Source organism: Bombina bombina, chromosome 6, assembly GCF_027579735.1.
Source record: "Bombina bombina isolate aBomBom1 chromosome 6, aBomBom1.pri, whole genome shotgun sequence".
Taxonomy (NCBI): Eukaryota; Metazoa; Chordata; class Amphibia; order Anura; family Bombinatoridae; genus Bombina; species Bombina bombina.
The window spans coordinates 1,140,594,902-1,140,666,990 of NC_069504.1; positions in this window are offsets into that span (position 1 = coordinate 1,140,594,902).

The window sequence follows — 72,089 nt, forward strand, 5'->3', positions numbered from 1 at the left end:
GTGTAACAGATTGTGGGGGTCAAAGTTAGAAAAAGTGTGTTTTTTTCCATTTTTTCCTCATATTTTATCATTTTTTTAAAGTAAATGATAAGATATGATAAAAATAATGGTATCTTTAGAAAGTCCATTTAATGGCGAGAAAAACGGTATATAATATGTGTGGGTACAGTAAATGAGTAAGAGGAAAATTACAGCTAAACACAAACACTGCAGAAATTTAAAAAAAGCCCTGGTCCTTCAGGGAAAGAAATTGAAAAATGGCCGTGTCCTTAAGGGGTTAATTTATCCTTTTAGACATTCCGAGATAGTATTATTGAATCGCTGGTAGTACCCATTTTTTTTTATTTCTCCTCCTTCTTCCTCTCTCTTCGCAACTGGTTCATAATGGTTAGTTAATAATCAGCTGGGAAGGAAAAACTGTATGAGAAATTAAGGATATAATAGGAAACATGAGGTTTATTTTTTTCTTATGTTAATACTATGCTGATTATGTAATAAATTGATTTTTGTCTGAATGTTTTTTGGTTGATGCTTTTTCTTTAATCTGTAATTATGTAATCAATGCCTTAATAAAAATTGATTTAAAAAAAAAAAAATACACACACAGAATAAGTATACACTAATGTACACACAAAGAATAAATATACACTAATGTACACACAAAGAATACATATACACTAATGTACACACACACAGAATAAATATACACTAATGTACACACACATAATAATTATACACTAATGTACACACACAGAATAAATATACACTAATGTACACACACAGAATAAGTATACACTAATGTACACACACCGAATAAAGATACACTAATGTACACACACAGAATAAGTATATACTAATGTACACACACAGAATAAGTATAAACTAATGTACACACACACACAGAATAAGTATACACTAATGTACACACACAGAATAAGTATACACTAATGTACACACACAGAATAAGTATACACTAATGTACACACACAGAATAAATATACAGTAATGTACACACACAGAATAAATATACACTAATGTACACACACAGAATAAGTATACACTAATATACACACACAGAATAAGTATACACTAATGTACACACACACACACACACACACACACACACACAGAATAAATATACACTAATGTACATACACAGAATAAGTATACACTAATGTACACACACACACACACACACACAGAATAAATATACACTAATGTACACACACAGAATAAGTATACACTAATGTACACACACAGAATAAATATACACTAATGTACACACACAGAATAAGTATAAACTAATACAAACACACAGATTAATTATACACTAATGTATATACACAGGATATATATATATACACTAATGTACACACAGAATAAAATAAAATTTATTCTTACCTGATAAATTTGTTTCTTATACGATACAATGAATCCACGAATTTCATCCTTACTTGTGGAATATCGCCTCCTGGTCAGTAGGAGGAGGCAAAGAGCACCACAGCAGAGCTGTATATATAGCTCCTCCCTTCCCTCCCACTCCAGTCATTCGACCGAAGTTAGGAAGAGAAAGGAAAAGCCAAGGTGCAGAGGTGACTGAAGTTTAACAAAAATAAAGATCTGTCTCATAAAAGCAGGGTGGGCCGTGGACTCATCATATCGTAAAAGAAACAAATTTATCAGGTAAGAATAAATTTCATTTTCTTTTACAAGATACGATGAGTCCACGGATTTCATCCTTATTTGTGAGATACAATACCAAAGCTATAGTACACGAATGAAACGGGAGGGACAAGACAGGGAACCTAAACGTAAGGCACCACTGCTTGAAGAACTTTTCTCCCAAAAACAGCCTTAGACGAGGCAAAAGTATTGAATTTGGAAAATTTGGAAAAAGTGTGAAGAGACGACCAAGTTGCAGCCTTGCAAATTTGTTCAACAGAAGCATCATTTTTGAATGCCCATGAGGAAGCCCCAGCCCTAGTGGAATGAGCCGTAATTCGTTCAGGAGGCTGCTGTCCAGCAGTCTCATATGCAAAACGGATGATACTCTTCATTCAAAAATAAAGAGAGGTAGCCGTAGCTTTCTGACCCCTACGTTTTCCAGAAAAAACAACAAATAATGAAGTTGATTGACAAAAATTCTTAGTCGCCTGTAAGAAGAACTTCAAGACACGGACTACGTCCAAATTATGTAACATACGCTCCTTCTTAGAAGAAGGATTAGGACACAATGAAGGAACAACAATTTCCTGATTAATATTTTTGTTAGAAACAACCTTAGGAAGAAAACCAGGTTTGGTACGCAACACTACCTTATCGGAATGAAAAATAAGATAAGGAGAATCACATTGTAATGCCGAAAGCTCAGAAAATCTGCGAGCAGAAGAAATAGCAACCAAAAATAAAACTTTCCAAGATAATAACTTAATATCAATGGAATGCATAGGTTCAAACGGAACCCCTTGAAGAACATTAAGAACTAAATTCAAACTCAAAGGAGGAGCAATTGGTCTAAACACAGGCCTGATTCTAGTCAGAGCCTGACAAAAAGATTGAACATCTGGAACATCTGCCAGACGCTTGTGTAACAAAATAGATAAAGCAGAAATCTGTCCCTTTAAGGAACTTGCCGACAACCCTTTCTCCAATCCTTCTTGGAGAAAAGACAAAATCCTGGGAATCCTAACCCTACTCCACGAGTAGCCCTTGGATTCGCACCAATAAAGATATTTATGCCATATCTTATGGTAAATCTTTCTAGTAACAGGCTTACGTGCCTGAATCAAAGTATCAATGACCGAATCAGAGAACCCACGCTTAGATAAAATTAAGCGTTCAATCCCCAAGCAGTTAGCTGCAGAGAAACTAGATCCGGATGATGGAAGGGCCCCTGAATGAGAAGGTCTTTCCTCAATGGAAGTGTCCATGGTGGCTGAGATGACATGTCAACCAGATCGGCATACCAAGTCCTGCGAGGCCACGCAGGAGCGATGAGGATCACCGAAGCCTTCTCCTGTTTGACTCGAGCAATCACCCGGGGAAGGAGAGCAAATGGCGGAAACACATAAGCTAGGCTGAACGACAAGGCACTGCCGAGGCATCTATCAGTTTGGCCTGGGGATCCCTGGACCTGGACCCGTATCTCAGAAGCTTGGCATTCTGACGAGATGCCATAAGATCCAACTCCGGCCTTTCCCACTTGAGAATCAGGTTGGCAAATACCTCCGGATGGAGTTCCCATTCCCCCGGATGAAAGTTCTGCCTGCTCAGAAAATACGCTTCCCAGTTTTGCACTCCTGGGATGTAGATTGCCGACAGATGACAAGAGTGAGCCTCCGCCCACTGAATTATCTTGGCTACTTCTGTCATCGCTAGGGAACTCCTTGTTTCTTCCTGATGATTGATGTAAGCTACAGTCATAATGTTGTCCGACTGGAATCTGATGAAATTGGCCGAAGCCAACTGAGGCCAAGCCTGAAGCACATTGAATATTGCTCTCAACTCCAGAATATTGATGGGAAGCAGAGACTCCAAACTAGTCCATACCCCCTGAGCCCTCAGGGAATTCCAGACTGCTCCCCATCCTAACAGGCAGGCGTCCGTTGTCACTATCACCCATGAGGGTCTGCGGAAGCATGTCACCTGGGACAGATGATCCGGCGACAACCACCATAGAAGACAGTCCCTTGTCTCCTGATCTAGATCTATTTGAGGAGACAAATTTGCATAATCTCCATTCCACTGTCTTAGCATGCTCAGTTGTAGAGGTCTGAGATGAAAATGAGCAAACGGAATGATGTCCATTGCCGCTACCATCAATCCAATTGCCTCCATGCACTGAGCCACTGACGGCCGAGGATTGTACTGAAGGGCTCGGCATGTATTCAGAATCTTTAACTTTCTGACGTCCGTCAAAAAGATCTTCATAGACAGAGAGTCGATTAGCGTTCCCAAGAAAGGAACCCTGGTCTGTGGAACTAACAAACTCTTTTCTAGATTCACTTTTCACCCGTGAGTCCTTAGTAAGGACAGAACAATGTCGGTATGAGACTTTGACAGCTGATAAGACGACGCCTCTTACACAACGTAAGAACGCCTCTCTCTTTATCTGGTCTGCAGATAATCGAGACAGAAGAAACCTTCCTCTGGGGGAAGAATTTCTGAACTCCAACTGATACCCCTGAGACACAATTTCTAGTGTCCAGGGATCCTGAACATCTCTTGTCCCAGCCTGGACAAAGAGAGAAAGTCTGCCCCCTACTAGATCCGATCCCGAATCGGGGGCCGATCCTTCATGCTGACTTGTTAGTAGCAGCTGGTTTCTTGGATTGCTTACCTTTGTTCCAAGACTGGTTGGGTCTCCAAGTGGACTTGGTTTGGGCATCATTACCTTCCTGTTTAGCAGAAGAGGAAGAGGGAACTCCCTTGAAATTTCAAAAGGAACGAAAATTACTCTGTCACCCTCTCTGTTTGGACTTTATATCCTGAGGGAGGAGATGACCCTTGCCCCCCGTGATATCAGAAATAATTTCCTTCAAGTAAGGCCCGAACAGGGTCTTCCCCTTGTAAGGAATAGCCAAAAGCTTAGACTTGGATGACACATCCGCAGACCAAGCCCTCTATGTATCAAGCCGTCTACTTACCGGCATTCGCTGGCCCAATACTTTATACTTATTAACCCCTAAACCGCCGCTCCTGGACCCCGCCGCCACCTACATTATACCTATTAACCCCTAATCTGCCCCCCCTACACCGCCACCACCTACTTTATACTTATTAACCCCTAAACTGCCGCTCCCGGACCCACCGCCACCTACATTATATCTATTAACCCCTAATCTGCCCCCTCTAAACCGTCCCCACCTACTTTATACTCCCGGACCCCACCGCAACTAAATAAATATATTAACCCCTAAACTGCCGCACCCGGACCCCGCGCCACCTACATTACATTTATTAATCCCATATCCTGCCCCCCTATACCTAGATTAACCCCTAATCTACCCCCCCTACACTGCAGCCAATATATTAAATGAATTAACCCCAAAACCTAATTCTAACCCTAACCCTAACACCCCCTAACTTAAATATTATTTAAATTTATCTAAAAAAATATTCCTATAATTAAATAAATTATTCCTATTTAAAACTAAATACTTACCTATAAAATAAACCCTCAGATAGCTACAATATAACTAATAATTACATTATAGCTATTTGAGGATTTAAATTTATTTTACAGGCAACTTTGTATTTATTTTAACTAGGTACAATAGCTATTAAATAGTTATTAACTATTTAATAGCTACCTAGCTAAAATAACTTCAAAATTACCTGTAAAATAAATCCTAACCTAAGATACAAATACACCTAAAACTACACTATCATTAAATTAATTAAATAAATTAACTACAATTATCTATAATGCCGCATCGGATGACCAATGGTGCCCGGCTGGGTGAACACGGCTCAAGGTAGGGTGATCTTCAATGGGGTAGTGTTAGGTTTTTTTAAGGGGGGATCGGGTGGGTTTTAGAGTACGGCTTTGTTGGTGGTGGGTTGTAATGTTGGGGGGTATAGTATTTCTTTTTTTTACAGGTAAAAGAGCTGATTACTTTGGGGCAATGCCCCACAAAAGGCCCTTTTAAGGGCTGGTAAAAGAGCTGATTACTACTATTTGTAATTTAGTTTAGGATAGGGAATTTTATTATTTTGGGGGGCTTTATTATTTTATTAGGGGGCTTAGATTAGGTTTAATTAGATTAAACTTCTTGTAATATTTTTTGTAATTTAGTGTTTTTTTGTTTTTGTAATATAGTTTAGTTTATTTAATTGTATTTTATTATAGATAATTGTAGTTAATTTATTTAATTAATTTATTGATAGTGTAGTGTTAGGTGTATTTGTATTTGGATTTATTTTACAGGTAATTTTGAAGATATTTTAGCTAGGTAGCTATTAAATAGTTAATAACTATTTAATAGCTATTGTACCTAGTTAAAATAAATACAAAGTTGCCTGTAAAATGAAAATAAACCCTAAAATAGCTATAATGTAATTATTAATTATATTGTAGCTATCTTAGGGTTTATTTTATAGGTAAGTATTTAGTTTTAAATATGAATAATTTATTTAATTATAGAAATATTTATTTAGATTAATTTAAATAATATTTAAGTTAGGGGGGTTTTGGGGTTTATTCATTTAATATATTGGCGGCGGTGTAGGGGGGTAGATTAGGGGTTAATCAATGTACTGTAGGTGACGGCGGTGTAGGGGGGGCAGGATAGGGGTTAATAAATGTAATGTAGGTGGCGGCGGGTTCCGGGAGAGGCGGTTTAGGGGTTAATATATTTATTTAGTTGCGGCGGGGTCCGGGAGCGGCGATTTAGGGATTAATAAGTTTATTATAGTGGCGGCGGGGTCCGGGAGTGGCGGTTTAGGGGTTAATAAGTATAAAGTAGGTGGCGGTGGTGTAGGGGGGCAGATTAGGGGTGTTTAGACTCAGGGTACATGTTAGGGTGTTAGGTGCAGACATTCCCATAGAAATCAATGGGATAACGGGCAGCAGCGAACATGAGCTCTCGCTGCTGTCAGACACCCATTGATTCCTATGGCATCTGCCGCCTCCAGGGCGGCAGATTGAAAACCAGGTACGCTGGCCCGGAATAGTGGTGAGCGTACCTGGTAGGTATTTGATAACTACCAAAAGTAGTCAGATTGTGCCGAACTTGCGTTTGGAACATCTGTAGTGACGTAACCATCGATCTGTGTCGGACTGAGTCCGGCGGATCGTATGTTACGTCACTAAATTCTACTTTTGCCGGGCTGTAGGGCTTGATAACTACAGCGAATCAGCCTCGCCACAAATATGCTGCAGAATTCCAGCATATTTGCGGTTGACGGCTTGATAACTAGAGGCCCAAGACTTCAACCATAAAGCCCTGCGTGCTAGGATGGCAAAGCCTGAACTCTTAGCCGCCAATTTAGTGATCTGCATCCGTAATAAACAAAACGTAATAAACAAATAATCTGATCCTGTATCTCTTCCAGAGGAGTCTCCACTTTAAGAGACACTTCCAGGGCATTGAACCAATAAGTGGCCGCGGTGGTAACTGTAACAATACAGGCCGCCGGTTGCAAAAGAAATCCCTGGTGAACGTACATCTTCTTAAGGAGACCCTCCAACTTCTTATCCATGGGGTCCTTAAAAGCACAACTATCTTCAATAGGGATAGTAGTCCGCTTGACCAGGGTAGAGATGGCTCCTTCAACCTTAGGAACCGTCTGCCAAGAATCCCTAATAGCGTCAGCTATAGGGTACATTTTCTTAAAAATAGGATAAGGGGAATGGAATACCAGGTCTCTCCCATTCTTTAGCAAAGTTCTCTTAGGAACTGGAAAAACATCAGAGTAAGAAGGAACTTCCAAATACTTGTCCAACTTACTCAACTTTTCTGGAGGTACCGCTATTGAGTCGCAATCATCTAGAGTAACCAACACATCCCTTAGTGAAAGGGGAAGGTGTTTAAATTTAAATCTGAAAGAGACTTCAGAGTCAGTCAGAGGCAAGGTACTCCCTGAATCAGAGAGTTCACCATAAGACAGGACCTCTGTGCCCTCCATTTCACTGCGGGAGCGCCATCAGAGAATCAGAGGCTGAATTGACCACACAATTGTCTCTTCTCGTACGCTTGCCGTGCGATATAGGAAAATTAGATAACGCATCAGAAAGAGTAGAGGACATCACTGCAGCAATGTCTTTTAAGATTAATGCTGCAGAAACTGGTGAAAAACAAGGTGCCGCCTGAGCGGTTGTTAAAGCCTGTGACGCTTGGGGAGAGAGCCGCGGCATATTCTGCATCTCATCCGTAGACTCTAGAGAAGCATCCGCTTTATACAAAGAATTATCTATAAAAATTCTATCCTTATAGTGAAAAGCCCTCTCAATATAAGAGGGGCAAAAAGGAACAGGGGGTTCCACAGTGGCATCCAAACACATGGAACATGGAACCGTTTGAATAACCTCTGAATCCATGATAACCAGAAAACAAGCAAAAATAAAAATCTTTGGTACTCTCTCTTTAAATATTGTTATAATATCTGACCATTCTGCCATATCATTACACTACTATGTCTAAGTCTACTATGATGACCGTTAATAATAATAATAATAATATATTTTTTCCTAAACATCTTAGTAACAACATCAATTTCCCAAATTGGTTAAGTAATAAATAGTTTGAACTTTATAATAATAATGCTAATTATCTTGGGAAGGTAGAAGTGTTCTGGGAAGCGGCCAAAGCTGTTATTCGTGGGGAGTTAAAATCATACATGATCCAGCAGAAGAAAAAATTCAGCCGCATTGAAGTGCAGCTAGCTAATTATGTTAAAAACACACACGCCTAGATTTAGAGTTCTGCAGCCAAAGGGGTGCGTAGCTAACGCTGGCTTTTTTCTGGCCGCACCTTTTAAATACCGCTGGTATTGAGAGTTCACAGAATGGCTGCGTTAGGCTCCAAAAAAGGAGCGTAGAGCATATTTACCGCAACTTCAACTCTCGATACCAGCGTTGCTTACGGACACGGCCAGCTTCAAAAACGTGCTTGTGCACGATTCCCCCATAGAAAACAATGGGGCTGTTTGAGCTGAAAAAAAACCTAACACCTGCAAAAAAGCCGCGTTCAGCTCCTAACGCAGCCCCATTGTTTGCTAAGGGGAAACAAAACACCCCTAACCTTACACTTATTAACCCCTATTCTGCCGCCCCCGCTATCGCTGACCCCTGCATATTATTATTAACCCCTAATCTGCCGCTCTGTAAACCGCCGCTACTTACATTATCCCTATGTACCCCTAATCTGCTGCCCCTAACACCGCCGACCCCTATATTATATTTATTAACCCCTAATCTGCCCCCCACAACGTAGCCTCCACCTGCCTACACTTATTAACCCCTAATCTGCCGAGCGGACCGCACCGCTATTATAATAAAGTTATTAACCCCTAATCCGCCTCACTAACCCTATAATAAATAGTATTAACCCCTAATCTGCCCTCCCTAACATCGCCGACACCAAACTTCAAACATTAACCCCTAATCTGCCGACTGGAGCTCACCGCTATTCTAATAAATGTATTAACCCCTAAAGCTAAGTCTAACCCTAACACTAACACCCCCTAAGTTAAATATAATTTAAATCTAACAAAATAAATTAACTCTTATTAAATAAATTATTCCTATTTAAAGCTAAATACTTACCTGTAAAATAAATCCTAATATAGCTACAATATAAATTATATTTATATTATAGCTATTTTAGGATTTATATTTATTTTACAGGTAACTTTGTATTTATTTTAACCAGGTACAATAGCTATTAAATAGTTAAGAACTATTTAATAGCTAAAATAGTTAAATAATTACAAAATTACCTGTAAAATAAATCCTAACCTAAGTTACAATTAAACCTAACACTACACTATCAATAAATTATTTAAATAAAATACCTACAATTAGCTACAATTAAACCTAACACTACACTATCAATACATTAATTAAATACAATATCTACAAATAAATACAATGAAATAAACTAACTAAAGTACAAAAAATAAAAAAGAACTAAGTTACAAAAAATAAAAAAATATTTACAAACATCAGAAAAATATTACAACAATTTTAAACTAATTACACCTACTCTAAGCCCCCTAATAAAATAACAAAGACCCCCAAAATAAAAAAATGCCCTACCCTATTCTAAATTACTAAAGTTCAAAGCTCTTTTACCTTACCAGCCCTGAACAGGGCCCTTTGCGGGGCATGCCCCAAAGAATTCAGCTCTTTTGCCTGTAAAAAAACCCACATACAATACCCCCCCCAACATTACAACCCACCACCCATATACCCCTAATCTTACCCAAACCCCCCTTAAATAAACCTAACACTAAGCCCCTGAAGATCTTCCTACCTTATCTTCACCATACCAGGTTCACCGATCGATCCAGAAGAGCTCCTCCGATGTCTTGATCCAAGCCCAAGCGAGGGGCTGAAGATGTCCATGATCCGGCTGAAGTCTTCATCCAAGCGGGAGCTGAAGAGGTCCATGATCCGGCTGAAGTCTTCATCCAAGCGGGAGCTGAAGAGGTCCATGATCCGGCTGAAGTCTTCTATCAACGGTATCTTCAATCTTCTTTCTTCCGGATCCATGTTCATCCCGCCGACGCGGAACATCCATCTTCACCAACGACTTCCCGACGAATGACGGTTCCTTTAAGGGACATCATCCAAGATGGCGTCCCTCGAATTCCGATTGGCTGATAGGATTCTATCAGCCAATCGGAATTAAGGTAGGAAAATTCTGATTGGCTGATGGAATCAGCCAATCAGAATCAAGTTCAATCCGATTGGCTGATTCAATCAGCCAATCAGATTGAGCTCGCATTCTATTGGCTGATCAGAACAGCCAATAGAATGCGAGCTCAATCAGATTGGCTGATTGAATCAGCCAATCGGATTGAACTTGATTCTGATTGGCTGATTCCATCAGCCAATCAGAATTTTCCTACCTTAATTCCGATTGGCTGATAGAATCCTATCAGCCAATCGGAATTCGAGGGACGCCATCTTGGATGACGTCCCTTAAAGGAACCGTCATTCGTCAGGAAGTCGTCAGAAGAAGAAGATGGGTCCGCGGTGGAGGTCTTCAAGATGGAACCGGTCCTCATCGGATGAAGATAGAAGATGCCGCTTGGATCAAGATGGTTGCCGGTCCGGATCGCCTCTTCTTCCCGGATAGGATGAAGACTTTGGAGCCTCTTCTGGACCTCTTCAGCCGCCGGATGATGGATGTCTAGCCCCCGCTTGGGCTTGGATGAAGATTTTGGAGCCAGGACGGATCGGTGTGATACCCGGCGAGGTGAAGACAAGGTAGGAAGATCTTCAGGGGCTTAGTGTTAGGTTTATTTAAGGGGGGTTTGGGTTAGATTAATGGTATGTGGGTGGTGGGTTGTAATGCCACGACTCTAAATACCGGAGTTAGAAAGATCCCATTGAAAAGATAGGATACGCAATTGACGTAAGGGGATCTGCGGTATGGAAAAGTCGCGGCTGGAAAGTGAGCGTTAGACCCTTTCCTGACTAACTCCAAATACCGGCGGTAGCCTAAAACCAGCGTTAGGAGCCTCTAACACTGGTTTTCACGGCTACCGCCAAACTCTAAATCTAGGCCATATAGAGCCTTATTTGGATAACCCCGTTAAAAGTAAATGGGATATATATATGAAGGCAAAAACAAAGCAAGACATTAATTTAGAACAAAAATGTACACATGAAGCATTCAGATTGAAAGCTCTATATGGTGGATTTGTTGGTAGATCGGCCAAATACCTTTCCAGAATTACTAAACCTAGCTCAAGAAACGTTATTCCGGCCATCAAAGTAGGTTCAAAGAGAGTTACCAATCAGTTAGATATCGAAAAAGCTTTTCAGGAATTCTTTCAGGACCTCTATACGGCAGAACCTTACAATTTGAACCACCAAAGGGAATTTTGGGGTAGGATTCAAGTCCCTAAACTATCTCCAGAAATAATCTTGGCTATTCATTCCCCTATTACAGACGAAGATATTGCTTATGCTATTAAAAAGGCTAAATTAAACAAAGCTCCTGGACCGGATGCCCTTCCATTAGAATTTTACCGTATCTTACAAACACAGATCACCCCAACACTAAAGAAATTATACAATTATTATTTCTGTGAAAGTTCAGAATGTTCACCTTTTTTTGCGGCAGCAAACATCTCGTTAATTTTAAAGAAGGACAAAGATCCTGAATGTCCCGGTTCTTATAGACCTATTTCAGTTCTTAATACCGACTATAAACTATTAGCCGCCATTTTAGCTGAACGTTTAAAATCACAAATTGGGGATATAATACATGAAAACCATTTGGGGTTCATGCCAGGGTGGAACCCAGCCAGAAATATACGAAAACTTTTGCTATTATTGGAATATAGCTGGAATAAGCGTAAAGATCTTAGATCCCCTGTAATATCTGACGAAGCTATACTAACGGTCGACGCCGAGAAGGCGTTTGACCGGATAAGTTGGGACCACATGTTTTTCTCGTTGGCACAATTCGGTCTGGTTGGGAATTTTTATAATTGTATTCGTGCTATTTATAGCAGGCCTTCTTCCGCCATTATTATTAATGGTATGACCTCCCCGCGATTTATATTGCAAAGAGGAACCTGGCAAGGATGCCCGCTATCACCACTGCTATTTTACATTTGCTTAGAACCTCTAGCTATATTGCTCCATCAGGAGTTAGATGGTATATCAGTGGCAGACGAGAAATTGGTACTACTTCTATATGCCGACAATTTACTATTATTTTTATCTAACTTCCAAGTTACATTGCCAAAATTACAGAACATAATTAAACAATTTGGAGTACTCTTGGGGTATAAGATTAATATACTTAAATCAGAATTGATGTGGTTATATAATAGCTCGACAGCTGGAATTAAACAACCTTTCTCTGTAGTTACTCAAATCACTTATTTAGGGCTTAGAATATCTATAGATCCGAAAAAAATGGTACAGCCTGAACTATATTCATTGTTTGGAATCATGTAAGAAAAAATTAGCAAATTTGATTACGTTACCTATCTCTCTGATAATGCCCACTGTCTTAATTAAGACTATCCTATTCCCTAAGATATTTTATATTTTCCAAAACATGCCGCTTCCCATCCATAAGGCAGATGTCCATAAGTACGATAAAGCCTGCTCTAGATTTCTTTGGAAGGGCACTAGACCCCGGATTGCGATACATCGATTTATGAATTCTAAAATGTCTGCTGGTCTATTGCTCCCGAATTTACTACGTTATAACCTAGTAGCCTTAGTAAGATATGCCATAGATTGGATAACAGAGAAAGAGCAGATTACATCTACTTTATTGGAATCTAAATTGATATTTACATTTAGCTTAAAGGCTATCTTAAATTACCCATTAACAGCCCTACCATCAAATATTTTTGCTGTTAACATGTTTAAGAATGTTATAATGGTTTTGCAGAAGGTATGTACAGAGGTAGGCACCTCCCCATACATATAACGCTTTCTCCCTATCTGTGGTAATCCTGATTTTGGCCCGGGACTTTCAAATATAATTTTTAAATCATGGGCCTCGAAAGGATTATGTTGGATTCACCAGTTACTAGGGCCAGATGGCCTCCTGGTATCTTATGCAGAATTGGTCAATAGATTCTCTCTTCCCAGGAATTCTATGCTTATCTTCAAGTAAGACATTATACATATGAATTGATACATAATTATGGATTTGATTGGACTCTTGGTGAACTACAAAATAGAATAAATAGCTATGTTGCGGGTAATTATACAATAGCACCATTATATTTACTACTAAATCAAAAAACATCACGCTTACAGGTGGATGGTATTTTGGCAAAATGGTCAAATAAATTTTCTGATATTAATGATCAGACTATAATTGATAGCTTTAAAATAACTGCACAAGCTTGGGTTCCAACATCTTGGCGGGAATCTCAGATAAAGATCTGTTTTATGAGTTATCTCAAGCCAGCTATTTTGTCAAATTGGTATAAAACAGCTGTGCCCTGTCCTAGATGTAGATCAACCTCTGCAGATTTAATGCACTGTTTTTGGGATTGTCCTAAAATTGCTCAGTTCTGGCAAAAAATTATACATTGGATGAATAATGTATTGCATTTAAATTTTTATCCTAAACCATGTGAAATATTTTTTCTAGTGAAGTCTCATTTAACGGCGAAAAATCTGAAGCTTATAAATACCATCATTCTAATGGCTAGGAATCTTATTCTTAAGAGATGGAAAGCCAGGACACCTCCCAAGGTTTCCCACTTAAAAAAAGCCCTGACTTCACAATTTATGGTGGAACAAATTAATCTATCATATCCTCAGGAAGAGTACTTACCTCTGTTTTTTAAGAAATGGGAAACTTTTATATTTTCATTACCGATTACATCACAAAAAAGCTTGATGAAACCCTTGCTTAATTCAACTTTTGTACAGATTAACATATATACTGGGCATTTTCCTCAAGGCTGGTTAGAAGATAGTGTAGAGGAATTTTGATCATGAAAAAGCTTGTTGTTGTAGACGATGAAATCTTTGCTTAATTCAACTTTCGTACAGATTAATATATATAATGGGCATTTTCTTCAAGGTTGACTAGAGGATAGTGTAGAGGAATTTTGAGATATGGGGGGCAGGGGGTGTGGGAGAGGTTGCAGAGCAGTGAATGGTATTTATTTATTTATTTTTTGTTTCAGTTGTTGTTGTTGATGTTGTTGTTGGTTTGTTTCGTTTTGTTTCGTTTTGTTTCGTGTTGTTTCTTTTTGTATCTATTTTACCCCAAATAAAATCGGAATAGGCAGATATAGAAGATATAGTTTTTGCTGCCCTAATTTGGCGGCATAAATGATGTACAGGATGGAGAGGTTAATAACATTAGGTAATATATGTCGGTTAGATCTGATGTCAATATCAGTCACATTTAGCTTTACAGATCTATAATTGCTATTTTTTTTATTGTATTTTAGCAGTGTTACTTATATTGTTATAATAATGATTAGGTTTTAAATGTTGGTGTATTACAAAATTAATGGTATTTTCTTTATATTTCTCTTTATATGAGAGAATGTGGTTAATTAATTAGGGATTTTATATTTGGTTATTTCACCTTTTTTCTCAAGATAAGATACACAACTATATTGGAAAAAAGAAAACAAATTCACCTTAATTAACTTGGAACTATCCTTGTTATTTGTAATGGTAAACATTTAAAGTACACAGTGAATGTGTTTATGTTGGGTTCAAGTTTAACTTTTTCTTTTGTTCTTTCTTTTTTATTGAAAAATAGCAATGTAATAAATTCTGGGTTTTATTATATAATTTTATTATTATCTAATAATGTATTGATATTGATCATTTTATCTCTGATTAAGAATTTAATTTTATGATGTTTTTCTATGCTGTGCGGTCAGATTTATATTTCTTCTGTATCTGTATATTTTGTTTTTGTGTTTTTCAATAAAAATAATTTAAAAAAATGAATAAAATATTGTTATTAGCAATATTAATGTGGCCCAAAAATTGTAACTGAGATAAAAAATATGGCAAAGCAATTATATGCTGACAAGGCAGTGTATATGGGAAACAACTATAAGGCAGAAACCAGGAAATAAAGAGCACCTCGCCTCATACAGCTCTTCTGAGGCACCTACCTGCCCCCACAGTCACCGACCAGTCTAGGACAATATCAGGACCGATGCTCTGAAGTGCAAAAACGCCTTTTCAACCCGCAACCATGCGGTCTCTATCAAGCAGAGCACTCCGGAAACAAAACAGACGCTGTGCGGATGATTTCCAGCCCCAGCGCGCCAAAGGAAGCCCCGCCCGTCATGGGCGTTCACAAGCCCAAGGAAAAAAACACTGACTCCTCTAACAGCTCCCCATAAACTACACAAGCCGCTATAAGTATGGCAGAGACATATGCAATAAAAAAAACCTAATGAGACAATAAACCGGAACCGGAGCATCCGGTACACAGCCGCACTGTACACAATCCCCAGCGTCAGTCACATTAGCCAGCAAACCTTGAGCAGATAAATAAAAAACAGCAAGGCTAGTTTCAGTGTCAGTTTGCAGTTACCCGATCTTTCCCACAGACTCGAAAACTCATACACTGTTTAGCAGGGAAAGCCCTTCACAGAGAGCCTCTGAAATCCCCCCAACAGGCAAGGTACAGTCAGTTCTGACATAGCAAGTCTGCCCAGAAAAATAAAGACTGCACTTACCTCCATGCTGAGTAACAGCATGAAAAACGTCTCACAGGAACAAGAGGTCTTCTCCCTCCAGCAAATCTGTGGACACAGAAGGGCCTTAGTTACTATATGCTAAAACCATAATCCAGAAGGGCAGCACAAGTATGGGAGGCACAGTGTGGCTAAAACCCCACCAGTTCCCATTGCCTTAAAGCCACCTATTGCTCTACTCTAGAGGCTGACAAGGAATACGGCTACACCCTATAGAAAAATAGCACACTTTGGTACCATTTTAAAAACAATAAACTCTTAATTGAAGAATCTAAACTATCACCTCACTTTACCTCTTCCTATCACTAACACAGGCAAAGAGAATGACTGGAGTGGGAGGGAAGGGAGGAGCTATATATACAGCTCTGTTGTGGTGCTTTTTACCTCCTCTTGCTGACCAGGAGGCGATATCCCACAAGTAAGGATGAAATCCGTGGACTCATCGTATCTTGTAAAAGAAATATATATTAATGTACACACACAGAATAAGTATACACTAATGTACACACACAGAATAAATATACACTAATGTACACACACATAATAAATATATACTAATGTACACACACAAAATAATTATACACTAATGTACACACACAGAGAATACATATACACAAATGTACACACACAGAATAAGTATACACTAATGTACACACACAGAATAAGTATACACTAATGTACACACACAGATTAAATATATACTAATGTACACACACATAATAAATATACACTAATATACACACACAGAATAAGTATACACTAATGTACACACACAGAATACGTATATACTAATGTACACACACAGAATAAGTATATACTAATGGACACACACAGAAACATAATTTATGCTTACCTGATAAATTTATTTCTCTTGTGGTGTATCCAGTCCACGGATCATCCATTACTTGTGGGATATTCTCCTTCCCAACAGGAAGCTGCAAGAGGATCACCCACAGCAGAGCTGTCTATATAGCTCCTCCCCTAACTGCCACCTCCAGTCATTTGACCGAAGACAAGCAAGAGAAAGGAGAAACTATAGGGTGCAGTGGTGACTGTAGTTTAAAAATAAAATATACCTGCCTTAAAATGAAAGGGCAGGCTGTGGACTGGATACACCACAAGAGAAATAACTTTATCAGGTAAGCATAAATTATGTTTTCTCTTGTAAGGTATATCCAGTCCACGGATCATCCATTACTTGTGGGATACCAATACCAAAGCTAAAGTACACGGATAAAGGGAGGGACAAGGCAGGTACTTAAACGGAAGGTACCACTGCCTGTAAAACCTTTCTCCCAAAAATAGCCTCCGAAGAAGCAAAAGTATCAAATTTATAGAACTTTGAAAAAGTATGAAGCGAAGACCAAGTCGCCGCCTTTCAAATCTGTTCAACAGAAGCCTCATTTTTAAAAGCCCATGTGGAAGCCACAGCTCTAGTAGAATGAGCTGTAATCCTTTCAGGAGGCTGCTGGCCAGCAGTCTCATAAGCTAAGCGTATTATACTTCTTAGCCAAAACGAAAGAGAAGTTGCCGAAGCCTTTTGGCCTCTCCTCTGTCCAGAGTAGACAACAAACTAAGCAGATGTTTGACGAAAATCTTTAGTAGCGTGTAAATAAAACTTTAAAGCACGAACCACGTCAAGATTGTGTAATAGACGTTCCTTCTTTGAAGAAGGATTAGGACACAATGACGGAACAACAATCTCCTGATTGATATTCTTATTAGATACCACCTTAGGTAAAAACCCAGGTTTGGTACACAAAACTATCCTTATCTGCATGGAAGATCAGATAAGGGGAATCACACTGTAAGGCAGATAACTCGGAAACTCTACGAGCCGAGGAAATAGCTACCAAAAACAGAACCTTCCAAGATAAAAGCTTCTATGGAATGAAGAGGTTCAAACGGAACCCCTTGAAGAACTTTAAGAACCAAATTTAAACTCCATGGCGGAGCAACTGGTTTAAACACAGGCTTAATTCTAACTAAAGCCTGACAAAACGCCTGAACGTCTGGAACATCCGCCAGACGCTTGTGCAAAAGAATAGACAGAGCAGAAATCTGTCCCTTTAAGGAACTAGCTGACAATCCCTTTTCCAATCCTTCTTGGAGAAAAGATAATATCCTGGGAATCCTGACTTTACTCCATGAGTAACCCTTGGATTCACACCAATAAAGATATCTACGCCATATCTTATGATAGATTTTCCTGGTGACAGGCTTTCGTGCCTGAATCAAGGTATCAATGACTGTCAGGGTGATGTAACCCTTAATGTAGTAGGATCTCAACTGCAGACTGTCAGTTTAAGGTGTGAGAGTTTATTGATACCTTTACAGTTCTATTGTACCAGTTATGGTAAGATACAGTTAGTCATAGAAATAGAATGGGTACCTTAGAAACAGGAGACGTGTCTGTGCTGCAGCTGCAGCGCTTCTGTTCAGCCTGTGTGCGGTTCACAGAAACAGCTGACAGGCAGTCAGCGTAAGCCCTTCGTGTGCCGGGACTATCGTGCAGTAAGTGGAAGGCAGAAAGGAGGTGTGTCGCTGGAGTCCTATCACAGAGAGTGCTTGCTGGCAGGCTGCCCGGTACTAGAGTTGAGACGGAGTTATTCGTGAGCGGGTATGACCCGCGAACAGTATTTGTAATCCCTCTGCAGTGGAGTCGAAAAGCCGGTGAGTCTTTGTTAAGGGAGCAAGCCACAGTAGGAAATACTTTAGTTAGCGGTTAATCCGCACAGATGATTGGATTCAAAGTATTGACAACTTGCTTATCGGAGTAAGCGTAACTTAGGTGGAAAACTTTATCCAAGTTGGTGAAATAAAGTCAGTGTTAAAGAATAACAAGTATGGAAGTAGCCAAGAGGTTCAGAATAGCGTCCTCTCACATGAGATTCAGGTAGTCTAAACAGATTAATCGGCAGGTGGAAGGGGGAGGAGCAAGAATAAATAAAATTGAGTTAAAGGTACAGGTACCATTCCTGACAGGTCCCCCCATCAAAGGTGCTGCACCGCAGCAGTTACAGCAGGTTTATCCGGATGGAGCCTATGGAAACGGCCAATCAAACGTGAGGCATTGATGTTGGATGAGGGTTCCCAAGAATCCTCATCATGTGAGTAACCCTTCCAATGAACCAGGTATTGCAATACCCCTCGGGAGAGTCTGGAATCGAGTATGTCAGAAACTTCATAAACAGTCTCCTCCTGTAAGACAGGTGGGTTATCGGAAGAAACAGCCTGTTGCCGAGTGGGTACATAAGGTTTCAACAAAGAAACATGGAATGTGGGATGAACAGAGAGTTCAGTTGGTAGCATGAGGGTCACAGCGTTTTCATTAACGACTCTGATGACTTTGTAGGGACCAATGAAGAGATGGGAAAATTTCCGAGTAGGGGTTTTAAGCTTCAAGTGGCGAGTGGACAACCAAACTAGATCACCCACTTGATAGTTGGGTGGTGGGCGTCTCTTCTTATCAAAGTGAAATTTTTGCCACTGCTGGGCTGCATGAACGTTCTCCTTGAGGTAGGTGAATACTTCAAGAAGTGAGTTAGTCGTCTCATCTACTACAGGTGAGGTAGTGTTGAGATGGGGATGAAGATGGAAGGTTGGATGATATCCGTAGTTGGCGTAGAACGGAGTACTCTTAGTAGAGCTGTTTAGTGTGTTATTATAGGCGAATTCCGCCATAGGTAAGTTGGTCATCCACTCATCCTGTTGATGGGAACAATAGCATCTAATGTATTGTTCAATCCACTGATTGACGCGTTCCGTCTGTCCGTTGGTTTGGGGATGGAACGCGGTGCTGTAGCGATGGTTTATATCGAGAACCTTACACAATTGTTTCCAGAACTTTGAAGTGAATTGGGATCCTCTATCGGATATTATAACGGACGGCAAGCCATGTATTCGGACTATATGTGAAAGAAATAACTTGGAGGTTTCTGCAGCGGTTGGTAGTTTTTTGTAAGGGATAAAGTGTGCCATTTTGGTTAGTACGTCCACAACTACCATGATCGTAGTCGACTGGTTGGATGCTGGTAAATCGACTATGAAGTCCATTCCTACTGTATGCCAGGGTCTGTCTGGAATAGGAAAAGGTTTTAACAAGCCATACGGTTTAGCCTTTTCCGTTTTCGATACAGCACATACATGACAACTCTTGATAAACTGGTCAACAGATTGTTGGATGTTAGGCCACCAATAGTTCCTCTTGACAAGTTCGGTCGTCTTAGTGATCCCTGGATGTCCTGCCAGAGGGGAATCATGATGGTCACGGAGTAAGTCATCTCTCAAAGTAGGGGGTATGTAAATCCTTCCATGTACATGAGCTATACCCCTGGAGTCTATTTGTTGGTCCAAAGCTGGAAGAGAGGTATCTTTTTCTTGATGTGACTTTAAGGTTAAGGTGGAATTCTTTACAACCCCAATGAATTGATGGGGTGCCAGTATAGGTTGGACAGTTGATGGTTGGGTTGGACGAGGAAACTGTCTGGACAAAGAATCAGCCTTACCGTTTTTAGCTCCAGGTCGGTACGTGATGTGGAATTGGAATCTTGTGAAGAACAGACTCCAACGTACCTGACGTGCCGACAGGGCTTTACTTGATTGGAGGTATTCAAGATTACGGTGATCTGTATATATAAGAATCGGAAAAGAAGCTCCCTCGAGTAGGTGTCTCCAGTGTTCCAGGGATGCCTTTATAACAAGAAGCTCTTTCTCCCCAATGGGATAGTTACGTTCAGGGGGAGTCATGAGTCTTGAATAAAAGGCGACAGGGTGTATGGGATCTGTGGGGGATTTCCTTTGGGAGAGTATGGCACCTAGGGCATAATCTGAGGCATCCACCTCCAAGATGAACTGTAGACCAGTGTCTGGAAATTGTAGAATGGGAGCGGATGTGAATGATTTCTTAAGGTTGTCAAAAGCCGTTTGAGCTTCTGGGTGCCATTGGAAAGGTGTGTGAGAGCCTGTGAGGGCACTGAGTGGTCTGGCTATATTGGAGAACCCTTTAATGAACTTCCTATAGAAGTTGGCGAATCCTAAAAACCTTTGTACATCTTTTTTGGAAGTGGGTATAGGCCAGTTTTGTACAGCTTCTATTTTCCCTTCCTCCATTTGTACTCCGGATGAGGATATCTTGTAGCCTAGAAAGGTGATTTCATGTGTATGAAAGGTACATTTTTCTAACTTGGCATATAGTCGATGTGTTCTAAGGCGTTCTAGGACCCACCTTACATGCTTCTTGTGGTCTTGCAGGTTATCAGAGTAGATCAGGATGTCATCGAGGTAAATGACAAGGCACACGTCCAATAAATCCCTGAAAATATCATTAATGAAATATTGGAACGTGGCCGGGCGTTGCAGAGCCCGAACGGCATCACCGTATACTCATAAAGTCCATAGCGGGTCCTAAATGCGGTGAGCCATTCATCGCCCTCCCTGATTCGTACAAGATTGTAGGCGCCCCTGAGGTCCAGTTTCGTGTAAACAGTTGCTTTACTTAATCGCTCGACAAGTTCAGGTATAAGTGGAAGTGGATATCTATTCTTCTTGGTCCTTCTGTTCAATTCTCTATAATCGATTATGGGCCTTAGGGACTTATCCTTATTCCTCACAAAGAACATACCTGCTCCAGCAGGAGAGGTAGAGGGTCTGATGAATCCCTTTTTTAGGTTCTCATCAAGGTATTCCTTAAGGTGTTCCAATTCAGGTTGAGATAGTGGGTATATGTGCCCATAGGGTATGGTAGATCCGGGTAGTAGATCGATAGGACAATCGTATATACGGTGGGGTGGTAGGTGTTCTGCTTGTTTCTTATTGAATATGTCCATATACTCAGCGTATTCATGGGGTATGGTACCTTGTGAGATGTGAAGGAGTTGGTGATGTGGGTAACAGGTGTTACGGCAGTACGTCGAATTTAAGTCAACTTGAAGTGTTTGCCAGGATATGGTGGGATGGTGTTTTTGTAACCATGAGAGACCCAATACCACAGAATATAGTGGTGAGGGAATGACGTCGAAAGTGATGTATTCGATATGACCAACACCCATAGTGACCTTAAGAGGGATGGTGTGATGGGTTACAGGACCAGAAGAAACATATGTACCATCAATAACACGAATAGAAACTGGGTTTGCTTTCAGAATTAGTGGTATTTTATTTTTATTTACAAGTGTTAAGTCAAGAAAATTGGAGTAAGCTCCTGAGTCGACAATTGCTTCAGCTTGTAGCACTTGCTGATCCCACTGTAAAGAGAGAGACATGGTACAGTAAGCTGCATTCAGGATCTTATTTGTCATGCAGTTATACACAATTTTTGGCTTACTTCTTTTCTGACGCTGTAGTAAAGGGCATTCTTTTACGAGATGAATTGGAGATGCACAGTACATACAGAGATTCTTCTGTTGTCTTCTGTGCCTTTCTTCGAGCGTGAGAGGTCCTTTGGTAAACCCAATCTCCATAGGTGTGGAGGTATCCTTGGGTTGGGGTGCTGGGTAGTACCTTTGGGTACCTTCTGTCTGCTGTCGTTCGGATCTTCTCTCGCGGAGTCTCCTATCTATCTGAATACTGAGTGTCATGAGATCCTCTAGGCCTCTTGGTAATTCGGTACGGGCTAGTTCATCTTTAAGGCTGTCTGAGAGTCCTAGGCGGTATTGGTTACGAAGAGCGATCTCACTCCACTCTGAATCCTTGGTATAGAGTTTAAACTCTGATAAATAATCCTCTACAGGACGTCTACCCTGTCTGAGCGATCGCATCTTTGCCTCAGCTGTCAGCTGTTTTTGGGTATCCTCATAAAGGGTGCTCATTGCAGAGAAAAAGTCAGTGAGTGAACCCAAGATAGGGTCTTCATTCTCTAGAAAGGTATCTGCCCATACCCTAGGTTCTCCAGAGAGGAAGGAAATAACAGTCATGACCTTGAGTCTTTCTGTACTGTATGTCCTAGGCTTCATCTGGAACAATAAATAGCAGGCGTTCTTGAACTGCCTGAATAGCTTTCTGTCTCCTGCAAACCGTTCAGGTAGACAGACCTGGGGTTCTGGGATATTATCCCTAACGGCAGCTCTGAGCCTATCATTTTGTAATAGAAGCTCCCTCATTCCTTGAGAGAGTTGTTCAACCTGCTGAGATAAATTGTATACGACCGTAGGCAAGTCTGCTGGATCCATAGTTGGCCGATTAATATGTCAGGGTGATGTAACCCTTAATGTAGTAGGATCTCAACTGCAGACTGTCAGTTTAAGGTGTGAGAGTTTATTGATACCTTTACAGTTCTATTGTACCAGTTATGGTAAGATACAGTTAGTCATAGAAATAGAATGGGTACCTTAGAAACAGGAGACGTGTCTGTGCTGCAGCTGCAGCGCTTCTGTTCAGCCTGTGTGCAGTTCACAGAAACAGCTGACAGGCAGTCAGCGTAAGCCCTTCGTGTGCCGGGACTATCGTGCAGTAAGTGGAAGGCAGAAAGGAGGTGTGTCGCTGGAGTCCTATCACAGAGAGCGCTTGCTGGCAGGCTGCCCGGTACTAGAGTTGAGACGGAGTTATTCGTGAGCGGGTATGACCCGCGAACAGTATTTGTAATCCCTCTGCAGTGGAGTCGAAAAGCCGGTGAGTCTTTGTTAAGGGAGCAAGCCACAGTAGGAAATACTTTAGTTAGCGGTTAATCCGCACAGATGATTGGATTCAAAGTATTGACAACTTGCTTATCGGAGTAACCGTAACTTAGGTGGAAAACTTTATCCAAGTTGGTGAAATAAAGTCAGTGTTAAAGAATAACAAGTATGGAAGTAGCCAAGAGGTTCAGAATAGTGTCCTCTCACATGAGATTCAGGTAGTCTAAACAGATTAATCGGCAGGTGGAAGGGGGAGGAGCAAGAATAAATAAAATTGAGTTAAAGGTACAGGTACCATTCCTGACAATGACTGACTCGGAGAAGCCACGCTTTGATAAAATCAAGTGTTCAATCTCCAGGCAGTCAGTCTCAGAGAAATTAGATTTGGATGGTTGAAAGGACCCTGAAGTAGAAGGTCCTGTCTCAGAGGCAGAGTCCAAGGTGGAAAGGATGACATGTCCACCAGATCTGCATACCAAGTCCTGCGTGGCCACACAGGTGCTATCAAAATCACAGATGCTCTCTCCTGCTTGATTTTGGCAATCAGACGAGGGAGCAGAGGAAACGGTGGAAACACATAAGCCAGGTTGAAGGACCAAGGCGCTGCTAGAGCATCTATCAGTGTTGCCTTGGGATCCCTGGACCTGGATCCGTAACAAGGAAGTTTGGCGTTCTGGCGAGACACCATGAGATCCAGTTCTGGTTTGCCCCAACATTGAACCAATTGTGCAAATACCTCCGGATGGAGTTCCCACTCCCCTAGATGAAAAGTATGTTGACTTAGAAAATCTGCCTCCCAGTTCTCTACACCTGGGATATGGATAGCTGATAGGTGGCAAGAGTGAATCTCTGCCCAACTAATTATCTTTGAAACTTCCAACATCGCTAGGGAACTCCTTGTTCCCCCTTGATGGTTGATGTAAGCCACAGTCGTGATGTTGTCCGACTGAAATCTGATGAACCTCATTGTCGCTAGCTGAGGCCAAGCCTGAAGAGCATTGAATATCGCTCTTAGTTCCAGAATGTTTATCGGAAGGAGGGTTTCCTCCTGAGTCCACGATCCCTGAGCCTTCAGGGAGTTCCAGACTGCCCCCCATCCTAGAAGGCTGGCATCTGTCATTACTATTGTACAATCTGGCCTGCGAAAGGTCATACCTTTGGACAGATGGACCCGAGATAGCCACCAGAGAAGAGAATCCCTGGTCTCTTGATCCAGATTTAGTAGAGGGGACAAATCTGTGTAATCCCCATTCCACTGACTGAGCATGCAGAGTTGCAGCGGTCTGAGATGTAGGCGTGCAAACGGCACTCTGTCCATTGCCGCTACCATTAAGCTGATTACTTCCATACATTGAGCCACCGAAGGGTGAGAAGTAGAATAAAGAACACGGCAAGAATTTAGAAGTTTTGATAACCTGGTCTCTGTCAGGTAAATCCTCATTTCTACAGAATCTATCAGAGTTCCCAGAAAGGAAACTCTTGTGAGAGGGGATAGAGAACTCTTCTCTTCATTCACTTTCCACCCATGCGACCTCAGAAATGCCAGAACTATGTCCGTATGAGACTTGGCAATTTGGAAATTTGATGCCTGTATCAGAATGTCATCTAAATAAGGGGCCACTGCTATGCCCTGCGGCCTTAGGACTGCCAGAAGTGACCCCAGAACCTTCGTAAAGATTCTTGGAGTTGTAGCTAACCCAAAGGGAAGAGCTACAAACTGGTAATGCCTGTCCAGGAAGGCAAACCTGAGAAACCGATGATGATCTTTGTGTATCGGAATGTGAAGATAAACATCCTTTAAATCCACTGTAGTCATGTATTGACCCTCCTGGATCATAGGTAGGATGGTACGAATAGTCTCCATCTTGAATGATGGGACCCTGAGAAATTTGATTAGGATCTTGAGATCTAAGATTGGTCTGAAGGTTCCCTCTTTCTTGTCAACCACAAACAGATTTGAATAGAAGCCTTGTCCCTGTTCCTCCTTTGGAACTGGGTGGATCACTCCCATAACTTGGAGGTGTTGAACACAATGTAAGAATGCCTCTATCTTTATCTGGTTTGCAGATAATTGTGAAAGGTGAAATCTCCCTTTTGGAGGGGAAGCTTTGAAGTCCAGAAGATATCCCTGGGACACAATTTCCAACGCCCAGGGATCCTGGACATCTCTTGCCCAAGCCTGGGCGAAGAGAGAAAGTCTGCCCCCTACTAGATCCGTTACCGGATCGGGGGCCAATCCTTCATGCTGTCTTAGAGGTAGCAGCAGGCTTCTTGGCCTGCTTACCTTTGTTCCAAGCTTGGTTAGGTCTCCAGACCGACTTGGACTGGGCAAAAGTTCCCTCTTGTTTTGTATTAGAGGAAGTTGATGCCGCGCTTGTCTTAAAGTTTTGAAAGGCACGAAAATTAGTCTGTTTGGCCCTTGATTTGTTAGACCTATCCTGAGGAAGGGCATGACCTTTTCCTCCAGTGATATCAATGATCTCCTTCAAACCAGGCCCGAATAGGGTCTGCCCCTTGAAAAGAATATTAAGAAGCTTAGACTTTGAAGTAACGTCAGCTGACCATGATTTAAGCCATAGCGCCCTACGCGCCTGAATAGCAAAACCAGCATTCTTAGCCGTTAGTTTAGTCAAATGAACAATGGCATCAGAAAAAATGAATTGGCTAGCTTAAGTGCTCTAAGCTTGTCAAGTATATCAGTGGGTAGGAGAGTGACGTCGCTACAGCCTGGTGGGGGTGTGTGCGCTGCTATCCAATTGCAGCCCCAAGAAATCGGCAAAAGAAAAGAGAAGCACTGTTGGCGTGGTGCCAGCTAGAAATGCGGATCAAGCCCAATCCAAATAGTAGAAGGTAGAGGGAAGCAGCACTCTTACTCCATGGTCCTTAAAATCCAAAAGGTTTATTTCAAAAAATGTTAAAACACGTAGAAAAGTGGACAAGCACAGCACAATACAAATGCAAGCTATACAGGTGGAGGGGGGGGAGCAAATCCTTACATGTTTCGTGCTATGCAGCACTTAATCATAGGATAGCTCACCACCTGTGCAGCACACCTTTAAAGGAGCAATGGCCAATCATTCAAAGCCATAGTATACCCAAAATGAATGTCTTAAAGGCATACTGCACAGGTGTGAGAAGAAATGGTGTAACAGAAAAAATACTTATTACATAAGAAGTACAGAAATGAAAATAAAGGTAAAAATAAAAATAGAAATGAATGTAAAAAACACATCAATAAATCATGTTACACAAAATCCAAATTAGTCTCAAAAAGAAAAATTAATTAATGAAATTGTAAATCTGATTATAAATCTAAGACAGATGAGATATAGTAATGAAAGATATATATCTATATCATCATATATACAAGGCAAGACAAAAATCAAAAATCAAAAATCAGAAAATCAAAAAAATCAAAAAATCAAAAAAGATTTTAAAGGCAATAAAGTACAAATCAAATGGGATATACAACTTTTGCTAAAACCTTAGAAAAAGTGGTATTGATTTTTCAAAATGTCATGCATTAATTGTGTTCATATTCATGTTACCATATTAACAGTGGGATTGAAACAACTGAACATAACTTATATTTCCAGAAATCAGAATTTTGGAGTCTGATATACATATTTTATACATGTATTAAAACACTGTCAAATTTTTTCCATATTTTTTCTTATTTTTTCATATTTTTTCATAATTTTTTCATATCCCTTCATATTTTTTCACAGTTGTAGATAAATACAAAAATAAAAAAGTTAATGTGAAAACATATACAGATATGTATAATTGTATATATCAAGGTGTCAAAATATGAAGATATGTGAATGTAATACTGAATATATTTAGAATGAGATTAAGAATAAAGCAAAAATATATAAACTATATAAATAATATGAATAAATAATTTTTGATGAATATTCTTGATATGACTACGACAATGGGTGTCTACATAGATGGGACTTATTTAAGATGGAACAAATTACTCAACAAAGTAACTAATGTCCCATTCTTTATTTAGACCAAAAGGTACCCTCGTGTTAAGTTTCCAAATCCAAAAAAGTTCTTTCTTGGACAATATATTATAAATGTTTCCTCCTCTAATGGGCTTTTTGGCTATGTCTATTACTTTAACAGTAAATTTTGGCTGATCAGTAAAATGTATGCAATTGAAATGTCTTGCTACACTCGAATCCTTGTTGTAATTTTTAATATCCCTTCTGTGCTCCCCTATTCTTGATCTAAGGGCACGTGAGGTCTGACCAACATACTGTTCAGAACAGAGGGTACAGTCTATGAGATAGACGACGAATGTTGTACTGCAATTGGCGTAATGATTAATCTTGAAATTCTGTTTGGTTACATGACTGGTGAATTCAGTCTCCATAGATATCTGTAAGCAAGTAAGACAGTTTCGAGATAGACATCTAAAAGTGCCCTTCTTATTCAGCCACTGGCACCCCCTTGGACCCACTTGGCTGTTCACCATGCTGGGCGCAAGCTTTTTAGCAAGTGTGGGTGCCCTTTTAGGCACAAATTTGACCTTATCTACAAAGTTTACTAGAATATCATCACCTTTAAGTATGGATAAGTTACCTTTAATAGTATTTTCGACAGAGTATTCTTCACAATTCAATGATTTATGTAAAATTATTAAAGGTAACTTATCCAGTCATGTAACCAAACAGAATTTCAAGATTAATCATTACGCCAATTGCAGTACAACATTCGTCGTCTATCTCATAGACTGTACCCTCTGTTCTGAACAGTATGTTGGTCAGACCTCACGTGCCCTTAGATCAAGAATAGGGGAGCACAGAAGGGATATTAAAAATTACAACAAGGATTCGAGTGTAGCAAGACATTTCAATTGCATACATTTTACTGATCAGCCAAAATTTACTGTTAAAGTAATAGACATAGCCAAAAAGCCCATTAGAGGAGGAAACATTTATAATATATTGTCCAAGAAAGAACTTTTTTGGATTTGGAAACTTAACACGAGGGTACCTTTTGGTCTAAATAAAGAATGGGACATTAGTTACTTTGTTGAGTAATTTGTTCCATCTTAAATAAGTCCCATCTATGTAGACACCCATTGTCGTAGTCATATCAAGAATATTCATCAAAAATTATTTATTCATATTATTTATATAGTTTATATATTTTTGCTTTATTCTTAATCTCATTCTAAATATATTCAGTATTACATTCACATATCTTCATATTTTGACACCTTGATATATACAATTATACATATCTGTATATGTTTTCACATTAACTTTTTTATTTTTGTATTTATCTACAACTGTGAAAAAATATGAAGGGATATGAAAAAATTATGAAAAAATATGAAAAAATAAGAAAAAATATGGAAAAAATTTGACAGTGTTTTAATACATGTATAAAATATGTATATCAGACTCCAAAATTCTGATTTCTGGAAATATAAGTTATGTTCAGTTGTTTCAATCCCACTGTTAATATGGTAACATGAATATGAACACAATTAATGCATGACATTTTGAAAAATCAATACCACTTTTTCTAAGGTTTTAGCAAAAGTTGTATATCCCATTTGATTTGTACTTTATTGCCTTTAAAATCTTTTTTGATTTTTTGATTTTTTTGATTTTCTGATTTTTGATTTTTGATTTTTGTCTTGCCTTGTATATATGATGATATAGATATATATCTTTCATTACTATATCTCATCTGTCTTAGATTTATAATCAGATTTACAATTTCATTAATTAATTTTTCTTTTTGAGACTAATTTGGATTTTGTGTAACATGATTTATTGATGTGTTTTTTACATTCATTTCTATTTTTATTTTTACCTTTATTTTCATTTCTGTACTTCTTATGTAATAAGTATTTTTTCTGTTACACCATTTCTTCTCACACCTGTGCAGTATGCCTTTAAGACATTCATTTTGGGTATACTATGGCTTTGAATGATTGGCCATTGCTCCTTTAAAGGTGTGCTGCACAGGTGGTGAGCTATCCTATGATTAAGTGCTGCATAGCACGAAACATGTAAGGATTTGCTCCCCCCCCTCCACCTGTATAGCTTGCATTTGTATTGTGCTGTGCTTGTCCACTTTTCTACGTGTTTTAACATTTTTTGAAATAAACCTTTTGGATTTTAAGGACCATGGAGTAAGAGTGCTGCTTCCCTCTACCTTCTTCTCTTGTCAAGTATATCGTCCAATGGGGTCTCTACCTGTAAAGCCTCTTCCAGAGACTCAAACCAGAAGGCCGCCGCAGCAGTGACTGGGGCAATGCATCCAAGAGGCTGTAGAATAAAACCTTGTTGAATAAACATTTTCTTAAGGTAACCCTCTAACTTTTTATCCATTGGATCCAAGAAAGCACAACTGTCCTCGACGGGGATAGTTGTACACTTAGCTAGGGTAGAAACTGCTCCCTCCACCTTAGGGACCGTTTGCCATAAGTCCCGTGTGGCGGCATCTATTGGAAACAATTTCTTAAAAATAGGAGGGGGAGAGAACGGTACACCTGGTCTACCCCATTCCTTAGTAATAATTTCTGAAAACCTTTTAGGTATTGGAAAAACATCAGTGTAAACAGGCACTGCATTTATCCAATCTGCACAATTTCTCTGGCAGTGCAATAGTATCACAGTCATTCAGAGCAGCTAAAACCTCCCTGAGCAACACGCGGAGGTGTTCAAGCTTAAATTTAAATGTTGACATATCAGAATCAGGTTGAAGCCTCTTCCCTGAGTCAGAAAAATCACCCACAGAAAGAAGCTCTCCTTCCTCAGCTTCTGCATATTGTGAGGGGGTATCAGACATAGCTACTAAAGCGTCAGTATGCTCTGTATTTCTTCTAACCCCAGAGCTGTCTCACTTTCCTCGTAAAACAGGTAGTCTGGATAATACCGCTGACAGTGTATTATCCATGACTGACGCCATGTCTTGTAAAGTAAACGCCATGGGCGCGCTAGATGTACTTGGCGCCTCTTGAGCATGAGTCCCTTGAGCGGGAGTCAAAGGTTCTGACACGTAGGGCGAGTTAGTCGGCATAACTTCCCCCTTGTCAGATTTCTCTGGTGATAAATCTTTTAAAGACAGAATATGGTCTTTATAACTTAAAGTGAAATCAGTACATTTGGTAGACATTCTAAGAGGGGGTTCCACCATGGTTTCTAAATATAATGAACAAGGAGTTTCCTCTATGTCAGACATGTTTAAACAGACTAGAAATGAGACCAGCAAGCTTGGAAAACACTTTACAGAAAGTTAACAAGCAAAAAATAAAAACGGTACTGTGCCTTTAAGAAAAATAAAAAAGGTCAGAATTTGAAAAACAGTGAAAAAAAGCAGTAAATCAAACAAAATTTTTACAGTGTGTATAATAGGCTAACAGAGCATTGCACCCACTTGCAAATGGATGATTAACCCCTTAGTTTCAAAAACGGATCAAAAAAACGAAATATACGTTTTTTAACAGTCACAACAAACTGCCACAGCTCTGCTGTGGCCCTACCTTGCCATACAAACGACTTTGGAAAGCACCAGAACCCTTCAGAGAGGTCCTAAGCATTCAGGGGACTCTTTCAGGGAAACTGGATGTCTCAGTCTGCAAAAGCTAATGCGCATTTAGGCGCGAAATTAGGCCCCTCCCACTCATGTCTACACAGTGAGAGGCCTAACAAAACTATCCCTAGGCAAATTTTAGCCAGCCATGTGGAAAAAACTGGGCCCCAATAAAGTTTTATCACCAAAAAGCATATAAAAAAACGTTTAAGCACTCCCAGCAAACGTTTTATATTTCAGTAATTGAAAAAATAATGAGTATTACTTCTAACAGTAAGCATGATACTAGTCATTATTAAATCACTGTAATCAGGCTTACCTTAAATAAATCCGGTATCAACAGCATTTTCTAGCATATACATTTCTCTAGAAAAATTTAGACTGCACATACCTCATAGCAGGATACCCTGCACGCCATTCCCCAAGCTGAAGTTACCTCTCTCTTCAGTTATGTGTGAGAACAGCAATGGATCTTAGTTACAACCTGCTAAGATCATTAGAGACCACAGGCAGACTCTTCTTCTATCTGCCTGAGACCAAAATAGTACAACTCCGGTACCATTTAAAAATAACAAACTTTTGAATTGAAGAAAAACAACTAAATTACACCACATCTCTCTAACTGCTTCCATGCTTGTCGAGAGCTGCAAGAGAATGACTGGAGGTGGCAGTTAGGGGAGGAGCTATATAGACAGCTCTGCTGTAGGTGATCCTCTTGCAGCTTCCTGTTGGGAAGGAGAATATCCCACAAGTAATGGATGATCCGTGGATTGGATACACCTTACAAGAGAAATAAGTATATACTAATGTACATACACAGAATAACTATGCACTAATGTACACACACAGAATAAGTATACAGTAATGTACACACACAGAATAAATATACACTAATGAACACACACATAATAAGTATACACTAATATACACACAGAATAAATATACACTAATGTACACACACAGAATAAGTATACACTAATGTACACACACAGAATAAATATACACTAATATGCACACACAGAATAAATATACACTAATGTACACACACAGAATAAGTATATACTAATGTACATACACAGAATAAATATACACTAATGTACACACACAGAATAAGTATACACTAATGTACACACACAGAATAAATATACACTAATATGCACACACAGAATAAGTATACACTAATGTACACACACAGAATAAGTATATACTAATGTACATACACAGAATAAATATACACTAATGTACACACACAGAATAAGTATATACTAATGTACACACACAGAATAAATATACACTAATGAACACACACAGAATAAATATACACTAATGTACACATAGAGAATAAGTATACACTAATGTACACACACAGAATAAATATACACTAATATGCACACACAGAATAAGTATACACTAATGTACACACACAGAATAAGTATATACTAATGTACATACACAGAATAAATATACACTAATGTACACACACAGAATAAGTATACACTAATGTACACACACAGAATAAATATACACTAATGAACACACACAGAATAAATATACACTAATGTACACATAGAGAATAAGTATACACTAATGTACATACACAGAATAATTATACACTAATGTACATACACAGAATAAATATACACTAATGTACATACACAGAATAAATATACACTAATGTACACACACAGAATAAGTATACACTAATGTACATACACAGAATAAGTATACACTAATGTACACACACAGAATAAATATACACTAATGTACACACACAGAATAAATATACACTAATGTACACACACAGAATAAGTATACACTAATGTACACACACATAATAAATATAAACTAACGTACACACACAGAATAAATATACACTATTCCGCAGCCTATTTGTGGCGAAGCTGATTCGCCTAAGTTATCAAGCCCTGCTGCCAGGCAAAAGTAGAATTTTGTGACATAAGCTACGATCCGCCGGACTCAGTCTGACACAGATCGATTCTTACGTCACTCCAGATGTTCCAAACGCAAGTTCGGCACAATCTGACTACTTTTGCTAATTATCAAATGACTAGCAGGTACGCTTGGCACTTTTCCGGCCCAGCGTACCTGGTTTTCAATCCGCCGCCCTGGAGGCGGTGGATCCCATAGGAATCAATGGGAGTCTGCCGATCCTGTACCCCACCGCAACTAAATAAATTGTTTAACCCCTAAACCGCCGATCCCGGACCCCATCGCCACCTATATTAAACCCTAATCTGCCCCCCCTACACCATCACCACCTATAATACATTTATTAACCCCTATCCTGCCCCCCTTATACCGCCGCCATCTATATTAAACTAATTAACCCCTAAACCTAAGTCTAACCCTAACCCTAACACCCCCCTAACTTAAATATTATTTTAATAAATCTAAATAAAATTACTATTATTAACTAAATGAATCCTATTTAAAACTAAATACTTACCTATAAAATAAACCCTAATATAGCTACAATATAACTAATAATTATATTGTAGCTATTTTAGGATTTATTTTTATTTTACAGGGAAATTTAAATTTATTTTAACTAGCACAATAGCTATTAAATAGTTATTAACTATTTAATAGCTACCTAGTTAAAATAAAGACAAATTTACCTGTAAAATAAAAAACTAACTAACTAATAAAAACTAACTAAGTTACAATTACACCTAACACTACACTATCATTAAATAAATTATTCCTATTTAAAACTAAATACTTACCTGTAAAATAAACCCTAAGATAGCTACAATGTAATTAATAATTACATTGTAGCTATCTTAGGATTTATATTTATTTTACAGGTAACTTTGTATTTATTTTAACTAGGTAGAATAGTTATTAAATAGTTATTAACTATTTAATAACTACCTAGCTAAAAGAAATACAAAATTGCCTGTAAAATAAATCCTAACCTAAGTTACAATTAAACCTAACACTACACTATCATTAAATAAATTAAATTAATTAACTACAAATACCTACAATTAAATAAACTAACTAAAGTACAAAAAATAAAAAAAACTAAGTTACAAAAAATCAAAAATATTACAAGATTTTAAGCTAATTACACCTAATCTAAGCCCCCTAATAAAATAACAAAGCCCCCCCCCCAAAAAAATGCCCTACTCTATTCTAAATTACGAAAGTTAACAGCTCTATTACCTTACCAGCCCTTAAAAGGGCCTTTTGCGGGGCAAGCCCTAAAGTATTCAGCTCTTTTGCATGTTAAAAAAAATACAACCCCCCAACATTAAAACCCACCACCCACATACCCCTACTCTAACCCAAACCCCCCTTAAATAAACCTAACACTACCCCCCTGAAGATCATCCTACCTTTAGCCGTCTTCAGCAAGCCGACCACCGATAGAACAGAAGAGGACATAAGCAGTGGCCGAAGTCTTCATCCAAGGGGTGCTGAAGAGGTCTTCCATCTGATAGAAGTCTTCATCTAGGCGGCGTCTTCAATCTTCATCCATCCGAAGCGGAGCGGAGCCATCTTCATCCACCGACACCTACTCGCCGAATGAATATTCCTTTAAGTGATGTCATCCAAGATGGCATCCCTCAAATTCCGATTGGCTGATAGGATTCTATCAGCCAATCGGAATTAAGGTAGGAAAAATCTGATTGGCTGATCCAATCAGCCAATCAGATTGAGCTTGCATTCTATTGGCTGATCGGAACAGCCAATAGAATGCAAGCTCAATCTGATTGGCTGATTGGATCAGCCAATCGGATTGAACTTGAATCTGATTGGCTGATTGGATCAGCCAATCAGATTTTTCCTACCTTAATTCCGATTGGCTGATAGAATCCTATCAGCCAATCGGAATTCGAGGGACGCCATCTTGGATGACGTCACTTATTCATACGGCTAGTAGGCGTCAGTGGATGAAGATGGCTCCGCGATGGCTGCTTTGAAGATGGCTCCGCTCCGCTCCGGATGGATGAAGATTGAAGACGCCGCCTGGATGAAAACTTCTATCGGATGGAAGACCTCTTCAGCGCCCCTTGGATGAAGACTTCGGCCGCTGCGGATGTCCTCTTCTGTTCCATCGGTGGTCGGCTGGGTGAAGACGGCTAAAGGTAGGATGATCTTCAGGGGGGTAGTGTTAGGTTTTTTTAAGGGGGATTGGGTGGGTTAGAGTAGGGGTATGTGGGTGGTGGGTTTTAATGTTGGGGGGGTTGTATTTTTTTTAACATGCAAAAGAGCTGAATACTTTGGGTCATGCCCCGCAAAAGGCCCTTTTAAGGGCTGGTAAGGTAATAGAGCTGTTAACTTTCGTAATTTAGAATAGGGTAGGGAATTTTTTTTATTTTGGGGGGCTTTGTAATTTTATTAGGGGGCTTAGATTAGGTGTAATTAGGTTAAAATTCTTGTAATCTTTTTTTATTTTTTGTAACTTAGTTTTATTTATTTTTTGTACTTTAGTTAGTTTATTTAATTGTATTTAGTTGTAGGTATTTGTAAATAATTAATTTAATTTATTTAATGATAGTGTAGTGTTAGGTTTAATTGTAACTTAGGTTAGAATTTATTTTACAGGTAATTTTGTATTTCTTTTAGCTAGGTAGTTATTAAATAGTTATTAACTATTTAATAACTATTCTAACTAGTTAAAATAAATACAAAGTTACCTGTAAAATAAATATAAATCCTAAAATAGCTACAATGTAATTATTAATTACATTGTAGCTATCTTAGGGTTTATTTTACAGGTAAGTATTTAGTTTTAAATAGGAATAATTTATTTAATGATAGTGTAGTGTTAGGTGTAATTGTAACTTAGGTTAGTTTTTTTATTTTACAGGTAAATGTGTCTTTATTTTAACTAGGTAGCTATTAAATAGTTAATAACTATTTAATAGCTATTGTGCCTAGTTAAAATAAATTTAAATTTGCCTGTAAAATAAAAATAAATCCTAAAATAGCTACAATATAATTATTAGTTATATTGTTGCTATATTAGGGTTTATTTTATAGGTAAGTATTTAGTTTTAAATAGGAATAACTAAGGCCTAGATTTAGAGTTTTGCGGCCAAAGGGGTGCGTTAGCTACGCATGCTTTTTTCTGGCCGCACCTTTTAAATACCGCTGGTATTTAGAGTTCACAGAATGGCTGCGTTAGGCTCCAAAAAAGGAGCGTAGAGCATATTTACCGCAACTTCAACTCTCGATACCAGCGGTGCTTACGGACACGGCCAGCTTCAAAAACGTGCTTGTGCACGATTCCCCCATAGAAAACAATGGGGCTGTTTGAGCTGAAAAAAAACCTAACACCTGCAAAAAAGCCGCGTTCAGCTCCTAACGCAGCCCCATTGTTTGCTATGGGGAAACACTTCCTACGTCTGCACCTAACACCCTAACATGAACCCCGAGTCTAAACACCCCTAACCTTACACTTATTAACCCCTATTCTGCCGCCCCCGCTATCGCTGACCCCTGCATATTATTATTAACCCCTAATCTGCCGCCCCCGCTATCGCTGACACCTGCATATTTTTTTTAACCCCTAATCTGCCACTCCGTAAACCGCCGCTATTTACATTATCCCTATGTACCCCTAATCTGCTGCCCCTAACACCGCCGACCCCTATATTATATTTATTAACCCCTAATCTGCCCCCCACAACGTCGCCTCCACCTGCCTACACTTATTAACCCCTAATCTGCCTGAGCGGACCGCACCGCTATTATAATAAAGTTATTAACCCCTAATCCGCCTCACTAACCCTATAATAAATAGTATTAACCCCTAATCTGCCCTCCCTAACATCGCCGACACCTAACTTCAAACATTAACCCCTAATCTGCCGACTGGAGCTCACTGCTATTCTAATAAATGTATTAACCCCTAAAGCTAAGTCTAACCCTAACACTAACACCCCCCTAAGTTAAATATAATTTAAATCTAACTAAATAAATTAACTCTTATTAAATAAATTATTCCTATTTAAAGCTAAATACTTACCTGTAAAATAAATCCTAATATAGCTACAATATAAATTATAATTATATTATAGCTATTTTAGGATTTATATTTATTTTACAGGTAACTTTGTATTTATTTTAACCAGGTACAATAGCTATTAAATAGTTAAGAACTATTTAATAGCTAAAATAGTTAAAATAATTACAAAATTACCTGTAAAATAAATCCCAACCTAAGTTACAATTAAACCTAACACTACACTATCAATAAATTAATTAAATAAAATACCTACAATTATCTACAATTAAACCTAATACTACACTATCAATAAATTAATTAAATACAATACCTACAAATAAATACAATTAAATAAACTAACTAAAGTACAAAAAAAAAAGAACTAAGTTACAAAAAATAAAAAAATATTTACAAACATTAGAAAATATTACAACAAACTAATTACACCTACTCTAAGCCCCCTAATAAAATAACAAAGCCCCCCAAAATAAAAAATGCCCTACCCTATTCTAAATTAAAAAAGTTCAAAGCTCTTTTACCTTACCAGCCCTGAACAGGGCCCTTTGCGGGGCATGCCCCAAAGAATTCAGCTCTTTTGCCTGTAAAAAAAACACATGTTCCGATCAGCCAATAGAATGCGAGCTCAATCTGATTGGCTGATCGGATCAGCCAATCGGATTGAACTTGATTCTGATTGGCTGATTCCATCAGCCAATCAGAATATTCCTACCTTAATTCCGATTGGCTAATAGAATCCTATCAGCCAATCGGAATTCGAGGGACGCCATCTTGGATGACGTCATTTAAAGGAACCGTCATTCGTCGTCTAGTCGTCGTTGAAGAGGATGTTCCGCGTCGGCTTGGAAGAAGATGGTTCCGCTCCGCTCCAGAAGAAAGAAGATTGAAGATGCGGCTTGATAGAAGACTTCATCCCGATGATGGACTTCCGACTTCAGCCCGATGATGGATTTCTTCAGCCGCCGGTTGGATGCAGACTTCAGCCCGAGGATGGACGTCACTCTTCAGCCCCCCGCTTGGGCTTGGATCAACACTTCCGAGGACCGATCGGTGAACCTGGTATGGTGAAGATAAGGTAGGAAGATCTTCAGGGGCTTAGTGTTAGGTTTATTTAAGGGGGGTTTGGGTTAGATTAGGGGTATGTGGGTGGTGGGTTGTAATGTTGGGGGGGGTATTGTATGTGATTTTTTTACAAGCAAAAGAGCTGAATTTCTTGGGGCATGCCCCCCAAAGGGCCCTGTTCAGGGCTGGTAAGGTAAAAGAGCTTTGAACTTTTTTAATTTAGAATAGGGTAGGGCATTTTTTTATTTTGGGGGTCTTTGTTATTTTATTAGGGGGCTTAGAGTAGGTGTAATTAGTTTAAAATTGTTGTAATATTTTTCTAATGTTTGTAAATATTTTTTTATTTTTTGTAACAGTTCTTTTTTATTTTTTTGTACTTTAGTTAGTTTATTTCATTGTATTTATTTGTAGATATTGTATTTAAATAATTTATTGATAGTTTAGTGTTAGGTTTAATTGTAGATAATTGTTGGTATTTTATTTAATTAATTTATTGATAGTGTAGTGTTAGGTTTAATTGTAACTTAGGTTAGGATTTATTTTACAGGTAATTTTGTAATTATTTTAACTATTTTAGCTATTAAATAGTTCTTAACTATTTAATAGCTATTGTATCTGGTTAAAATAAATACAAAGTTGCCTGTAAAATAAATATTAATCCTAAAATAGCTATAATATAATTATAATTTATGTTGTAGCTATATTAGGGTTTATTTTACAGGTAAGTATTTAGATTTAAATAGGAATAATTATTTAATAAGAGTTAATTAATTTCGTTAGATGTAAATTATATTTAACTTAGGGGGGTGTTAGTGTTAGGGTTAGACTTAGCTTTAGGGGTTAATACATTTATTAGAATAGTGGTGAGCTCCAGTCGGCAGATCAGGGGTTAATGTTTGAAGTTAGGTGTCGGCGATGTTAGGGAGGGCAGATTAGGGGTTAATACTATTTATTATAGGGTTAGTGAGGCGGATTAGGGGTTAATAACTTTATTATAATAGCGGTGCGGTCCGCTCTGCAGATTAGGGGTTAATAAGTGTAGTTAGGTGGAGGCGACGTTGTGGGGGGCAGATTAGGGGTTAATAAATATAATATAGGGGTCGGCGGTGTTAGGGACAGCAGATTAGGGGTACATAGGGATAATGTAAGTAGCGGCGGTTTATGGAGCGGCAGATTAGGGGTTAATAATAATATGCAGGGGTCAGCGATAGCGGGGGCGGCAGAATAAGGTTAGGGGTGTTTAGACTCGGGGTTCATGTTAGGGTGTTAGGTGCAGACGTAGGAAGTGTTTCCCCATAGCAAACAATGGGGCTGCGTTAGGAGCTGAATGCGGCTTTTTTGCAGGTGTTAGGTTTTTTTTCAGCTCAAACAGCCCCATTGTTTTCTATGGGGGAATCGTGCACGAGCACGTTTTTTAAGCTGGCCGCGTCCGTAAGCAACTCTGGTATCGAGAGTTGCCGTGGCGGTAAATATGCCTGTACGCTCCTTTTTTGGAGCCTAACGCAGCCATTCTGTGAACTCTCAATAACAGAGGTATTTAAAAGGTGCGGCCAGAAAAAAGCCAGCTTTAGCTACGCGGGTCGTTACCGACAAAACTCTAAATCTAGGCGATATTGAATAAATTTAAATTTAAATTTAAAAAGATTAGATACACATAGGGGCATGCATATACATAACCACACACCTACATGTACATACATATACGTACATATGCATATATTGCACACACACACATGCACGCATGCATACATATACACACACATAAACATACATACACATACACACATGCCTACATAGGAATAGAACCCTGACCCTGCAGTCCTATGTCAACCACATGCCTATATCAGAACAGAACCCTGGCTTTATATCCATTCTGTCTGGACATTAGACCACCCTGCAGCCTTCCTCAGTTATCTGCTCAGATCAGACCCAGTCAGTTAAGTGTGCATATTATTTACACAGATTGAGGATGAGACACCAGTATGTCTAGTTAAATACAGGACACAACTCTGCTCTACATTTTCTGCTCTTTTCTTACCATTCTCATTTTTACTTTCTTAATTTTCATGTAACAAACTTGAGATTAAACAAAAAGAGCTGAAGACTTAGAAATAATGAAAACAAAACAAAACAAAACAAATGCACAATGTGTCTCACTGCTCGTGTTCCGGTAACATTGGTCGCTTTGCACCCAGCCAGACATGCCGAGTGATAGGTGATTCCGTTCTCCCCACACACCGGGTCCCAGTGATTCTTCAGACACGCACAGCCGGAATTACACTCAGAAACGAAATTCTCCTGCTGGGATATTCCTGAAAATCTATAAAATATGCAGCTCGTTACACAACATAAATGATAAGAAATGTTTCATAAAAAACAGAAATAACCAGCAGTAAACAGTATGTGCCAGATTACAAGTGGCGTGCTATTTAAGGCAATCATAAACTTTGCTAAAAGTAATCTGTTGGCGTGTGCCAGTTTGCACACGTATTACAAGTTGAAAGTAAAAGGTCTGCGTGCAAATGAAACCCACTGCTGTCTCACCAAATATCGCAACTAAGTTTGGGCCAGAATACAAGTGAAACTCTAACAGTAATGCGTGAGTGATAAGGGGTGTATTGCAGGTTTTTGCATGCGTCAGGTTTTCCACGTGATCACTTGAGCGCAATTGCGATTTATGCTAGAATGATTACCGCGACTTTAGAGCTCTGGCTAACTGTTTTGTGAAACAAAAAAATCACAAAACATCAAAAATACATTACAAAGTACAGTCACACTCATAATAACACTGTCTAATAAATATTATTCAAAAAATATTGCACAAAAAAGTTATAAGTGCTCAAAGATATGAGGTCTCAGGTGTTAGATTAAAAAAGCAGGCAAAGGGGCATATTTATCAAGCTCTGTACGGAGCTTGATGCCCGTTTCCGCACAAGTCTTCAGGCTCGCTGGAAACAGTAGTTATGAAGCAGCGGAATAAAGACCACTGCTTCATAACCTGTCCAAGTAGAATCCACCTGTAAGTGCTCCGTGCACCTCTCCGTCCCAACGCTTCACATTCAACTTTCCGCCCTTCATGTTCTTCACACTGGTGCGCTTACGATACTGTTCCCCACAAGAAACCACAAGATATGGGAATTTCTATACCGCTTCAATGGTGCCCAGGAAGAACCGGAAACCTTATCGCCGTCTCCAGAAGAAATACAGCACAAGATATAACGTCTCGCACTCAATGAAGCGGAAAACGGACCTCAAAAAAACCTTCTTTATTTCCACATTTCCATAAAAACAAAGCTGAGAATGACACTTAGAGCCAAACGCGTTTCGTTAAAACATAACTTCCTCAATGGCTGTTTGGTCTGCAGAACCTGCACAGGTGTTTTATGGAGGAATATGTAATTATAATCCCTCCTCCATACTTTTATTGGACAACCAATGTCTTTTTTCTTTTTCAAGTAACAATGATGGTGATAATGTATTACCTAGAGTTTCCATCTTTTGAGGTCACAGAATCATCTTTTATTACTAGATGGAATGAAATATTAACCAACTGCTCATTGGCGTTAATGGACTTGTTGATTGAATACAAAAAACAACAGAAGTTGATCCTGAACAAAGATATTAAAAGTATTCAGGAATACATTCGTCCTTTAACAGCCAATGAGGAGTTTCCAAAATATGATGATAAAATTAGGAAGATAATTTCTGATTTAAAGGAACATATGTGGCATTTAAAAAAAAAATCAAAATATTAAGGGATAAACAGGATTATGACAATGGAAATTTATATAAATGGTCACACACAGGGGGGAAGAGGAGGTTTAATTATAAGAAGACACAAGGTAAGAAAAATATAAAAAAAAGTAACATTTAATGATAACGAAACGGATTATGATTATAAGTCCTCCGATTTTGATAGTGCTGGGGAGGAACGAGTTGAAGAAATAGCTACCTCATCCACTCCCACTTCTTTTGTACTACAAACATCTCGAGAAAATAAGTAAAAAAATAGTGAGGTCTCAAAAAACGGGGACAGCACAGGCAAAGTGAAAGGAAAGGAAAAGGAAAGAAAATACGTAGAAGGGGCAGGAAAAGGTATAAGGAAAACACACAGTCAGTAGCAAGAAAAACCGAGGTATCCTCAGAGACAGAGGAAAAATCAGGAGAGGAAGTATATTTAACCAATACTAATGCGGTTAATTTATCATCATATAAATTAACCAATAGTCAGATTAAAGTACTATTTTTGGGTTTAAACTTCTCTCCATCCTGTCATTTTGACCTTTTTAACACTATAGTAGACATAAATAAATTTGTCAGGTCACTAGTGTTAAAGAAACATTTTTATAACGTACAACAGCTTGAATTAGACACTCTACCTAGTGAGCCATCACCAAATAAAGGTAGAGATGATTTTGTATTTACTGATATATGTGCAGAATTATATCTAATATCATTACAAAAATGAGACACAAGAGGGGGAAGGTAATCAGATGGTAGAAAAGTCGGCTCTGTCAAAATTTAAGAAAAAATCTACTTTTTATCCTGTTAATACTAGATCCAATGCAACTGAGATCTTCCAGAAAACAGTGGAAAATGAATTATGTATTTTGCATAAAAATATCAATAGGAATGACCACAAAAGAGATAATTTGAGTAAACAAGAAATTGAAGCAATAGAACAACTAAAAACTGAGGATAATATAATAATCCGCAACTCTGATAAAGGGGGAAATGTTGTTATTTTGAATAAAAGTGACTATGTGAAAGAGGCATCTACCACTCGTGGTGGTCTCTTCTTCCACTGTGTTAGCTGTTTGTCTGTGCGTATAATGTCCCATCTATTGTGAATAGCTTTATGCACTTGTTCATGTGTTGGAGAGTAAGTTGTAATGAAGTTCAGATGTGAGTCCTCTTTTGTTTGTGGCAGTCAATCCCTGTAAAGTAGGGTCATTTGTGTTTCCTGTGCTAGCTTCACTCTTGCTTTGTCTATGTCAGTAGACTGGTATCCTCTTGCCAATAGCTTATTGCACATAGTGTCAAATTGTTGTTGGAGAATTTCAGGCTCTGAGTTATGCCGCACCACTCGGGTAAGTTGTGAGAGGACAATCCCCATCTTCTGGTGTTGTAGATGACAGCTACTGGATAGCAACAAAGGGTTTCTATCCGTGGACTTGTGGGCTTAGAGAATAGAGATGTGCAAAAACGATACCCCCATTCTCAAAGACCTTGAAAATATTCAGGTCAAGAAAATGAATGCTGTTGGAGTCATATTCTAACTTTAGTCTAATAGGTGATCTGGCACTATTCAGGTCATAGGTCCACTGTTCGAGTTGCCTCTCAGTGTCTGTCCAGACAAGGAACAGATCGTCTATATATCTGGTGTATAAAGAGATATGTGGATGTGTCAGAGGTTTCATAATGAACAGCTCATAGCCCAACATAAAAAAGTTAGCATATACCGGGGCCATATTTGACCCCATAGCTGTGCCGGATAATTGGAGGAAAAAATCCTTCTTGAATTTGAAATAATTCTTAGTAAGACAGTGTTCCATGAGCTCTAAGAGAAACTCTAACACAGGACCATAATAGTGACTAGATTAATTCACAATGGATTTGAAAGTCTCCAATCCCTCAAAGTGTGGGATCACAGTATAGAGACTGTCAACATCCATAGTGACCAAAATATCATTGGCTTGCAGAGTGGTATGTTGCTTTAATTTACGAATCATACTGGAAGAATCCTGTAGGTATGAGAATGAGTTACAGACCACCGGTTGCAGGTGGTGATCAATAAACTCAGCAATGCCAGAGAAGATGGACCCTCTGGCACTCACAATTGGTCAGCCCAGAGGATTAACCAGGCCCGTGTGTATTTTTGGAAGTAAATATAATATCGGTGTGATCGGATGTTTGACACACATAAAATCAAATTCAGATTAAGTAATAATGTTAGACTGTAATGCAAACATAAGTGTTTGATCTATAGTTTTTTTAAAAACCCAGGAGGGGTTTGCAGGTAACTTCCTATAGGTCTTAGGATCAGACAGTTGCCTCATAGCTTCCAGTCTGTAGTCACTGTAATCCTGTACTACTATCACTCCGCCCTTGTCAGCGGGGCATATGGTAATACTGTGGTCATTAGTCAGTGTGTGTAATGCCTGTCTCTCATCAGTAGGTAAATTGGAAAAACTACATGCATCCAATTGCATCCTGCAATCATGTCTGAGGAGTCTTGAAAAACTCCTGATGGAGGAGTTAGTGGTCTGAGGGTCAAATTTGGATAGAGGTTTAAATTGACTAAGATTTTAATCAATCTGAGGTTGGGCATCTTTAAAAAAACTCTTTAATATTTAAGTTCCGCTGAAACTTATATATATCAATAGCTGCTTGGAAACTATCATGTCTGGGGGGTAGGTATAAAGGATACCCCCCTATTAAGTAAATTAGTTTCACTGACAGTGAGTAATCTGGTACTTAAATTAAAGACTATGTTGGTTTTTTCTTCTGATTGTATGTTTTTCTTTTTGTGCCCCCTTCGTCTGGGATGTTGCCTACCCCATTTTTGATTGTGTAGTGGGAGGTTTGTTAGCAGACCTGGTGATAATACCAGTGTGCACATCCTTATCCTCAATCTGTATCCTATCTGAATCTCCCTCTGACTAGTCCCCTCCACTTGTATCTACTGTGTCAATATGTGTCCTCCCCCTAGGGTTTCTGCGTCTAGGTCTGAATGTTCTAACAAATTCATCCTTGCCATAAAGCCACTTATAAACCCGTTTCTCCCGATAATCAATTTCAACCGTGGTACGTTTTTTGTTTTTGAATGCTGTCAACTCATTGTTATATTTGGTGACAAGTTTTTCTAACTTAAGCAGCCACTCGTCAGTTTTGTCATCAATCAATATCTGATAGCTATTCATTTTAATAATGTCAATCTCCATCTCTATCTTTTTTTCCAACCTGCTAACTTCTTCTATAGTGAGAAGCATGAGATCATAGGAACATTTGTTTGAGAATGGAACACCATTTGTGACAAAATTCAGGATTAGAGCGGCCTAGTTTGGGAATATTACAGACTCTAAACCCCCTAGGTATTTGTTCTTGTAGTAGAATGATAGGTAAACAGCATGCAAGTTATAATCAACCTTGCGTTTACGTAAATTTAACAATCTATGATAAATATCAATGTGTTTGTCCCCTCTCAACTCACGTATATCCGTAGTGGTGCGAATCCTCTCAGCATCCTCCTCAGTGAATACAAAAGTATCCGTGTTGACATCATCTTCATTGTAGTTGTGAACCCCACCTGATTGTGAGGCTTGCATATTGTAAGTGTCTATACCATGTGCAGTACAACATTTAAAAACAATGATGTTCCACGAAAAGTCAGAGTGAAACAACTCCCTCAGTGGTTCAATAGTACTTTAGATCAACTTTGGAAATGTAGATACAAAGAACAGAAAACAGACTTAAGAGCTAGTCCGTTATAAGCCTTATATACCCTCAAATGACATGTCAAACAGTCCAAATTGCGTACGTCCTCGAGGCCACGCCCCTTCCGGTTTTCCGCTCCATCACAATTGGATGTAGACACGCCCACACCCCTCCAGTGTTTGCCTTACATGCACATGGCTAATTAGCATTTTTGGAACTGTAGCTCCTGGGTATGATTGCACATATGCGCTGCTTGTAGGAAAAAAGGAACAGTTTTTTAAAATCGCAGCTGCACTAAACAATCAAAAAACGGGGGGGCAACATCCCAGACGAGGGGGGCACAAAAAGAAAAACATACAATCAGAAGAAAAAAACAACATAGTCTTTAAGTACCAGATTACTCACTGTCAGTGAAACTAATTTACTTAATATGGGTTATCCTTTATACCTACCCCGAGACATGATAGTTTCCAAACAGATATTCATATATATAAGTTTCAGCGGAACTTAAATTTTAAGGAGTTCTTTAAAGATGCCCAACCTCAGATTGATTCAAATCTTAGGCAATTTAAACCTCTATCCAAATTTGACCCTCAGACCACTAACTCCTCCATCAGGAGTTTTTCTAGACTCCTCAGACATGATTGCGAGATGCAATTGGATAGTTTTTCTAATTTACCTACTGATGAGAGACAGACATTACACACACTGACTAATGACCACAGTATTACCATACGCCCCGCTGACAAGGGCGTAGCGATAGTAGTACAGGATTACAGTGACTACAGACTGGAAGCTATGAGGCAACTGTCTAAGCCTAAGACCTATAGGAAGTTACCTGCAAACCCCACCTGGGTTTTAAAAAAATCTATAGATCAAACACTTATGTTTCTATTACAGTCTAACATTATTACTCAGTCTGAATTTGATTTCATGTGTGTTGAACATCCGATCACACCGATATTATATTTACTTCCAAAAATACACAAGGGCCTGGTTAATCCTCCGGGTCGACCAATTGTGTCTGCCAGAGGGTCCATCTTCTCTGGCATTGCTGAGTTTATTGATCACCACCTGCAACCGGTGGTCTGTAACTCTGTCATGTTTATTCCTTTAAATCCTGTATCTGAACCCTATAAAAGTCTCCTCCCCCAACCTCTCTTTGCTTAGTATTGTCTTCTGATACCTGGATCACATTAACTACTGTCTAAGTAGTTCAGCTAAGCCTCCACTTAATTTACCATCTCTCCTTTGTCAGCTGTAACTTGGAAAACAACTACTGCTGCAGCATTAAGCTCTCTCTGCCCTGGCAGTCTGAAGTAAGAGCTTCTGTTAAGGTAATCTTTACCTCTCCTTTCACAGGCATATTCCTGGATACCCCGCTGGAATTGTAAGTCTTACCTTCCTTACTGGCACCTCCTCCTGCTCTCCAGCACTTCCTGACTCAGTCTGCAAGCTGTTACACAGAAACGGATTTCACAGCACCTCTCTCTGTCTCTCATCACACTGTAGCTGCCAAACGGACTGCAACTCCTGGGGTGAGATTACTTTAAACTTGTTCTCTAAAACTCTGCACATTTGCCTTGCAAGACTTGATTTATATATTGCCTGCATTCTCTAGACATTCCTGTAATTAATCCTGAACTTGCTGCATCTGTTTATAAAGAGACTGCACCATTGTTTCTGATATCCATATTAACTGGAATACAAATAATCTGCAATATTGAGTGTGATTGATTTATTTTATCCTGTCTGTTGATAACTTTGCTACACTGGGAGTGTTTGTTATACCTTGCTATTTGGAGTGGTTACAGCTCAAAGCACCAATATTTAAAGAGACAGTTTGCAATCTCTGCAACACATTGCTGCTATTCCCTTTTGGGCCCTCAGTCTATGAGCAGAACAGGGATTATTTTATTAATTCCGCTATTTTGCGAGACTGAGTGGAACTTGAACCTAATTCCCAATTCTTAATAGAGTCCTGGTATTACAAAATACTAAGCCATAAAAGGAATTATAATGGAAATAGCAGACCTTACAAATAAGGTGAATGCTCTCACTCAGAATATGGATCTCTTAATACAGGGGATAAGAGAGATCCAATCTGAGAATCAATATTTACGTACTGTAATCAGAGATCATATTGATAAAAGACCTTCAGTATCTGAGACTCAGCCTGAACCTCAGGTTTGTCCCCCTGAAAGGTTCACAGGTGATAGGAACTCTTTCAGGGAGTTTAAAAACTCCTGTTTGTTATATTTTTCACTCAAACCTAAAACATATCCCACTGATCGTATCAAGGTTCTTACCGTGATATCATATCTTAAAGGGGAACCTAAAACTTGGGCTACTAATTTTTTTGAAACCAACGATCCAGTGTTGGATTCACTTCAGTTGTTCTTTGATAAAATGTCTTTTCTCTATGAAGACAAGAACAAACAGAGCACCGCTGAGATAGCCCTTAAAGCTCTAAAACAGAACAAACGCCCTGCTGAAGATTACATTTCAGATTTTAAAAGATGGGCACCTGACACCCTCTGGAATGAGGCAGCTCTATTTTTCCAGTTTCGCCAAGGGTTATCAGATCTAATAAAGGATGAACTAGCCCGGGGTTCTATGCCAACCACTCTGTATGTCCTTATGACCCAAGTGGTTACTATTGATCGCCGTCTAAGAGAGCGCAGACATGAAAAAGCTCCCACAGAACATACTTGGAAAAGGCCTCCCACATCTGCTTATCCAAACCCCACTCTACGTTTGGATGAACCAATGGAAGTGGCCTTTACTAAAGGACCACTTTCCGCTGAAGAGAAAAATAGAATGATAAATATGTTTATATTGTGCAGAAAAGACACATTCTGTCAAAGAATGCCCAAGTCTTCTTAAACAGAAGGGTAAGAGAAATTCTAGTAATATTATCTGTACAAATAGCACATTTTCTAATACTCATTGTAATCTCTCTGTTACTCTACAGTGGGAAACCCAAAGAATACAGACCCAAGCAATTATTGACTCTGGAACTTTTGGTAATTTAATAGATAAGTCTTTCACAGAGTTGTATAATATTCCATTAATAAAAAGAGGTGATTCACTTGCCATCCGTGTTATAGATGGTTCTTTTATTTCATCTGGGCCAATCACTCACCATACCACACCTCTTCTAATGACCACTACTTCAGGTCATAGGGAACATATTACCTTTGATGTTATAGCCTCTCCTCTTTTTCCTATTGTACTAGGCTTACGGTGGTTACAAAAACACGAACCACATATTGTGTGGAATACTTCAGAGGTAAACTTTATTTCTGAGTATTGCACTAACACTTGTTTTACATCCACACATATTCTTCAGACCACGTCAGATCAGAACAACATCTTATTCCTGACTGTTATTCTGACTACTCAGATGTATTTGATAAAGTAAAAGCAGAGAGGTTACCCCCTCATAGATCATATGACTGCCCAATAGAGTTCCTACCAGGTTCTGATATTCCTTATGGGCATATATATCCACTGTCAGAACCAGAGATAGTACATTTAAAACAATACCTTGATGATAACCTAAGAAAGGGCTTTATTAGGCCCTCTACGTCACCCGCTGGGGCAGGTATGTTTTTTGTTCGTAATAAAGACGACACCTTAAGACCTATAATTGACTATAGGGAACTGAACAAACGAACCAAGAAAAACAGATACCCGCTACCCCTCATACCTGAAATAATAGAACGACTTCAGGCAGCTACGATATTTACAAAACTTGACCTAAGAGGGGCATACAATTTAATAAGAGTAAAAGCTGGACATGAATGGCTGACCGCGTTTAGAACAAGATATGGATTGTTTGAGTATACGGTCATGCCGTTTGGGCTATGTAATGCCCCAACGACATTTCAGAGTTTCATCAATGACTTGTTTCGTGACCTTTTGGATGTGTATATGATTGTGTACCTTGATGACATACTCATTTACTCTAAAACATTAGACCAACACATATCACATGTTAGAACTGTGTTACAGCGACTGAGACAAAACTCATTCGGCTAGATTTGGAGTTTTGTCGGTAAAGACCTGCGTAGCTAACGCCGGCTTTTTTCTGGCCGCACCATAAAAATAACTCTGGTAGTGAGAGTCCATATAAAGGCTGCGTTAGGCTCCAAAAAAGGAGCGTAGAGCATATTTAACGCAGCTTCAACTCTCGATACCAGAGTTGCCTACGCAAGCGGCCAGCCTCAAAAATAGGATTTATTTTACAGGTAAGTATTTATCTTTAAATAGGAATAATTTATTTAATAAGAGATAATTAATTTCGTTAGATGTAAATTATATTTAACTTAGGGGGGTGTTAGTGTTAGGGTTAGACTTAGCTTTAGGGGTTAATACATTTATTAGAATAGCGGTGAGCTCCAGTCGGCAGATTAGGGGTTAATAATTGAAGTTAGGTGTCGGCGATGTTAGGGAGGGCAGATTAGGGGTTAATACTATTTATTATAGGGTTAGTGAGGCGGATTAGGGGTTAATAACTTTATTATAGTAGCGGTGCGGTCCGCTCGGCAGATTAGGGGTTAATAAGTGTAGGCAGGTGGAGGCGACGTTGTGGGGGGCAGATTAGGGGTTAATAAATATAATATAGGGGTCGGCGGTGTTAGGGGCAGCAGATTAGGGGTACATAAGGATAACGTAGGTGGCGGCGCTTTGCGGTCGGCAGATTAGGGGTTAATAAGTGTAGGTAGGTGGAGGCGACGTTGTGGGGGGCAGGTTAGGGGTTAATAAATATAATACAGGGGTCGGCGGTGTTAGGGGCAGCAGATTAGGGGTACATAAGGATAACGTAGGTGGCGGTCGGCAGATTAGGGGTTAAAAAAATTTAATCGAGTGGCGGCGATGTGGGGGGACCTCGGTTTAGGGGTACATAGGTAGTTTATGGGTGTTAGTGTACTTTAGAGCACTGTAGTTAAGAGCTTTATAAACCGGCGTTAGCCCAGAAAGCTCTTAACTACTGACTTTTTTCCTGCGGCTGGAGTTTTGTCGTTAGATGTCTAACGCTCACTTCAGACACGGCTCTAAATACCGGAGTTAGAAAGATCCCATTGAAAAGATAGGATACGCAATTGACGTAAGGGGATCTGCGGTATGGAAAAGTCGCGGCTGAAAAGTGAGCGTTAGACCCTATTTTGAGTGACTCCAAATACAGGAGTTAGCCTAAAACCAGCGTTAGGAGCCTCTAATGCTGGTTTTCACGGCTAACGCCAAACTCCAAATCTAGGCCATTGTTTGCCAAACCCGAAAAATGTATCTTTAATACTGATACTATCTCTTTCTTGGGATACCATATATCTCCTCAGGGCATACAGATGGAGAATAAAAAGGTAGAGGCTATAGCATCATGGCCCATTCCCAAAACTAAGAAAGATGTACAGTGTTTTATTGGATTTTCGAACTTTTATAGAAAATTCATAAAAAAAATTCTCTCTAATAGCTAAACCCTTAACTGCTCTCACAGGTTCCCATACTCCATTTTTATGGACATCACAGGCTAATACAGCATTTAATAAATTAAAGAAAGCTTTTACTACAGCACCTATCCTTAAATTTCCTGATCCCCAATTACAATATGTCTTGGAAGTGGACGCGTCAGATTATGCCTTGGGAGCTATTTTGTCCCAACGCATGTCTCCTAAAGACCCTCTTCACCCAGTTGGATTTTTCTCAAGAATTATGACCAGTTCTGAAGTCAACTATCCGATTGGTGAGAAAGAGCTCTTGGCAATTAAGAGCTCACTAGAATTTTGGAGACACCTACTTGAGGGCACCAAATATCCTATACTAATTTACACGGACCACAAAAACCTAGAGTATCTAAAAACTAATAATACCTTGTCTGCACCCCAGATTAGATGGAATTTGTTCTTCTCCAGGTTTGATTATAATATCACATTCCGTCCTGGAAGTAAAAACGGAAACGCCGATTCTCTGTCGAGGAAAGATCCAAGACCCACCTTTGCTGTTCCCGAGTCAACCGTAATACCTCAAGAGAGGATCATCGCTTTAAGTATCGATTCTTCAACTCAGTTAAGACTAGCCCAACAACAAGATCAAGATCTGCCTACTAGCATCCTTGAGAAAGGTAAAGATGACCTAAATTATCACCAAGGAAAGGTATATGTACCCTTACAACTCCGTACTGAAATACTCAATTCAACACATAACTCAATTGTATCTGGACATCCTGGTATTCATAAAACAATTGAATTACTTAGACGAGACTTCTGGTGGCCTGCTATGAATTCTGATGTTACTAACTTCATTAAGTCCTGTGATACCTGTGCCAAAGTCAAAAATGACAGAACACATCCTTATGGTTTCCTCATGCCTCTACCCATACCAAATAAGCCATGGAAGGACATTGCAATGAATTTCATTGTAGAATTACCTCCGTCAAACAACCATAGTTGTATAATGGTTGTAGTGGACTTATTTACAAAGATGGCACATTTTCTCCCATCACATTCGCTACCCACTGCTTCAGAAACTGCTCAACTTTTTCTCACACATATTGTCAGATTACATGGTCTTCCGGATACCATCACTTCAGATAGGGGTTCGCAATTTACCTCCAAGTTCTGGACCCAGCTTTGCCACATTCTAAAAATTCAACCTCGGCTCAGCACTTCCTATCATCCCCAGACAAACGGCCAGACCGAGAGAACAAATCAGACTCTCGAACAGTATTTAAGGTGCTATTGCACTCAACTACAAGATAATTGTTTTTCTCTTTTACCCACGGCTGAATTCGCTTTCAAAAATACATTAAATTCATCAACTAAGATGTCCCCATTCTACGCTAATTATGGTTTTCATCCCCGATTTCATCTATATCCCAGAGAAGAGAGTACTTCCCCATTGGTTAATGACATGTTGAATGAACTAGCTCAACATTTTACTGTGATTCAAGACAATCTCAAGACCGCTCAAGCCCACCAAAAGGTTTATTATGATCTACAAAGGCGTGTCTCTCCATCTTATCAGGTGGGTGATTTTGTTTGGCTTTCCACTAAACATTTAAGACTCAAGTATCCTTCAAGAAAACTCGGAGCCCTCCATATTGGTCCATTTTCCATTGCTAAAATTATTAATCCTAATGCTGTAACTTTGGATTTGCCTGAAACTCTACCGATACATCCTTCATTCCATGTATCCCTTCTCAAACCTTATACTTCTGACAAGCCTCCAGTTACTGGTTCAGCTTTCACACCTACTTATACCATTGAACCTGAGTATGAAATTCATTCCATTTTGGATTCCAGATATCATGGTGACACTCTGCAGTATCTTATTCATTGAAAGGGTTATTCTCATGAGGCGGATCCCTGGGAGCCTTCTTCCAACCTCTCTGCTCCTCGAATGGTTTCTTTATTTCACCGCAGGAACCCCGATTGTCCCAGACCCTGAGCCCCAGAGTGGCTCCTTGCAGGGGAGGTTCTGTCATGTATATCTCTTTAAATCCTGTATCTGAACCCTATAAAAGTCTCCTCCCCCAACCTCTCTTTGCTTAGTATTGTCTCCTGATACCTGGATCACATTAACTACTGTCTAAGTACTTCAGCTAAGCCTCCACTTAATTTACCATCTCTCCTTTGTCAGCTGTAACCTGGAAAACAACTACTGCTGCAGCATTAAGCTCTCTCTGCCCTAGCAGTCTGAAGTAAGAGCTTCTGTTAAGGTAATCTTTACCTCTCCTTTCACAGGCATATTCCTGGATACCCTGCTGGAATTGTAAGTCTTACTTTCCTTACTGGCACCTCCTCCTGCTCTCCAGCACTTCCTGACTCAGTCTGCAAGCTGTTACACAGAAACGGATTTCACAGCACCTCTCTCTGTCTCTCATCACACTGTAGCTGCCAAACGGACTGCAACTCCTGGGGTGAGATTACTTTAAACTTGTTCTCTAAAACTCTGCACATTTGCCTTGCAAGACTTGATTTATATATTGCCTACATTCTCTAGACATTCCTGTAATTAATCCTGAACTTGCTGCATCTGTTTATAAAGAGACTGCACCATTGTTTCTGATATACATATTAACTGGAATACAAATAATCTGCAATATTGAGTGTGATTGATTTATTTTATCCTGTCTGTTGATAACTTTGCTACACTGGGAGTGTTTGTTATACCTTGCTATTTGGAGTGGTTACAGCTCAAAGCACCAACATTTAAAGAGACAGTTTGCAATCTCTGCAACACATTGCTGCTATTCCCTTTTGGGCCCTCAGTCTATGAGCAGAACAGGGATTATTTTATTAATTCCGCTATTTTGTGAGACTGAGTGGAACTTGAACCTAATTCCCAATTCTTAATAGAGTCCTGGTATTACAAACTCATTCTCATACCTACAGGATTCTTCCAGTATGATTCGTAAATTAAAGCAACATACCACTCTGCAAGCCAATGATATTTTGGTCACTATGGATGTTGACAGTCTCTATACTGTGATCCCACACTTTGAGTGATTGGAGACTGTCAAATCCATTGTGAATTAATCTAGTCACTATTATGGTCCTGTGTTAGAGTTTCTCTTAGAGCTTATGGAACACTGTCTTACTATGAATTATTTCAAATTCGAGAAGGATTTCTTCCTCCAATTATCCGGCACGGCTATGGGGTCAAATATGGCCCTGGTATATGCCAACCTTTTTATGTTGGGCTATGAGCTGTTCATTATGAAACTTCTAACACATCCACATATCTCTTTATACACCAGATATATAGACAATCTGTTCCTTGTCTGGACAGACACTGAGAGGCAACTCGAACAGTGGACCTATGACCTGAATAGTGCCAGATCACCTATTAGACTAAAGTTAGAATATGACTCTAACAGCATTCATTTTCTTGACCTGAATATTTCCAAGGTCTTTGAGAATGGGGGGTATCGTTTTGGCACATCTCTATTCTTCAAGCCCACGGATAGAAACCCTTTGTTGCTATCCAGTAGCTGTCATCCACAACACCAGAAGTTGGGGATTGTCCTCTCACAACTTACCCGAGTGGTGCGGAATAACTCAGAGCCTGAAATACTCCAACAACAATTTGACACTATGTGCAATAAGCTATTGGCAAGAGGATACTGGTCTACTGACATAGACAAAGCGAGAGTGAAGCTAGCACAGGAAACACAAATGACCCTACTTTACAGGGATCGTCTGCCACAAACAAAAGAGGACTCACATCTGAACTTCATTACAACTTACTCTCCAACACATGAACGAGTGCATAAAGCTATTCAAAATAGATGGGACATTATACGCACGGACAAACAGCTAACACAGTGGAAGAAGAGACCACCACAAGTGGTATACCGTAGAGAACAAAATATTCGGGATATCCTGGTAAAAACTGATCCGAGTGGCTCATATCAGAAGGACACCTGGCTTAAATCCACAAGAATGGGATGTTTCAAGTGTGAGGACTTCATCACCTGTAATGGGATGTTGACGGGTGATACTTTCCAACATCCCCACACCAACAGGAGATTTACGATCCGGCATAGGTTGTCTCGCAACTACAATTTTGTGATCTATCTACTAATTTGTCCGTGCTCCTTTTGTTACATTGGGAAAACTACTACTACTACTTTCAAGGAGAGGATGGCTAACCATCGCCATGCCATTAGGGAGGCCATTAAGAATGGCACCTCTGAACAGCTGGTGGCCCGAGACTTTGCTCTGTACAAACAAAATGCCTCCAGTCTGAAGACTATGATCAAGTGGATGTATACCATGGATACAGTAGACCCAAGGGGTCTTAACAGCAAGATGGACTTTGGGACGTTCATTGGCAAGTAATCTTGATCTATTGATATTGGTTTCTCTATATCTATTAGTGGTAGTTGTCCCTGCAATACTACAAAGGACACTGCTAGGGTTTTTTATACATACATACGTGCTCTTCAACAAAAGACATTCAAAGATTGGGAATTTAATGCCAATCTCCACAACTCTCACTCTATATAAGAATGATGTGGTTTAGATTATTATTGTGTCTGTTTTTTCTTCTATACCATGTGTTGTACTATGACAGTGCTGTACGTGTTACACACCGGCAGCTGCGATTTTAAAAAACTGTTCCTTTTTTTCCTACAAGCAGCGCATATGTGCAATCATACCCAGGAGCTGTGATGGTGACATGCGCAGTTCCGAAAATGCTTATTAGCCATATGCATGTAAGGCAAACACTGGAGGGGTGTGAGCGTGTCTACATCCAATTGTGAAGGAGCGGAAAACCGGAAGGGGCGTGGTCTCGTGGACGCACGCAATTTGGACTGTTTGACAAGTCATTTGAGGGTCTATAAGGCTGCCTGGTAGTATATATGTTACTCTGCCTTCCGGATGTCAGGATTACACAACGGTCCTCAAGCTAGGTGATGGTCATTTGACAAAGGTGTCTGTGGACACCGAAACGTCATGGGACTATGCTTTTAACTTTTTTTCAATAGAAGTTATTTTTTACTAAAATCCAGTGAGTGCTGTCTTTGCTCTGGACTGTTTATATCTGACACATGCACCCTGGTATATGCTTACCTCAACCTGGGGTTAAAGAGCACTTATCCTTCACTTGAACTGTATATATATATATATATATATATATATATCTATACCTATATATAATCATGTATAAATAAATATATATACAGGTATACCTCACTTTACAGCGCTTCACTTTACAGCGCTTCGCTAATACAGTGCTTTGTGGAGTTGAAGTTCAACCTCCAAGGATTTTAAAACAGTGCTGTAATCATCGTTAGATTGTGAGAAAAGTGACTGGCACCATTTTGTTATGCGCAGTTTACTATTTACAGCATTACAGTGCAATCTGTGTCTCAGTCTGGCAAATTGTACTACAGTAATTGTTACTATATTACAGGTACAGTATTTATTGACTACTGTGTTAAACTAAACATAGCATTATTGCACCCTTAATATATGTTAGCTCAAACATGTTTTCAAGTTTTTTTAAACACACTGGCAAGCAGAGGCGTAACCTCAGGGCCCCGGTGCAAGAATCCATGAAGGGCCCCCGCACCACCGGTACGGTGTGAGGCTGGTGCTAGTTACCAAGCATTAGTATATATATATATATATATATATATATATATATATATATATATATATACTGTAAATATAAAACCCTAGACAATATTACAACAGCAGCTGTATCTCAGAAACAATAAGTGCAGACTCACACTGGGGTATCTGCCCATACCCCCACTATGCATATACTGATATAGACAGTCCACAGCACAAGCCGTTAAAAAGTCTTCTTCTTTAGTAATCCACAGACATTACACAAGTGGACAACGTTTCAAGACAAGATCTTAATCATGCAAGGTGCTTGTCTCAAAACGTTGCCCACTTGTGTAATGTCTGTGGATTACTAAAGAAGAAGACTGTTTAACGGCTTGTGTGTGGTCTGTCTATATCAGTGGTCTGTCTATATCAGTTAAACAAGACCACTAATAAAAGTGCACATGAAGAAGGCACAGCAACACACAAACGCACATGATATATATAATGGTCCATTGTTTGTTGTGTTTATTTGCATGCACCCGCCATGCTACTGTGTTACTTGTACCTGCATTAATCAATACAAAATCATGGATTATATTTCTTTAAAAAAACGATGCAAGGACAAGGCACATGGCTTGCTTAAAGGGACACTCAGGTTAAATAAAATTTTCATGATTCAGATATAGCATGTAATTTTAAACAACTTTCCAATTTACATGGTACAAGGGGAGTGGAAATATACATAACTTTGAAATTTGTTATAAAAAAAATCTACTACTCATTTGAAGTTCAGACCATCGGGCCCATTTATCAAGCTCCGTACAGAGCTTGAAGGGCTGTGTTGCTGGCGAGTCTTCAGACTCGCCAGAAACACAACTTATGACGCAGCGGTCACAAAGACCGCTGCTCCATAACCCTGTCCACCTGCTCTGAGCAGGCGGACAGGAATCGCCGGAAATCAACACCTCCCTGCTGGCGGCCGATTGTTAAATGCGGAGAGCGTATTGCTCTCCGCATTTAGCGAGGTCTTGCGGACCTGATCCGCAGTGTCGGATCAGGTCCGCAAGCCCTTTGATAAATGGGCCTGTAAGTGCTATTGCATTGTCTTGCATTGTCTTGTTATCTTGCATTTGTTGATTAGGCAAATCTAATGTGTTGACTGGTCCTTTAATTGCCAAAAAATATTCATATGTATTGTTTCATCCTAACTGCCCCAGCTGCCCTCACATGACTCCTCCTAACTGCCCCAGTGCCCTCACATGGCTCCTCCTAACTGCCCCAGCTGCCCTCACATGGCTCCTCCTAACTACCACAGCTGCCCCTCACATGGCTCCTCCTAACTGCCCCAGCTGCCCCTCACATGGCTCCTCCTAACAGCCTCAGCTGCCCCTCACATGGCTCCTCCTAACTGCCCCAGCTGCCCCTCACATGGCTCCTCCTAACTGCCACAGCTGCCCCTCACATGGCTCCTCCTAACTGTCCCAGCTGCCCCTCAATACTTGTAACTGGACATATATACATACTTAGCCCTGGGAACTGGCAAATACTTATCCACTTATGATAATCTACCTTGATACTGCATGCACTCCAGCTTCTACAGACTGCTTCGCCGCTCTGCTATTCCCACATTCACTCTTGTCTTTCTGTAGAATGCCACGCATAGTAGAGAGGTATATATAAATATATTGTAATGCAAGCTGGAAGCTTCAATACTGTGACACATACAAGCAGGGCTACACATGCACACACATAGACAGAAATAGACACACACACACAAGGAATGACACACACAAGCAGGGCTACACATGCACACACATAGACAGAGATAGACACACACACACAAGCAAGGACAGACACACACAAGCAGGGCTACACATACACTAGGGTTGCCAGGTGTCCGTTATTAGACTGGACTGTCCGGTATTTCAGGCTACTGCCCGGTAATTTTATTTTTAAAAAAACGGACATAGCCTTAGGTAGTTTTCTTTAAAATTGTTTTACTATGATGCTGCTTTACCCTACCCAAGCCCAGCCCCCTGACAGCAGCTGCCTTCCGCCCCTGTCAACTCAGGCTCTGCTCAGACATCATCATCTATCTGATCCTGACAGTGTGCAGAGCCAGAGTTGCGGTTGGACCTCTCCCCTCTGCACTGCTTGCCAGTTGCCACCCATCTGCGAGTCCTGCAACTGCCTGTGTAACTGTCTTCTGTGGCTGTGTCGGACGTCGTCGCGTGATCACGCGGTTGACGTGATATCACATAGCAAGAAGACTCTGCTCTCAGTCTGTATGCTACAGACAGTGACTGAGTTGACCGCTGTGCTGTCTGACTCAGTCAGAGCCAGCAAGAATTTAGAATAGTGCATGCATGCTGCCCACTGCCCAGCCAAGGGAATAGACAGTGTGTGACTGTGATTGAACAGTGCCACTCATTCAACGTAATCCATTGAAGCAGCCAGGGACTGAGACCCAGTTAACAAAACAATGAGGTATGTCTCAGTCACTTTTAGTCTTTTGAAAAAATTGTTATATCACCATCACCCAGACAATTAATTATATATATATATATATAGGTAGCCCTCAGTTTACGCCGGGGTTAGGTTCCAGAAGGAATGGTTGTAAATTGAAACCGTTGTAAATTGAAACCCAGTTTATAATGTAAGTCAATGGGAAGTGAAGGAGTTAGGTTCCAGGCCCCTCTCAAAATTGACATAAGTAACACCTAATACATTATTTTTAAAGCTTTGAAATGAAGACTTTAAATGTGAAACAGCATTATAAACCTAATAAAATAGATTGTATCATCATCAAACTAAGTTTAATAAACAAAAACATTTGCTAAACCGCACCTAATAAAATTATCACACAAACACAGACTGTATCATCATCAAACTAAGTTTAATGAACAAAAACAAATAATCACACAACAGACTATATCATTATCAATCTAAGTTTAATGAACAAAAACACAATAATCACACAACAGACTGTATCATCATCAATCTAAGTTTAATGAACAAAAACAAAATAATCACACAACAGACTGTATCATCATCAATCTAAGTTTAATGAACAAAAACAAAATAATCACACAACAGACTGTATCATCATCAAACTAAGTTTAATGAACAAAAACAAAATAATCACACAACAGACTGTATCATCATCAATCTAAGTTTAATGAACAAAAACAAATAATCACACAACAGACTGTATCATTATCAATCTAAGTTTAATGAACAAAAACACAATAATCACACAACAGACTGTATCATCATCAATCTAAGTTTAATGAACAAAAACAAAATAATCACACAACAGACTGTATCATCATCAAACTAAGTTTAATTAACAAAAACAAAATAATCACACAACAGACTGTATCATCATCAAACTAAGTTTAATGAACAAAAACAAAATAATCACACAACAGACTGTATCATCATCACACTAAGTTTAATGAACAAAAACAAAATAACCACACAACAGACTGTATCATCATCAAACTAAGTTTAATGAGCAAAAACAAAATAATCACACAACAGACTATATCATCATCAAACTAAGTTTAATGAACAAAAACAAAATAATCACACAACAGACTGTATCATCACCAAACTAAGTTTAATGAACAAAAACAAAATCAAACAACAGACTGTATCATCATCAAACTAAGTTTAATGAACAAAAACGTTTTTTTACTTGCCTTTTTCTGCAGCTAAGTGAAGTGGCTGCTAGATCTTGTTCCTTTAAAAACGGCTCCATTGCTCAGGTCTGGTTATACACTGATTAGCCTGCCTGTGTTTAATCACACAACAGACTGTATTATCATCAAACTAAGTTTAATGAACAAAAACACAATAATCATACAACAGACTGTATCATCATCAATCTAAGTTTAATGAACAAAAACAAAATAATCACACAACAGACTGTATCATCATCAATCTAAGTTTAATGAACAAAAACAAAATAATCACACAACAGACTGTATCATCATCAAACTAAGTTTAATGAACAAAAACAAAATAATCACACAACAGACTGTATCATCACCAAACTAAGTTTAATGAACAAAAACAAAATCACACAACAGACTGTATCATCATCAAACTAAGTTTAATGAACAAAAACGTTTTTTTACTTGCCTTTTTCTGCAGCTAAGGGAAGTGACTGCTAGATCTTGTTCCTTTAAAAACGGCTCCATTGCTCAGGTCTGGTTATACACTGATTAGCCTGCCTGTGTTTAATCACACAACAGACTGTATCATCATTAAACTAAGTTTAATGAACAAAAACGTTTTTTTACTGTTGCATTCTTCTGCAGCTAAGGGTAGTGGCTGCTAGATCTTGTTCCTTTAAAAATGGCTCCATTGCTCAGGTCTGGTTATACACTGATTAGCCTGCCTGTGTTTAATCACACAACAGACTGTATCATCATCAAACTAAGTTTAATGAACAAAAACATTTTTTACTTGCCTTTTTCTGCAAACAGTTCTCTGCATTGAGTCTGCAGCTAAGGGAAGTGGCTGCTAGATCTTGTTCCTTTGAAAGCTGATCCATTGATCATGTCTGGCTTGCTTTTCTTTGCATGTGTTTGCTGCAACACAAGCGGAGAGCTCCACCTACTGGCTATTTTAATGTATGCATGTGCTAATGCTTTCAATAGCAGTCAATGCTTTTCAACAGCAAAAAAAAAGGGCGTTATTCTGAAACGGCGCAAATTGAATCATCGTAAACCGAGGGCCACCTGTATATATACACAAACACACATATATATATATATATATATATATATATATATATATAAAGATATATAGATATATACATAAATATATAGATAGATATATAGATAGATATATATGTGTATATATATATATATAGATAAATATATATATATATATATATATATATGTACTTAATATTATATTATACATATATTATTAAATACTTATATATATATATAGACGCATAAACACACACACATATATATATCAAATTAGTCAATCAAATACAGATGTAGGTGTGACAACAAGACCCTACCACGCTTCGACCCCCCCCCAATTTTGGCTGTCCAGTATTTTTTGGAAGGACAGCTGGCAACCCTAACATGCACACACATAGACAGAGATAGACACACACACTTGCAAGGACAGGCACACACAAGCAGGGCTACACATGCACACACAGACAGAGATAGACACACACACACACGCAAGGCTACACATGCACACACATAGACAGAGACAGACACACACACAGAAGCAGGGCTACACATGCACACACAGACATAGATAGACACACACACACAAGTACAGACACACAGAAGCAGAGCTACACATGCACACACATAGACAGAGATAGACACACACACGCAAGGACAGACACACACAAGCAGGGCTACACACGCACACACATAGACAGAGATAGACACACACACGCACGCAAGGACAGACATACACAAGCAAGGCTACACATGCACACACATAGACAGAGATAGGCACACACAAGCAGGGCTACACATGCACACACATAGACAGAAATAGACACACACACACAAGGAATGACACACAAGCAGGGCTACACATGTACAAACAGACAGAAATAGACACACACACGCAAGGAATGACACACACAAGCAGGGCTACACATGCACACACATAGACAGAAATAGACACACACAGAAACACACACACAAGGACAGACACACACACATGCAAGTACAGACACACACAAGCAGGGCTACACATGCAAACACATAAACAGAGACAGACACACACAAGGACAGACACACACAAGCAGGGCTACACATTCACACACATAGACAGAGACAGACAGACACACACAAGGACAGACACACACAAGCAGGGCTACACATGCACACAGATAGACAGAGATAGACTCACACAAGCAAGGACAGACACACACACATGCAAGTACAGACACACACAAGCAGGGCTACACATGCAACATGCAAACACATAGACAGAGACAGACACACACACACAAGCAGGGCTACACATGCACACACAGACAGAGATAGACACACACACAAGGACAGACACACACAAGCAGGGCTACACATGCACACGCATAGACAGAGATAGACACACACACGCAAGGACAGACACACACAAGCAGGGCTACACATGCACATGCATAGACAGAAATAGACACACACACGCAAGGAATGACATACACAAGCAGGGCTACACATGCACACACATAGACAGAGATAGACACACACAAGCAGGGCTACACATGCACACACATAGACAGAAATAGACACACACACACAAGGAATGACACACAAGCAGGGCTACACATGTACAAACAGACAGAAATAGACACACACACGCAAGGAATGACACACACAAGCAGGGCTACACATGCACACACATAGACAGAAATAGACACACACACAAACACACACACAAGGACAGACACACACACATGCAAGTACAGACACACACAAGCAGGGCTACACATGCAAACACATAAACAGAGACAGACACACACAAGGACAGACACACACAAGCAGGGCTACACATGCATACACATAGACAGAGACAGACAGACACACACAAGGACAGACACACACAAGCATTGCTACACATGCACACACATAGACAGAGACAGACACACACACAAGAACAGACACACACAAGCAGGGCTACACATGCACACACATTGACAGAGATAGACACACATACGCAAGGACAGACACACACAAGCAGGGCTACACATGCACACACATAGACAGAGACAGACACACACATGGAAGGACAGACACACACAAGCAGGGCTACACATGCACACACATAATCAGAGACAGACGCACACACATACGCAAGGACAGACACACACAAGCAGGGCTACACATGCACACACATAGACAGAGATAGACACACACACATGCAAGGACAGACACACACAAGCAGGGCTACACATGCACACACATAGAAAGAGATAGACACACACACACGCAAGGACAGACACACACAAGCAGGGCTACACATGCAGACACATAGTCAGAGACAGACGCACACACATGCAAGGACAGACACACACTAGTTACTTTTGCACATTTCTCTTGACAATCTCACTGCCTCCTTTGCAAAACAACTTCCTCTTTCGGTTTGTCACAATGGACTGATTCTCCCACTCACAAAGACGGTCACTCTCTTGACCTGATCTTTGGCTATTGATGCACTCTCTCAAACTTCACAAACTCCTCCTTTCCTTTTTCTGACCACCATCTCCTTACTTGCAACATATCATCCCTCCCTACAACTCTCCCTCCTTCTGCTCCTCACACCAAACTTCACAGAAGCATTATGTCACTAGATCAGCAACAGCTTGCTAATTCCCTCGAACCTCTCCTCTCATCCTTCTCCTCCTTTTCCTGCCCTGACCAATCTATCTGCCATTATCATTCCACTCTTACATCAATCCTTGACAATCTCGCCCCTCTTACCATAGCTCGGAAATCACACACTCATCCTCAGCCCTGGCATACTCCTCTGACACGATACCTACGCAGATGTTCCCATACTGCTGAACGGCACTGAAGAAAATCACGGAGTTCAGCTGATTTTCTTCATTACAAATTCATCTTGAAATCTTACTATTCTGCCCTTAATCTCCATAAGCAACAGTACTTCTCTACTCTTATCTCTAATCTTTCTTCAAACCCAAAACGTTTGTTCTGCACTTTCAATACTCTCATCCGCCCTCCCCCACCTTCTTTACACGTCGCTCTTTATCTGCTGTACCTGTCTGCCAATTCCTTCACTGGCTTCCTCTTGCCTCTAGGATCAAACACAAAATTTTCACTCTGATATACAAAGCCCTCAACTGCACTGATCCTCCCTATATCTTAGACCTTGTCTCCAGATACTCTCCCTCCCGTCCCCTTCGCTCTGCTCACGACCTCCTACTCTCCTCCTCTCTTGTCACCTCATCACACTCCGGTTTACAGGACTTCTCCAGACTGGCTCCCATCTTGTGGAACTCTCTGCCTCGCCCCACAAGACTCTCCCCTAGTTTTAACAGCTTCAAGTGCTCCCTAAAGACTCTACTGTTCAGGGATGCATACAACCTACGCTAACCTTACTTTATACCAGTTCCTCTCCTCCATTGCTATCCCCTGAACCCCCTTAGCATGTAAGCCTAAGAGTCCAGCTGTTTATAGGTCACCTTCTTAAGAGCTGACTACAACAGTGCATCTCTTGGTAGGGCCCTCTACCCATTTGATCCCTATAACTGTTTTGTTGTACTCCCCCTTTGTTAATAGCGCTGCGGAATCTGTTGGCGCTCTACAAATAACCGATAATAATAATAATTTCTCTAATTAAACACATTCTTTCACAAGGAGTAATTTCAGACAGGACTCCACTTCACTTTTACATTTCTTTTATATTATTATATAAATATAATTCGCTATAGTATGGATTTATAAAAATTACTGAATATAGCAGGTAGAAAAACAAATTTAAATAGTTGCAATTAAACTCTCTGGCTGTCATATGAATCTAAAACAAAGCATTTCCTGGACTTGTTCAGAGGACAGACGCAGAGTAAAATTTTAAAAATAATATCTTACAGCAGGACACGGGGAAAGGCTGCCTGTGAAAGGTGACCTGGCTGTAAGAGAGGCTGTTATGTCCCTAGCAGCCAGGGGTCACTCACTATGCAGATGCTGTTAACCCCTGCCTTCAGCTGCAATGTATTGCACATACAGTACAGTGTTCTGTTAGCCAGCTCTGTGTTCAGATGCAGAGGTGAGGAGGATGTAAATTGCGTAAGTGAGGGAGTGCAGTGCCACTCAGGAATTTATACCAAGGGATGGGGAGACCACATTATTTTTCTACTGCTCCACTGACCACTATTAACTTCACTCACCAGAGCCAAACATTCCACTGTGTTAAACCCCTTTAAAGAGGATAAAAACAGTGAGAAACAAGCATTTAATTATTTAATAACAAATGCTCTGATTAATTAAGCATTTTACTACTAGAGTAGAATGTCATATATATACTAGTATGAAGCACTGTGTTGCAGACAGAATATATTGCAGAGCCTGTGTTACAGCTAGTGTATACTATGAAGCACTCTATTACAGTCAGTATATACTATGAAGCACTCTATTACAGCCAGTATATACTATGAAGCACTCTATTACAGCCAGTATATACTATGAAGCACTCTATTACAGTCAGTATATACTATGAAGCACTCTATTACAGTCAGTATATACTATGAAGCACTCTATTACAGCCAGTATATACTATGAAACACTCTATTACAGTCAGTATATACTATGAAGCACTCTATTACAACCAGTATATACTATGAAGCACTCTATTACAGCCAGTATATACTATAAAGCACTCTATTACAGTCAGTATATACTATGAAGCACTCTATTACAGTCAGTATATACTATGAAGCACTCTATTACAGCCAGTATATACTATGAAGCACTCTATTACAGTCAGTATATACTATGAAGCACTCTATTACAGCCAGTATATACTATGAAGCACTCTATTACAGCCAGTATATACTATGAAACACTCTATTACAGTCAGTATATACTATGAAGCACTCTATTACAGTCAGTATATATTATGAAGCACTCTATTACAGCCAGTATATACTATGAAGCACTCTATTACAGTCAGTATATACTATGAGGCATTCTATTACAGCCAGTATATACTATGAGGCATTCTATTACAGCCAGTATATACTATGAAGCACTCTATTACAGTCAGTATATACTATGAAGCACTCTATTACAGTCAGTATATACTATGAAGCACTCTATTACAGCCAGTATATACTATGAAGCACTCTATTACAGTCAGTATATACTATGAAGCACTCTATTACAATCAGTATATACTATGAAGCACTCTATTACAGTTAGTATATACTATGAAGCACTCTATTACAGCCAGTATATACTATGAAGCACTCTATTACAGCCAGTATATACTATGAAGCACTCTATTACAGTCAGTATATACTATGAAGCACTCTATTACAGTCAGTATATACTATGAAGCACTCTATTACAGCCAGTATATACTATGAAGCACTCTATTACAGTCAGTATATACTATGAAGCACTCTATTACAGTCAGTATATACTATGAAGCACTCTATTACAGTCAGTATATACTATGAAGCACCCTATTACAGCCAGTATATACTATGAAGCACTCTATTACAGTCAGTATATACTATGAAGCACTCTATTACAGTCAGTATATACTATGAAGCACTCTATTACAGTCAGTATATACTATGAAGCACTCTATTACAGCCAGTATATACTATGAAGCACTCTATTACAGTCAGTATATACTATGAGGCATTCTATTAAAGCCAGTATATACTATGAGGCATTCTATTACAGCCAGTATATACTATGAAGCACTCTATTACAGTCAGTATATACTATGAAGCACTCTATTACAGCCAGTATATACTATGAAGCACTCTATTACAGTCAGTATATACTATGAAGCACTCTATTACAGTCAGTATATACTATGAAGCACTCTATTACAGCCAGTATATACTATGAATCACTCTATTACAGTCAGTATATACTATGAAGCACTCTATTACAGCCAGTATATACTATGAAGCACTCTATTACAGTCAGTATATACTATGAAGCACTCTATTACAGTCAGTATATACTATGAAGCACTCTATTACAGTCAGTATATACTATGAAGCACTCTATTACAGCCAGTATATACTATGAAGCACTCTATTACAGTCAGTATATACTATGAAGCACTCTATTACAGTCAGTATATACTATGAAGCACTCTATTACAGTTAGTATATACTATGAAGCACTCTATTACAGCCAGTATATACTATGAAGCACTCTATTACAGCCAGTATATACTATGAAGCACTGTATTACAGTCAGTATATACTATGAAGCACTCTATTATAGTCAGTATATACTATGAAACACTCTATTACAGCCAGTATATACTATGAAGCACTCTATTACTGCCAGTATATACTATGAAGCACTCTATTATAGTCAGTATATACTATGAAGCACTCTACTACAGCCAGTATATACTATGAAGCACTCTATTACAGCCAGTATACACTATGAAGCACTCTATTATAGTCAGTATATACTATGAAGCACTCTATTACAGTCAGTATATACTATGAAGCACTTTATTACAGTCAGTATATACTATAAAGCACTCTATTACAGCCAGTATATACTATGAAGCACTCTATTACAGTCAGTATATACTATGAAGCACTCTATTACAGTCAGTATATACTATGAAGCACTCTATTACAGCCAGTATATACTATGAAGCACTCTATTACAGTCAGTATATACTATGAAGCACTCTATTACAGCCAGTATATGCTATGAAGCACTCTATTACAGTCAGTATATACTATGAAGCACTCTATTACAGTCAGTATATACTATGAAGCACCCTATTACAGCCAGTATATACTATGAAGCACTCTATTACAGTCAGTATATACTATGAAGCACTCTATTACAGCCAGTATATACTATGAAGCACTCTATTACAGTCAGTATATACTATGAAGCACTCTATTACAGTCAGTATATACTATGAAGCACTCTATTACAGTCAGTATATACTATGAAGCACTCTATTACAGTCAGTATATACTATGAAGCACTCTATTACAGTCAGTATATACTATGAAGCACTCTATTACAGTCAGTATATACTATGAAGCACTCTATTACAGTCAGAATATACTATGAAGCACCCTATTACAGCCAGTATATACTATGAAGCACTCTATTACAGTCAGTATATACTATGAAGCACTCTATTACAGTCAGTATATACTATGAAGCACTCTATTACAGTCAGTATATACTATGAAGCACTCTATTACAGCCAGTATATACTATGAAGCACTCTATTACAGTCAGTATATACTATGAGGCATTCTATTACAGCCTTTATATAATATGAGGCATTCTATTACAGCCAGTATATACTATGAAGCACTCTATTACAGTCAGTATATACTATGAAGCACTCTATTACAGCCAGCATATACTATGAAGCACTCTATTACAGCCAGTATATACTTTGAAGCACTGTGTTGCAGACCGTATATATTGCAGACACCCCGCTCTCAGCAGCGTAAGTACATACAGCCCGCTGCCCAAGAAATAAGTTTCCATTCCACCGCACTAAACTGCTTAGAGATTGAGAGAAGCCTGAAATCTGACTGAGTCTAGACTGTCTACTGCTTACCTGCCTTGTCGCCCAGCCCCCACTTGTTTCTCCCCCGCTCCCGAGTACCAACTTCAACAGTTTTCTCCTCTCTGCGGCTGCCGACTGCCACTCGTCACGTCACTGCCACACTGCAGACTCCTCCCAGTCCCAGACTTCTCTCCTACTATTGACACAAACTAGACTGAGTGCACGTGCAGTCACGAGCCGAAATTGAGGACTACATGTCCAGTCAGTTAGGAGGAGGCCGACTCTATAGCCAGTGCGCACCCGTTATCGAAATAGGAAGTTCCGGGTGGAAGCGGGCAGGGTCAGACTTTGTTTCCAATAACTTTAATTCAAGCACAAACTTTCGTTGTCAAAGAAAGTTTCTGCTGGAATTAAAGTTATTGGAATTGGAAACAAAAAAACCAAAACATTTTTTTTAAATACATTACAAAACACAACCTGAAGTTGTGCCCCCCTGTGGGAGGGACCTCCTGGGCCCGGTCAAGGTCATGACCGTTTCATCACGGGTAGTTCCGTCCCTGAGTGTGTACATATGTGTTTGTGTTTTACTGTATATGTTTACACTCTACATGCACTCTACATTGACTTCTATCAGGAGAATATGTTTTTTTTGTACAATATATATTTATACTATAATAATTTATATACAGTATATATATATATATATATATACTGTATATATACATAATATTGTGACGTGGCAGTTGCCAGTGCACTTAGATAGTCAGTCAGGACAGCGGGTAGTTGCAGAATTTAAACCTTTTTATTAAAACACAAGTGTGGGCTTACTGTCCTTTTAAATTGCCACAAAAGAAATGAAAAACAGGCAATACTAAAAATTTGCAGTTTAATATTGTCACATTCTATATAAATTGCATCTGGTGGCGCAGTATCACTACACTTTATTTCGAATTCAGAATCCATGAAATGGGGGGCATTTTTTTTTCACGAGGGGGCCACGCATTTACAAAGCATGTATGAGAGTCAAAATAAGAGCAGATCTACATATCTGCAGGAAAGTGTAGCTTCTGACTGGCTTATCCCCCACTAATAACATTTGGAGAATATGTGCTAAATCACTAGGTAAAAGAATGAAGTCTAAATCCTATGCAGTGCACTAAGAGCCATTAAACTTGAGACCCCCAATGCAATAGCTCCTTAAAAACACACACCCCTTAATCACCATGATCCAAAACCCTTAAACTCATTCTTAAATCTCAATCATGTCCCCTAAACAGCCATGCACCCCAAACCCCCCTATGCAATTAACCCCTTTGTTTGCAGTAGCAGTGAGGACACTAGGTTTTCAGGTACTGGACATTTTGTAGATTAGATTTAGCTCTACCTGTTTCACAATAACTAACGGATATCAGGCTACTTAATACAACAATGTACTGTGAACCTATAAGAACCTATAAGAATATGATTGTATCATACAAATATAAGTCTATAAAGGGTCTCCGGCTTCTATTAATGCCTCAAAAGTGCACTGTGATCTTAGGCCCGGCACGGTGCACTTTTGAGGCATCGATAAAAGCCGGTAGCCATTTACAGACTTATATTTATATGATACAATCATATTCTTATCATGGTCTATTAGTAACTCACGATGTTTAGGTAAAATTAATAGGGTTAAGACAAGTCCAAAAAGTCTCTAATTAACTTCCAATTCCAAATAAGAGGTTAAAGTGATTGTCAATTTTCACTGTTTTGAAAGTATAAATATCTAGAGAATAAGTATATTAATCATACCGCCACTTTCATTTGTTAATAAAATGTTTAATTTAATTTTTATCTCCATTTCTAAATATCGTATTTTCACTATACCTGCTCCTCCCACTCTCCACTTCCTTATTCTCTGCAATATTACGTATACAGCGGTCCCACCCGCTGTTTACGTAGTGGCAATGCGCGCTCCCGTCTCAGTTACACACTGCGCATGCGTCAAACAACGATTCCGCTGTCAATCAACATAGTATTCAGTGAATCAGTACATTTACTGAATACTATCGTTGGATAGCCGTTGGATAGCGCAGCAAGGATCTCATCCTCCATCGCGCAATCCGTATATTCTTTCAATAAGAAATGAACTCAGGGAAATTTGCAAATGCGCATGCGCGAATTGTGAACGAGCTTCTGAGAAGCATGTTGTAAGCGGAGTCTAACGCAAGCGCAATACGGACGCGTGACCACATACAAAGGGGTTGGGTCCCCCTGGGGTTAGCGCTGTTATTGGTTATGCTGATCGTGGCTAAAAATGATAACGAGCAATAGCAAATGCTGGGTGGAGGATTATAATGACAGCGGACAGCTAAAAACATTGAAAATAACGGTAACTGCGAATAGATAAGTAAAATGATGAATGAAACTCATGTTATTTAAAGGTCAATGTCACGCAGAACTTGAGTGATGAAGCAGAGTTTACATTCACTTTAAGACACGGAGCTCCTTGCAGATGCGTGATGCAACCTCACAGATCGGCAGCTAACTCTGCCCCCAGCATGCAGCATTACATAACAATTCATTATTTTATTTATTATTTTTAAAGTGTATATATATATATATATATATATATATATATATATATATATATATATATATATACACACTCACATATATATACACACATATACATACACACACTCACATATATATACACACATATACATACACACACACATTTACACACACACACACATATTTACACATACATACACACACACATACATATTTACACATACATACACACACACATACATATTTACACATACATACATACATACACACATACATATTTACACATACATACACACACACATACATATTTACACATACATACACACACACATACATATTTACACATACATACACGCACACATACATATTTACACATACATACACACACATACATATTTACACATACATACACACACACATACATATTTACACATACATACACACACATACATATTTACACATACATACATACATACACACATACATATTTACACATACATACACACACACATACATATTTACACATACATACACACACACATACATATTTACACATACATACACACACACATACATATTTACACATACATACACACACACACATACATATTTACACATACATACACACACACATACATATTTACA